This window comes from Coturnix japonica, chromosome Z (assembly GCF_001577835.2).
Source record: "Coturnix japonica isolate 7356 chromosome Z, Coturnix japonica 2.1, whole genome shotgun sequence".
In the NCBI taxonomy this organism is placed as follows: Eukaryota; Metazoa; Chordata; class Aves; order Galliformes; family Phasianidae; genus Coturnix; species Coturnix japonica.
Genome location: NC_029547.1, coordinates 24,408,921 through 24,481,009, shown reverse-complemented (window position 1 = coordinate 24,481,009; position 72,089 = coordinate 24,408,921). Strand labels below are relative to the sequence as shown.

At 36.7% G+C, this 72,089-nt stretch overlaps 1 protein-coding gene across 1 annotated transcript; it reads left to right on the top strand.

Annotated features, from left to right (window-relative positions):
* Positions 1 to 21,442: 21,442 nt before the first annotated feature.
* On the top strand, positions 21,443 to 65,688 carry LOC107306098 (zinc finger protein GLIS3-like). The gene is made up of 7 exons (XM_015848920.2): positions 21,443 to 21,598; positions 23,013 to 23,123; positions 36,396 to 36,537; positions 43,539 to 43,701; positions 53,526 to 53,704; positions 59,323 to 59,505; positions 60,765 to 65,688. The coding sequence occupies exons 4-7, from the start codon at positions 43,556 to 43,558 to the stop codon at positions 60,899 to 60,901; spliced, it is 645 nt and encodes a 214-aa protein (XP_015704406.1). The 5' UTR covers positions 21,443 to 21,598; positions 23,013 to 23,123; positions 36,396 to 36,537; positions 43,539 to 43,555; the 3' UTR covers positions 60,902 to 65,688.
* The last annotated feature ends 6,401 nt before the right edge of the window (positions 65,689 to 72,089 follow it).

The window sequence follows — 72,089 nt, the reverse complement described above, 5'->3', positions numbered from 1 at the left end:
ATCAAGTGTTTGTGTTTTTTGTGTATGTGTTTTTGTTTTTGTTTTTTTAATTTTCCATTCCCTACCTCCTTTGTTGCTCCCATACAGTTTTCACCTGATTCCTTCATTTTTATTTCTCATCAGCTTCTTGCCTCACCGAAGCTTTTTCATTAAATGAAAATCATGAGATTTTACAATGGTGGCATTTTTTGTTTAATAAATCATACTCTTGCTTTTTTTATTTGTTTGCTTTTTGCAAGTACTTGCAGGGGCAGTTAGCTACCCTGTTTGTACAGCACCAAGTATGATACTTACTCATTTTTTGCTGGGTCATAAGCAACTTATGCAAAAACACCATGAACTTGCTTCAGCTAAACATCACAGAACTTGTCTGTTGGCTGAGCTGGGAAACTGGCAAGACTCCATAGAGTAGTCACTTAGAACTCATTGAAATTCACTGTCACCACTGTGGTATTTAATTAGCTGATTTGCTGGAAGGTGGTTACAGAGAAGTGAGAATAAAATTCTGAAGGAAAGTAAGCAAGAAACAGAAGAACAACAGAGCTAGACAGTCTGTGCTGATTCAGAGAGAAGATAGGGTCAATGGTACTTTCCATGGGGCTATTTTCAATAGATTCGATTAAACAATATGAATTAAGTGAGATTTTTTTCTTTAGCTGAGAAGTACAAACAGAAGTCTTTTACAGAGCCCTTCTACCTTTTTTATATCAAATACAAGTCATGTTATGATCACAGATCAAAATAATGCATATGTGCGCGCTGTTAAAATAATTTATCCTAATTTTAACTAATGGCTGAGATGAGAATTAAACCATTATTTGAATGAGATTTTTGTATATGTATCCCAATGTATATCTGCATAATGTATGGTAGAGGTCAAAAATGTATTGTGTTGTAAGCTGCAAAGTTATGACTTTTGCATCCTCTGCACGTTTGTGTATGACATCAAGTTGTGTGGTGCAGTTGACACACTCAAGGGATAGAATAGTATTCAGAGGGAACTAGACAGGCTTGAGCCATGGGCCCAGGTGAACCTCATAAAGTTCAAAAAATTCAAATACAAGATCTTGCACTTGGGTCGAGGCAACCCAATAAAAGTTGGGGGATGGAAGGATTAAGTGCAGTCCCACCGAAAAAGATCTGGGGGTACTGGTGGATGGGAAGTTGGACATGAGCCAGCAGTATGTCCTCACAGCCTTTTTGGCTGCACCAAGAGAAGCATGACCAGCAGGTTGAGGGAGGTGATCCTGCATCTCTGTTCTGCACTGGTGAAGCCTCACCTGGAGTACTGCATCCAGATGTCAAGTTCTCCGTACAGGAAAGAAATAAGCCTGTTGAAGTGCACCCAGAGAAGGCTGACAAAGATGATCAGAGGGACAGAACACCTATTCTATGAGAACAGGCTGTAAGAGCTGTTCAGCCTGGAGGAGAGAAGTCTCCAAGTTGACCTGATGGCAGCCTTTCAGTAAAGGGGAACCTACAAGAAACATGAGGATAGACTCGTTAGCAGGTTCTGTTTTGATGGAACAAGGGGAAATAGTACCAAGCATAAAGAGGGGATACTGAGGTTGGATATAATATTTTTTGTGTGTGTTAGGGGTCGTGAAATATTGGATCAGATTGCCCAGAGAAGTGGTAGGTGTCAAGATAAGGCTGGATGCAGCTCTGAGCACTGTGGTTGAGCTGTGGATGTCCTTCTTCATTGCAGAGGAGCTAGATTGGTTGACTTTCAGCAGTCCCTTAAGGATTCTATGATTCTGTGTTCTTGAGGAGTAGGATAACCTCACTTCATACCAGCTCCATGCACTGAAAAATCATGGAGTTTTATTTTGCATGCCGTTAGATTTACTAAGTTCCTAGGAGATGCCAGAAAAGAAAAAATGATCTGGAGAAGTCTGAGACATCCTACAGATTTCCTAAAAATTTATTTTCCATTTGATTGGAATGTATGCCTCTCACTCAGCATGCTCTAGTACTAATTTCTTCACAGATTCTGGTTTTGGAAAACATTTTGCCCATCCCATACTTTGTGAGAAAGGAAATACCGCCAAGCAGTAAAACAGCTAAATAACTGAATATAGGGCTTACAGCAAAGAGCAGGAGTATTAGTACTTCCATTCTGTTTGTGTTAGGGTCTTCAGAAGTGGAACTAGTAACAAGGGTGTCTTCAGCTGCCAGTGTATATTTAGCAGCATCACCACATAGGCAAACAAATAGGGGTTAATCATGGGCATCTTGATGTTGTGCCTCATTTTTCTCTGTTAAACTTTGTGATGATGTTGGTGAAACTGTTTCAGATCTCCATTTCCCTAATGCAAAAAAAGGAGGCCTAAAACGTATGGAGTGATGGATGGATGGATGGATGGATGGATGGATGGATGGATGGATGGATGGATTTGTTTCCCATGGTGGCTTAGCTTTTATGGATCCTGTAAACAGTCATGTGAGAGACTCGCTGCATAATGTTTTCAGCAATGTGAAGATTGTACACACTGATGTGGAAAATGCAAAGCATCGGGATCATAAAACTTTTTTTTTTTCCTTTTTTTTTTTTTTTTCCCTCCACTTCAAATATTGTTAATATGGCTGCAAGCACCATATGTTGCCTAGGAAGAGATTTCCTTCCTTAACGATGGTCTCTGTCTGTCCGTGAATGTAAGAAGATTCTCATGTTATCAGCCAGCTGCTGTTCCAGATTATAGTCATGGTCTTCCTCTTTATCAGCTTATGTGTACTTGTCCTCTCTTATTTCTGGGCATCTGCTCTTCTCTCTTTGAAGGCTCACAGCATTCATCCCAATTGTTTCTATCATGAGAAAGTATATGATATGCTTATAGCAAAGTAAGAAATAATAAGTCAAACATTCCTCCATTTTCTTTTAAAAGAAGTTTAAACAATATTTTAAATAGGTTTTAGTATCAGAAATAAACTTCTGATTGTTCCTTTTATTATATCCAATCTTAGGATTAACAATTGTTGTATTTTACCAGAATATGAAGCATATGTTCATACATCTAATATGCCAAGAGAGTTTTTAAAATCAAGACTGGTTTGAACCAGTGGGTGATGGCCTTGGAACTAACTGTATCTTGTTCTTTGACAAGGTATTTTCCTTAGCATTAATTGGAGAAGCAGTTTCTTTAGCGTTTGCTTTACCTTTCTCAAAAATACAGCAACTCTCTTAAGAATTGGTAGTAGTAGCAGAAGTCCAGCTCTGCTTAGAAAAAACAGCAACTCAGTTTAATAAATCAAGTGAAATCCTAATGTAAGCTCTGCCAGCAGGGGAGTTTGGGGAGATGAGGAGGGGTGGAGAATAAAAAACAAAAAGAACAAGTTGCTTCTAAGCAAATTTAGGAGGGTAACTAAATCTTGTTTTAATATAAAGTATATCAGTAAACATCACTGTTCATATTGAAATGGGCTTCTGAATGGGCTCAGAAGAGGATAATTTTTTCTGTGCCCTCATCTGCAAGTAGTAGTGTTACATTTAGTCAAACAGGTTAGCAGGACATCACAGCATCTTTCCTACTACCTGATTGGTTATATTTTTCAGGTGAAGTATAAACCATACATTGTTGTTAGCATTTATTTTTTTATACGTATCTTTATTCAAAAGAGATATTTTGCAGCAACCAACAGAAAACCTGTTTGTTCTGTTCCTCCCAGAAGTGCCATATCAATTGAGAAAAATGCCAATTCACTTTTAAAGAAAAGTGTTATTTTCTTGGGAATTTGTCCAGCCAAATCAGGCTCAAAAAAGAGGCAGATTAAAACAAAAACAAACAAACAAAAAAGAAACAGCAATATATTTATAACCTGAGTACTAATGGAAATAAAACTTGGAAACAGCATTCTTTGTTAGCAGACTCTTATGGAAGATCAGTGAGATAGTAGTGAGCAAAATAAACCCAGAATGTTACTCAGAGAGAAAGACTACATAGACTGCTCTGAAAGTAATGCCTTCTATATGTTTTCATGGAAACTACAACAGATATGAAGAGCAAAATAGCACTGTTTAATAGAGCAAATCATCAGCTATGAAACACTGTTTTTCATCATTGTCACCATCATTAGCTATGCATTTTCACTGATGATGAATAAGAGTCTGCATGGGGCACTCATAAAAATATGCATGGATGTCCATAATGTGACTTCTTTCTCACACTGCTGTTTTTACTGCTGAAACACTCCACCCATTTCCCTGGTTCCACATCCACTGTTTGGCCTTCATAAACAGACAGCAAGCATCGATGAATGTCAATGGGTGCCATTTTTTCTGTGTGGAAGAATTCAGTGATACACCTTTCCTTCATCTACATTTCCATGTCAGATGCCATTGTATCAGACTGCCCGCCCCTCTGCTGCCATCTGTCGCACAGCAACAACGTGCAGAGGAATATGGGTGAGAAGGCTTGACCACTGTTGCCATACTCCCAACATCCACCTTGATGTTGTAGGACAACATAAGAAAAGAGAAGGCTCTAATTTCAGAGCAGCCTTTGTAAATGTCTTCTAGCATCAAGTACAGCCCAGTTCTGTATACTTGTGATAAACTTCTAACGTATGGATTCATCATTAGGGTAATGATTTTACTAGCTAAAATATATTTGTCAACAGGACACAACACTTTCCTGTTAGTGAGAGCCTGACTTCAAGGAGATGTGTTATTGCCCTCTCACTAGAGAGAAAATGGTGATTAGCAAGCTACCTTTTTGGTCTGATTATCCATAATAAGGAAATTATTCAGAGTCTCTATTCTCTCACTAATGAGAGCAAAGAGTTCTGCAGATAATTTATCCCAGGAAAGGTGAAATTTTCCACAGATTATATTCTTTTACTGTTCTCTATTCTTTTACTTCAGATGTACTGGAATCTTGCAAACTGAATTTACAACATTGAAAACATAGTTTACAAATCTTGTAAACTGTGTTTACAAGAGTTCTAGATCATCTGTACTCGAGCTTTGCATAGCAAAAAAAAAAATCTGACTTATTCTTTTGAACCTCATAACAATTCTGTTCTAAATTCTCTGTGAACTCTCTGACCTTCCCACTGCTGGGGGGGGGGTGGGAAAGAAAAGTTTTCTTTTATTACCAAAAGAAATTTGGGTAATGCTCATTGACTTTGAGAGAGTAGTATAAATCCAAACAGTGGGATAATTAATGTAAGAAATACCATTTTCCACTAAGAGCATCAGCTACATTAACACTAGCTAGTAAATAGAAGTTTTCAGTACAATGACATTCATTTGAAATTCACTGTGTCAAAGGAAGACCTTGTTAATGGTAAAAGATGAATGAAAGACAACCTTGAAAGACAACAATGTCTTTAGAGTATTCTAGTGGCTTTTGTAATGTTTTATAATGAGAAGAACTGAATTTCCAAAATAAATAATGACTAATAAGCAAACAAGAAGAAAGAAGAGCTAGTATGATTTTAGGCTATGTAAGCACTAGTTATCTATTTCATTTTTTCCAGATCTGTTTTTGACTTGTAATTAAACTCAATATTTTTATGCTTTCTGACTAGGGCATTTATTTTCAAATGAGATGACAATCGCAGTTATGAATAAGTCCTTCAATATTTTATTTTTTTTTTTTAATTTTGTGATCTTGGTAGAAGGCATGGCATTCTTTTACTGAAAAATATTTTAAAATTTCATGTGGAAAACAACCTTTACAGAGAATGAATTGATCAAGCTGACTAAAATCACGATTTCAATTCAAGTTGCTTGTTGAAGAACAACTTGGTGATATCAAAAATATGAAAATATAATTTTTCATTATAAACTTGCAGCATATCCCACTTGTAAAGAAAATGAAATGACAAAAATGGGGTTTAGAGTGGCATGTACCTTATTTGCATTGTATGAAATCATATGATTTAGTTTATCATCCAAGTCTTAGGCTATGAATGACAGCAAAAACACAAAATTGTGCTTCAGTCTACAGATTTGATATTTAAAGCATGATTATCAGTTAATATTTAATGTCACCTCTTTAAGTCACTACAGGATATTTTAAATTTTTAAAAATTGAGTAAGAAAATAAAATGGTGTTGTTCTGATATATGTCCCAAGAGCTTTTTCATTAAAAGCTCTCATTTGGTCTTCAGTAACTGATAGGTAAAACAGATGCCAGGAAGCCCTAACTCTGATTCAGACTGCTGTTGCAGATCTGCTTCTTTGTCATCCCTTATTCCAATGAACCACCTGGGGATAATATTTTCTTGTTTATTTCTACTATGAACTTAAGTGCCAGAGCAGTGGTTGTGTGTAACCTCTTTTTGGAAGCCAAAATTAGAAAGGTTCTCAAGTTACGTTAATGGCCTTTTCTTTGAGTTTAAAATTATAGAAAACCACATTTGAAGTAAGTCACTCACTGATATACAGCGAGAGAAGGAATGGCTAAAACTATCCAAAATAAAGCATGTGGTAAAAATTACATAGTTTCCGTGGGCAATAGTGGCCTGATAAATCTTAATCACTATCAAGAGAATTTTTAAATGTCCTGCAATCGAAGTGGAAAAGAATAATGAGATATGGATACTCTTAGGCACAACTGGAAAGACAGCAGAAGTATTGGTACAACAGTGTTGAAACAGCAAAGGTCAGTGGGTGCTGTGGTTATTGGGCCTCAGATTGAACTTGAACACTACAGACAGTGCTGTTTTGTTATGGTCTGGTTATCAAATATGTCACTTCTTCCACTGCCATGTAGATCTATGACTGTGAAACTAGTATCTCCTGTCAGCAGACCAATCTGCTAAACTGTAGTACATCACTCTTGTTGGTGTTCAACTTAATTGCTGAACACCTGCTTTCCAAAACTCCAGGATGCTTGTGTCTAAGGGGAAACTGGCATTAGGTATCTCCGAGAAACTAACTGGGAGTTTTCAAGTCGTTTATATATAGCAACTGATATATATGTTTATATATAGCAACTGATAAATATGCTATGCAATAGCTCATTTTGTTGTGTACTAAGTTGGCATTTAAACATTTGCTGTCAAGTCTTCAAAATTTACAGCTGTAAAGCACAATCCATTGGCTTTACTTTGACCAGAGAGAGGTTAGAACTAGATGGACTTTTAGATTGCTTCCAACCCAAACCATTCAATGAACATCTGAATATCTCTGCTGACTAAGTTGTTTGCTTGAGACAACTCCACTGAGGTTGTTCTCAACTGACAAATTATACAAAGATATTGCTACAGAATACTGGAGAAGGAATTTGTATTCCTTGGTGCATGGTATAAGGACTAACAAATTAGGAAAGACCAGTGAGATAATCCACACTCTGCAACATACCATGTTGGAGGAGCAATTAGCCAACCATTAGATACTGCTGAACAGTTAAAGTTGGAGATACCATTGGCTGACAGCTGTACACATCAGCATCAGCAGCCTTGTGCTGCTGAATTCATCTACATATCAAACCAGAATATTTGAATACTGAAATCACAAGACTAATTTAGCTGTAAGAGTAAATGTTTGATTCAAGTTATAAATGAATTGTTTGTGCTTGTACTTTTGAAAGTGCAAGCTGTCTTTTTAATGGCACACCTTTAACCCTTATTCAGTGCAGGTCACTATTAAATCATTTTAGAAAATATAGATCTGGATGCATTATTTTTAATATACCTAGGCTAGGTATGGTATAGTTTCTTAGTGTATCTGTTTTGTTCTACTCATAGAACAGCACCATGCAATAGCCCGTTTAACATCTCAGAGGTATTATGTAAAACAGAATACTACATAGTGTTTCTTACATGTTTTTAAGGTTTTATTCTCAGTGTTTCTACAGTTGTGTAGATATTTACACTTTGATGCAATGATTATGAAATGCTGTTTCCTTTAAAAATCATTTTTAATATCTTAATTATCCACTGGGAAGATTATCTGCATGAAAGAGAGCAGCAGTAACTCAAAACTCAGCTGATATGAACACACTGATTCTAAGCTTTTTATTTGAGTCTTTTTCTCTATTTTTTAAAATATGGTTCTCACTGGGAACACAAACTGTACTTTACCACATAGCGATATTTATACTCTCATATGTACAACATGAATATTCAGAACTATCAAGATAAAAGTTTGCTTTTGCTGAGTACTCATGCATTGCCGAGAACCCGTGTCCCTTTGGAATAAGTGTTTTTATAAATAAGTGTTTTATAAATAAGTTTTGATTTTAAAATATGTTGAACACCATGTACAAAAGTGATGTCAAGTTGACCAGAAATAATATTTTAACACCAAACTACTATTCATTATGCTTAACTGTATTTCACTGCTTCTCATAACTCCTGAGTGTTAGTCAACTTCTGTCCATTTTGGCACTTAGAGAGCATGTATTTCCTGCAGTAGCCAGATGAATATACCAATTAATGACAGTGATTTGTAAGAGTCTATAAGTTTAAAAGTATGAAATGATCTCTATCCTCACACCAACAGAAAACAGGAGTGTTTCCACATTATAGGATGTTAGATAATGACAGCTTGACCTTGAGTTTTTGTCTAGTTATTAAGAAAAATAACTGCTTTAAAAAGCAAGTATCAACGTACAGTATTTTCCTTCCTGTTATCCTTCTCTGTGCCCAGGCGTTCTTGGTCCTTCACTTCTATGTAAAATTGCTACAGTAATCTGAAGGACTCTGTTTCCTTCCTGTTGGATCCCTGAGCAGTTAAATGTACAGAACACATTAGGGAAGTTAAGATGTTAAGATTTCAAAGAATTATTGGCATAAGCACGGTCTATTGTGTGCATGTAATCAGTGCTTAATTGAAACTAAGTGCATTTTTTATCTGTTTGTTTTGTTGTTGGTTTTTTGTTTTGTTGGTTGGGTTTTTTTGTTTGTTTGTTTTTTCATGATTTCATTTAAAACCTTAACATCTGTTGTTGAAGTAAAGTAAGCCAAGATTAGTATGGTAAGAATATGGGAATTGTTCTTTATTTTACAAAAAATAAGAACAATACATATTACTCTCTTTTTGTTTTTGTTGTACTTTGCAAGAGCAACAGTTTTTCTGTCTGCTTACAGTTGCTAACCATCAAACAGAACAAAGGAAAAAAATATATATATTTATCCCCCCTTCTCTGTATATAACATCTCTCATTGTCAGTTCTGCTCCCTGAAAAAACTGGATGAATAACAACAAGTAGTTGAGTCTGTTCTAAATGATGAGTGCCTGTATATGTCTGAAGTCAATAATATTAGGGAATATGAAGACTGTCTCACCAATTTCTTTCTTTCCTCTAACTATCCATCTACCTGATCAATGTTGACCATGTTCACCATGCCTATTTTTAATAGCAAAAGGTGCTACTCAGAGAATGTAAATAGTTTTAAAATCTTTGATTTTAAAAGTGATTTTAAAGTTTGAGATGCTTAGCAAATTACAGTATTTGGCCATTCCCCATTTATTCACACCACAATGAACAATGTAATTATTTATTTTTTTTTACTGCAAGTGAATGGAATAGTGATTTTGTAAGTCCCTTTCCCAAATGTAAATTACAAGCAAGCTCAAAGTAATGATGTGGCTTTCTAGGCATTTTTTTTCCCCTTAATTCTGGATGCTTCCTCATGTACCAAGAGAAGGAATGATGAAGGCTAGAAAACAAGATTCACATGCAACTCTTAGCTTAAAATAAAGGATTTCATTAATTTTGAATTTACCAAGATTTTAGCAGTACATCTTGCTGAAAGGAGGCAAAAGAATGTCATTGTCACCAGACACTGGATACTGAGTGACATCATTAGAACTCCACAAAATCCTGAGATTCTCTGCATCACTACCTTCCATTTCTTTCTTCTTCACTTCTTTTCCTCTTCATTATTTAGTTTAAATTCCTTAAATTTAACTCCAGAGCTCAAAGTCATTGTATTGATGATGAAACATAAGTCTTGCTTAAACAAATGTAATTCACGTAGACAACAAATAAATAAATAAATAAATAAATAAATAAATAAATAAATAAATAAATGAATAAATGATGCTTTAGTGCAGCTTTCCATGAAATGCAGTCTAGATCTGCTGATATATATGTTTGTTGGTGTTTGGTTTTTTGTTTTGTTTTTTTTTTGTTTGTTTTTTGTAGAATTTAATTTCATAAAAAGTGACTTTAATTATTTCTTTTTAATTTAAAACAAAACAAAACAAAACAATTCTAAATTTTATTTCCATCACTGCAGGTCACATACATTCTTCAAGTCTTCATTCACTTTACTTATTTAAAGTTTTTTTAATTTATTTTACGAAATGATTAGTAGTATCATTTTGTGACCCCATGTCATTTAGTTAGTATTGCTTTCACCTTTCTTGGGGCCAGAAGGCCTAACTGAGGCATACTGTTAGGATGCTTGGTGGGCTCTGATCAGTCATTTGCTTTCTTGTAATGCAAGGGCCTGTTTAGTTTGACACTTGTGCTGCTGTCAGATGCAATGAGGGTCAGCAGTTGTGGTGACAAATTGGTTTTGACAAGCTTAATGACCCTGATGAAGAGAAGTCTGCGGCCTTGATAGCAACTGCAGAATAATTGGTTAGCTCAGCCAAACAGGGAATGTGTTAAAATCCTAAATCCTCTCTGGAAGGCCAATTATACCATTCAGCAAAATGGGTGGAACATTGCCATCAGCTTCTGTAGTGATACAAAAGCATCAATGGGCTGTATTTCAATCAATTCAGTTTGGTTTGGTGGGACACTAGGACACCGAAGAAAACAATTGAGCCTTTCATGCAATGTTCATGCTATAAATTGAAGCAGAAATTAAAGAGGAATCTTCGTAAGAGCCCTTTAGTCCTCTCTGGACAATAGTGGCTTGTAATGTTTCAGGTAACTCTGTGTATGGATGTATACTAAATTAGCTAAATGCAGTAGACTTATTCAGGTTTTCCACAGATTTTCAGACCACAGAAAAAAGAAGTAAAAGTCATGTAATAAAGATCATGTGAGTAACAGAGTAACAGTTGTCATACACCTAATGGAGAGTGGTTAATCTGTGGTAGTGTTCATAAAAGAGTATAATCACTATACAAGCACCCTCATCCTCAGTTCCTCATAATACATGATGGTTTTGGAAGCACAGTATGTGCTATTAAGAAGCAACAAAAGGTCACTACAAGCAGAGATAGCAAGGGTGATTAGTTGTGGGCTTTCTTCTGAGCAAATACTGACAAAACAAAATCCATAGCACAGTCTTCTCAACAAGCAATATTATCATTAATGCCATACTTACTCTTTCTGGGTTCTCGTTGTTCCTGTTATGTTCCTCCGCCTAAGGAGGTGGTGGAGTCCCTGGCAGTGTTCAGGAGGCATCCGGATGAGGAGCTACGAGATATGGTTTAGTGGCTTGTGGTAGTCGTGATGGGAGGATGGTTGGACTAGATGATCTTGTAGGTCCTTTCCAACTTTGTGATTCTATGACTCCATGAAAACAATGTAAACAAAAGTTATTTTGAAGCAGAAACTCCAGATAGATACAGTATGGCAGACTGCCATTCTTCTATATTTTCAACTATTTGTGTGGTGCACATCAACATTAACTTTAAGCGTTGCACTTGATTAGAAGGTGGACATAAATCCAGGCTCAGATTTAGTCTTCTGTTTCTATTAGCTCACTTAAGCTTCACCTAATGTTCAGCTGTGTTATATGATTTTTTGTATATTATAACGTCTTTGTTTCAATGGCACAGACCATTACAATAGAAAATAAAGCATGATGTTTTTAGCGAGCTGTGCAAAAATAGCTCTAATATTTGTTGTACCTTCTTCAAGAAATTATTTCAATGTGGGAAAGAGTTCATTTCAAGGGCTACTGAATGTTTTAACAATTTTAAATGGATTACTGGATATACTTCTTTAATTTTAGTCATATGCCATACCTAGTAATCTTCTGTTCTGACTTTATGCATCGCTTTCTTCCACCCTGCCTCATGCTCTGTACTGGCTTCTCTCATCTCAGTCTTATATTTCATTTCCAAAGTGTACTGCTTCTGTAAATTCTGTAGACCCTTCCAAGGCTTTCCTCCAAAATTGCAGTCTGATTCTTGACAAGTTAAAAATTTGTATATGCACCAAGTCTTGTGACAACTCCACTAACAGTCAGTGTCTATTGCTTTATTTCTCTATTTAGTCTTTCTTGCCCTTGATCATTTGATTTAACCTAGTTTAAACTCTGCTTGCATAGTGAGAACTGCTCATGTAAGATGTGTAAGAGATTTCTCTACTTACATATTCAAAGGAAGAAATGCATTGCTAGACACACTGATGAATGTTTATACCCAAATGACTTAATAATTCTATTTCTGCATCACTGCCATGCCTTTTCTCTAGAGCCTAAGGGGAAGAACAGAGTTCAGCACACCTCTAAACCATTTGTGTTACCACAGTCATCAACTTTTCCTCTATTAATTTTTTGCAGAGATTTTTTGCCTCACCACAAGGGAGCTTTTCAGCGCTAATCTCTCAGGGTCCTACCATAGGCCTTTTGTAACAAAGATTACTTGCTTAAATGGGATTAAATGTTCCTATCTGTGACTTAAAGGAGTGCAGCTTTTCAGGAAGATCCACTTGGATTCTACATTGTATTATCTTTTTTGGTTGGGGGAAATGTGAATCTTTTAGCACAGCCCTTGTGGCAGGAAGAATAACAATCCTGGTGGTGAGTCAGAGCATATGTCGGTGGCCATTGTCTTTTGCTGCTGAGCTCTGTAGTAAAAAAAGGGTGTGATCCAAACATAGGTTTACAGCCAGTTGTGCCAGCAGCTCTGCTGGGTGTTGTCCTGCTGTATGCTATCCATAGTCCTTCAGTTTCAGAACTGCATTGTCACCCTTTTCTATCAACTCCTTTTCCTGATATCCAGACACATTTGTAGATTTGAACAGTCCTGTTTCTGTCTGATCTAATGTTCAGCTGTAATATTTATACTACCAGATTTTTGATGGCATTATTAACCCAGGCACTGGTCCCAAATGACTGGCGACACTCTGAATGCAGCTACTACCATGGCCTGGCTGCAGCCCTAGCCTACCCTAGCCTCACAGCCCTTTTCTGAGCAGTCCTAGCCTAAAATAGAGCCCTGTATGTCTTTGCAGTGTGATTTCTGGTGACACCAAATTTTTTTGTCAGCTGCAAGGAATGACTTAAGAGATGAGTCTTGAGCACATAAGCTGAGTTGCTTAAGATGTAGTAGTAACAAACTGAATTCTTAAGTTGGGAGGTGAGTTTTGTCACCATTGAATGGAAGGCCATCATGCTTCCCTCATATGTCTTTTTTGATGTTAGAGGGAAGTATAGGAGGAACTGCACCCCTCCTTTTCTTTCCATTTGTACTTGCTTGTGCTTTGCACTTACATGAATAGAGGATAGTAGCTCCTATAATTTTCCTTTTCACACATGTGGGTTCACTACAAAATTTGTCACAAACTGATTTGGCACTTAGAAGCAAGGTGATTTTTTTAATCCTAAAAGGAATGTGCTTAGTTTTGCTTTTAGTATTCTCCTTTTACTTCTTTCTATCACAAAGATTTTGCAACTTTTAATTCAAGGCACAGTCATTAGACCTCATCTCATTCTACTGCATTTCTTTCCTCATTGATTGCTAACTCATACCCATTAATCAGATTTATTGGTCATTTTAAAAGTTGTTTTCCTTCTGAGGCCACAGTACTGAACTGCACTGCCACCACCTCAATTACTGTCACCATCTTCTCGTAGTCTTGGCTGACTTACTGACATCTGTATAGTCCTGTATCTTGCCCTCATGGATCTGGAGAGCTTGCTCACCAGGTGGGTTTCTCTAAGCTTTCCCAGCTCTGTTTTTAACTCTCAGGCTTATAACATGTGAGAGTATTGTCTGAGTTGTCATGAATTTTGGGGTTTAGTTCCAGATAGTCAAAAGCATGTTTTCAACTGAACAAATCAAATGAAGCAAAAAAGCTTCTTTCTGTCCTTATTCTTATTACACTTCCCAGCAGGGTAGAAGATTAAAGAACGCACACTCCAGATCCAGAAAGAATTTCTAATTTATGTTCTTTCTCTTTTATAAGATACAGCGCTTAATCCTTTCTTTAGAACTTCTTTCTTTTTTTTTTTTTTCTTTTTCTTTTTTTAACTAAACAAACAGGGCCTAATTGGAAAAAGCTGAGGGTGCTAAGCAGCCAAGAATAGAAAACATTTACTGAGCTGGGAGTGCATTTTTAATGTTGTTGGAAATTTGCATATGGATTACTTGTTGAGTAGAAAAGAAACATCCTCTGCCTGTTTGTAATTGTGATGGACTCCCACTGATCACAATGCAGGCAGTTTTGCCTTGTTTTCCATCAGTCTTTTCTTGCATCACTCTCTCTCAAAACACGAGGTGAATATTCTCCATTGCTTTGCCATGAAGAGGGAGCTGAATAGGTGCTCTTTTTCACCTCTTCTCAGGAAAGGGGAAAGCTATGATTTTACATGATACTTAGAATAAATCTGCACAATCCTGCTGTTAATGCCCTGCAAGGTGCTGCAAAGCTGTTCAGCTAGCAATACTTTGTTGAAGCACTATAATTATCATGGATTGTGGCCTAAGGATTAGAAAACTAATTCTTCATTCTTTTCATATCCCAAATACCCACTGGCTTGAGTGGAAACGATGCATATTCAAAGAATGCAGATTTGGGGCCTGGTTATTATGACTGTACTCTGGGCTGACAGTAACGTGCTCGTATTTAAGGTTAAGACCTTGCATTTACTTTATTATCAGTTGCTTGCATTTTTGCTGAATAGCAACTTTCACTGAGTTTTCTGTTTTGTTATTTTCAGTAGCTACACATATATTAATCTAAACACTTTTCAATTGAACATCAATCTGCTTTAAAAATTTGACAAAAGATATCTCATTTCATTGTCAGTGAGAAATACTGATACTGTTTCTGAACTAGTATTTTTGGAGAATACTTTATTTATTTATTAGGAAATGCCATTAAGAGTCTCTGGCAGCAATAAGAAGATTCCTATTACGGGTAGCAAATTATCTCATCTGAATTCAGAAGAAAGCAATGGGAAAAATAAAATAACTTTTTTGGAGGGCTTTGTTGATAGCATAACATTTCAAATGTTATTATGAGGAAAATGCTAAGTGTCTTGAAAAAAAAAAGCAAACTGTACCTTTCACTTGATTAAACCTAAATCTGAGGTTACTCTGCTGTATTTTGGGCGTATTCTCAATCTAAAGGGAGCAGTTTTGAGAATACAGGTATAATGTCTTCTGCTTTGTTCAGCCATCTGATTCTGATATCTGAAAAGAAGTTCAAAAAATATTGCCTCCCTAGAAAAGTGTTGAATGGATTTCAACATATGAAAATTGTGAAAAGCTGTTCTTTGTTTGTTTGTTTGTTTCATAATAATTTCTCTTAGTTCTTGAAATGAAAAATTAAGTTGCCATACGTCTCTGTAAGACAGAGTTTTGTCCTTTTCAAGGTGTTGTTTGGTGTATTTTTCAAGATAACCTTGAACTTCTAAATTCAAGTCAAGGCTTGGCCAAGTATATTTCTTTCTCTTTGTGTTATCTCATTATGCACACATTATGCTTCTCTATCTCAGGCATTTTAAGTGGAACAGCACTTTACATAAACAAGCAACCAATTAAATTATGCCTTATGCTTTTGCTTTAATAAAAGCTATCTGACCAGGACCTTGAATTAACACGAGTGTCAGTTTGTCAAAACCAGAGTCATTCAAGCATTTTTCTTTCCAGGTCAACTTCTCTTAAGTAAATAATTTCTTAGTGTTTATAGGCATGTTCTACTATATTTCTGTTATGTTTTCTTTAGGCAAATGCTGTGCCTGTGAAAGGTCAAATGGACCTCTCGGTGCTTATTTTGCTTCTGGCACTGATCGACATGGCTTTTTCAAATTAAAAAAAAAAAAAAAAAAAAGGAAAATAAATTTATAAATAATAAATAGAATTTACTAATAGATTATATGCCAACCAGCATCTGGCCTTTTACTCATGTGGTTTGGGCTAGAAAGAGCCCTTCACACAGGTATGTAAACAGCTGTTCTAAGAGCTTTTACACTGTTGGCTTTTTTTAAAGCATTTACTTGTTTACCAATAGTCTCATGTGTCTCAGAGATATTCTTACTGCTTTCTTGTCTTTTACATTTTCCTGTCTGTGAAAAATAGCAATTGAGCTTTATAATTTTGAACAACTGTAAAAATAATATTTGATGGTATTTGAGGATCAGTTTGTACGAATGTTTGTTTGAGGTCTTAATTCCCAATTTGTGCATTTATGGATGCAGTGGAATGGGATACAGTGGGATAGGATAGAGCTGAAAGGAGTTCCTATGCATAGCTGTTTTTGTTATTATTATTATATATTTTTTTTTAATTTTAATTTTTAATTAAAATTGAATGAGTCTGATTTGAATTTGGACAAAGAACTAGATGAAACATATCACCCAGACTCTTGTTTCTTTTCCACTTGAGGTAGGGCTTCAAAGGATCCCTGATCTTTTGCTCCTTTCTTCTTTTACTTCTAGTGATAAAGAAACCAAAATTTTGTTCTTTGCGAGATTCACAACATCAAAATGCTCCTATATGTGTCTTCTCAGAGAGAATGTGATTTGTCGTCACTCAGCTCTGTGTCTGAAAATCTACTATTTAGGCATGTATTTTTAAAATACCTGCAATGCTATTTATTTGGTTTTTTGTTTGTGGCTTGATGAAGGGATATTTGGTTTTTCGAGTTAATCAGCAGAAAGAAGCATTTAGCTCTAGATGAATTCTAGGTTTAGCAAGAGGAACAACTACAGCTTAGTTGCCACTTTAATAGTGAAAAGTTTTCACATAAGGTCAACCTTGCATTGAGAAAGCCTTGAGTATATATGGTGTCCTCAGTTCTTAGAAGATCAAAGAAAATATTTTAGAAAAAATAGAGAAGAAGAGAAAGTAAGTTTAAAGACCAGAAAAGATCAGGATCACTGTCTTCCAAAAGGAAGCAGTGGAGAATTTTCCAAATTTTTTGTTCTTCCTCTAATGGTTTCTGTTCCATATGGATTTTGAATCTGTACCAACTGACGTGTTCAGTAATAGTTTATTTTAAAGGGACATATCAAAATATTTACCTACTCCGCTGTAACAGACATGGGTTCTAAGGCTGGAATGTCCATGCTCACTAAAACTATTGAAAATATTAGAGTCACATTTCCCTGGTGAATGAGTCTCTGATACCTTTATTTCAGACGATAAATAATATTCAATGTTCTGTGTTTCATTTAAGTTGAAGTGTGAAGATCTCTGGAATATTTGGCATGCTACATTGATCAAGAACACAAAAAGAGCAATCTGTAATGTTAGTTCTCATGGGAAGAAGGCATTGTCAGTGGGCTACGTTTACCTCTTCCACCTTTACTGAAGTTTGGTGACATCATTAATTCGTTAGTTCTGTCCCATCAGAACTAACATACTAGTGTTCTCTGTGAATAGTGACCTCCCTGAGAAGCATGTTTAAATTTTTTTTTTATTGTTACTCCTTTATGTTTACTCATTTTTTTTGTATTTATTTACTTTCTTTTTTCATTTATAACAGCAGTATGCAGCTCTTCTTAAAGTATATCCAAGTCAAAAAAATATATACCCAAGTATGATATAACAGAAATCAGATGAAGATACGGTTTATTTCTTGCCTATTCACACACACTCAAAAAATATCTGTTCTTTAGACACAATCTCTTTAAATATGAGCAATATACAGAATACACACCTTCTTGTAAATCTGTTAAATATAGTAAGCCTCTTAGCTTAAGGCAAGCTCAAAGAAGATAAAAAACAATACACTTCAGGCTTATTTGTGGTCTGTAATTATTTTTTTGTTTACAAAAAAGGCTTACAGTACACAAGACTTGAAAATGTAGTGGAATTTACCTGAAATACCTAAAGAGAAGATACTGCAGTGGAGGGAACCAACTGACTTCAGCAAGCCTTGGACTGAATACTAATTGACTAGCTGGGCAAACAAACATCAACTAACAATGCAATAAGCGATAATAATGTTAATAATCTGAGCAATACATATAAACATAGTCGGTTGTTATTTTCTGAAACAAAAGTTTCCAAGACACTGTATCATTTCATAATGGTCCCCGAGGGTGTTCAAGGCCAGGTTGGATGGGGCCCTGGGCAACCTGATCTAGTAAACGTGGAAGTTTGGTGGCCCTGCCAGGTAGGGGGGTTGGAGCTTCATGATCCTTGAGGTCCCTTTCATTAATGTGATTTCTGTGGCCATTTCTGGCCATTCTGTGATTTGGTGATTCTGTGTGTAAAGTAGAAAGTAATCCCAGCCTTCGCATGTCTTAGGGAAAATACAGACTTAGAAATCCAACTAAGCATTTAATCACCGTGTCACAAAATGCACTCCATTCGTATAGAAATGGCCGCATTATAATGTAGCACTTCTCTGGATGCTGTGTTCTTCCCCATTTAACAACTGTAAGGGTTAAAAGCATAGCACTCATTTCAAATGAAATGAACCTGAGCTTTTAAATCTCAGCTGCAGCCTGCAGTGTCCTTGTTGGTGAGCACCTGATGTCATCATTTTGAATGAAGTCTGACACTAATTATGTGTCATTCACAAGATTGCCAGTCAGGAGAGTCTTGGTGAATAAAAAGCTATTTAAAAGGTTTTTATATGAGGTCTTACTCTCAATTTTTTAAAAACCCTCACATCTCTTGCAGAGTAGCACCCTGTTAATGCTGCTGAGGAAGGGAAATGCTTTTCAAAAGACTGTTATTAATGTTTGAAATGCATCACTCTTGTTTGGAAGCTGTATAAAGAACAGCTTCTACATTTTGTCTTGTAATAAACGCAAAACTGGGGAAAGATACTTTGTCCTTGTCAGACCATCTGCCTTGGTGCTGACACAGAACCTACTTCATCACCATATCAAAATATTCAAAATTAATTGAAAAATATACATAAAACATTAGTTATTCATTTTGTCATTTTACTGCTAAGAAATCATTTAAAAACTCTGCAAGATTATGGAGCAATTCAAAGATTTGTTTTCTGGTCTTGTGTTCTTGTAGATTACTTTTTCCTGTAGTTTTCGGGGATGTGATTCTCTCCATTTGCATGTATGCATTCTCATATGATAGCATTCAGAAATTAATTATATTTTCATTCAGATCACTTTCTCCAAGGATCGGGATTTAAAATTTTATTTCCCACTAGGATTTTCAGTTAATTAATATTACTCTAGAGAGTAAGTCAAACACTTGCTGTTGCAAATGGGATCCAAAGTGCAACAAGCATACCCTCGTAAGGCCAAGGCAACATTCTGTCCTGTCTTGAAGCAAGTACTCTCATGCCATTTGCATCTTTCAGAACTTGATATCAGATTTTCTCAGTCTGTTCCCAAAGACTCAGTGAACCACAAGAAGCAGACTGTAGTTCTTCACATTTACAGGGTCGCATTTGTGTTACGAGGTTGCTTTCTATTTTTTCTCCATCACTTGGAGGGAGCAAGCATTATCAAGCTGCTGCTTCTACAGTCTGGAATGGAAGAAGAACAATGCAGAAGACTAGTGTGATGACCTGGTGGAGTCTGCTGAATGATTGCATTGTGAAAAGCTGCACTGTAAAGCAGACGAATGAAAAGCAATACAAGCAGGAACAAAACACGCAGCTTATATTTACACAGTATAAAATTCAGCCTAGCTAAGATTGTGTCTGATTGAGAATTTAATATTACCAACTGGAATATTACCAACTATAATGAAAACCTTCTCCACAATCTAAAGACTTGAAAATGGGTGAAAATTAGGGTTAGGCATAGAAAAATGATCTTACCTGAATATCTAGCACTGGAAAAAGTACCATTACTGAAATACTGATCTCTACTTCATATCCAGCATTAATGCAGAGGTAGTTGAAAGGGGACCAGAGAAATTATCAATGCAAAAAGGGAAAACCCAAAAACTGCTGTTTTGAAAGAAAATACATTTATATGGCTATGTGCAATTAGTCATGGTTGTCTTTACTCATCTCATTAGTCATCTCATGTAGGTTAGCCGTGGATTAGCTGGCAGTTATAAGATATGGCTAAGTAATTTCTTTTGTGTTCATTTTGCAATATTTTCTAATAGTATTTTTCCTAAAATAGAAGTATTAATTTACTATCTTGTTTTTTAGGTGTTTTTTTTTAGGGTCTTACAAACTAGTAACAGTAATTAACAGTAATGGCAATTGTGATCAGAATTATGGCAGTATTTTTCTACCTGTGCTTTAAAAACATATGTGCACTGAAAAAAAGTATAATGAAATGTATATTTATATTATTCTAAGAAAAGTGAAAAATCACCTGTTTCTTTTCAAATGAGGAAAGGGAATAGGAGAAATTTTGCATTAGAACTTTGATAGTGTTTGATATATCTGTTAATGTGTTCCTATAAGCTTTCAAGAACTGCAAACTAGCTTTAGATGTTGCTCAGTAGAATGTGCACCAGTTGAAACTCATGAAATTAATCAATCTTATCTAGTAGAATTATAAAAGCTCACATTTTTAACAATCATAACTATCTAAAACTAACTGAAATGAAGTCTACATGAAACTAGTGATTTCAAACAGAACAGATGGTTTTTAATTTTTTTGAGGATGAAGTTTACTATGTGAGCATGGCAGATGAAGAACTGTGTGTTTTTTGTTGTTTTTTGGTTTTTTTTTTGTTCACATAAGCTTAGGTTTCTCTGCAGATGCAGAACTTGATTAAGTGTAGAAATACTGCCACATGATTATTGGTGGGTTAGATTCTATTTTGATGGGCTCTAGTGATGAACTCATTATTTTTAGTACCTCATGCAAACACTCACAGCAGAAAGATAAAGAAATGTTCCAGAAGTCATTGAAATACCACTGAGGTTGATGATCAGTGTTCAAGCAAATAGGTAGGTGTAAGGTGATTACACAGATATGTATGAGTTCTTTCTTCACTTATGTCAATGGCATCAACAAGGCAGAACAGGCTGACATTTTCCTTTCTGGGTTTTGTTGTTGATGCATATGTTGGGTTGATACTGAGAGATGCCTCTGTTCTGCCAAAGCCAGAGCTGAGATAATGGTGGCTAGCTCAGGGCCTGGTGATGATCCTCCCCAGAGAGAATGGGGGTGCTGAGCTCTGAGCTGACTGGTGACTTTGGGCCTCATTGTGCCCTTTGTAAATTAGCAATAGTATTTTGTTTCCTAACTCAGCCACGTGCTGGGGAGACAAATGCACTCTTATGTTCTAAGCAGATCCAACCCTGCTGCAGTGCCAGGCTTTCCTCACTTCCACAGAAGTGTCCAGCCATAGCAGGCTAGAGATCCCTGAAAAGGTGATCCTTTCTGTTCAGTGTTTGCTGTTGCAGTTTGCTGTATTTGGCTTTCCTTCCAACAATTTCTTTTTTTTTTCCAGTTTGAAGGGTGCAACAAGGCATTTTCTAGGCTTGAGAACCTTAAGATTCACTTAAGGAGCCATACGGGTGAAAAGCCATATATTTGTCAGCACCCCGGCTGCCAGAAAGCCTTCAGCAACTCCAGTGACCGTGCAAAGCACCAGAGGACACACCTGGACACTGTAAGGAATCAAAAATAGCATTGTATTTGCCTGTGCGTTAAAATGTGTGCTCTTTTCTGATAGCTTGGTGGCAACAGGTAGCTCATAACAGTAGAAATAGGAGGGAGAAGGTTATACTAGGGCTTTTCAAATTGATAAAAAAGCCATAGCTCCATGGGCTTTACTAAAGGCAGAGAGAATGGCTTCCTCCATCGTGAGATGTAGGAAACCTGAAGTTGATATTGAAAGACACAAATGTGATAACAGCTGATATTCTCTGACAAACACTCAGTTGAACATTAAGTCTGGAGCATGTACCAGAAAGTCAACAGAGGAAGAATTTTCTGTATCTAAAACTTTTCATACTATAAATTGTTGCTTGTGAATCTGACACACAGCCAAGATTTGTTTAATAAATCTTTCACAACAAAAAAAAAGATCAGGTTTCATCAATGACAAGCAGTTTCCAGTGTGCAGAAGTCCAGAAGAATGAGAACACTGCCATTTCAAATAAAAAGGCTTTCACAAAACTTAAATGATGATTTTGGGATAGTTGAAAGCGTTGCTGATGTGTTGACCAGTTGCACAAGTGTGCTCTTAGAAATGCTTTGCAGAATGGCTAAATTATGAAATAGCTAGTTTTAGCAAACAATTGGACCTTCTGATCATTCAGTACTCTTTATTGTGGTTCTGCAGTTCATTGGAGGAGACAGGCTAGAACAGTCGGTTGTTAAAATTTTCATTTATTTACTGATTTAGATAATTTGGGTTTTATATCTTTTTAGAAAACTGAAAAGATGTTACAGGACTGGACTCTCTCTGAACTGGTGTTATTAGGAAAAAAAAAAAAAAAAGAGAGAGAGCCTAAGGTGCTTGTCTTATACTTCACAATAAAACATGTATTTTTGATACTTTATTATTCAGTGTTTGCGCTGGTTTTTGCTTGCTCTCTTTGTAATACAGTAAACTAACACTTTTTCTTGTTCTTTTTTTCTGAAGCGGATTCTTCTATAATCCTAAACAGTCTATCTGGGCCTTTACTGAAATTTCTTTACCTGATACACTAAAGAATGCTTATTACTGATTAAGTCAAAGATTACTCTGAGGGTGGAAGAATTGTGAGTATACCTAACAATATTCACTGCACTGATGTTAAATTTAAAAACAAAAACAAAAACAAAAACAAAAAAAACAGTGAAAGATACCATAGTGAAACATTTTCCTTTGCTTTTTCTTCTGAACAAACTTACTTTCCTCCTTTCGCTTTCTAATAAATTTCTGAGCCTTAAGCTTCTAATGATGTGCAACATTTTGATTTGTATTAATGTGATTTTCAGGCTCAAAAGGGGTTCTCATGAGTTAAAATAATCCACAATTTAACGCCTGCTTGTTTATCCCTTTTTTGTTTGTTTGTTTGTTTTTTGTTTTGGCTTAGAAACCTTATGCATGTCAGGTTCCAGGATGTACAAAACGATACACAGATCCAAGCTCACTCAGAAAACACGTGAAAGCACATTCTTCCAAAGACCAGCAAGTTAGGAAAAAGGTAAATTTTCTACTGTGTTAGCAGGTACAAGTAGTGTATGGAGAAGTCAGTGTTCTAATATTAGATTTGTGATTCATACTAAGTGCCTGCATTGATTTCAGACTGCTGATGAGAAAAACCATTAATGGAAGGTAATAAAATTACCATTCTTACACAGATCATAATTTTATCTTTGACTTTATGAGGCTGTCTGCTTTAATACTTTTTATTTGCTGATGTGATGATTTATTAGTAAACATACATAATGAGCAAAAACAAAACTGCTTTTTGAAAAATTTTTTTGTTGTTTTGACATCTGATTGATATATAATTTTATAAAATGCAAGTTTACACTGCCTGTCTCAAATGGAAGGATGGGCTTTAAGGATAGATGGGCAGTGTGTGATTCAAGCTGTAAATTATGTTTTTATTTGCCAAACACCTCCAAATATATCAAGATATTTCACAGTAAAAGGTCCCTTTGTATATCAGCTCTGAGTCGACAGTTATTTGTATGCAGAAGTGTATCTTTGAAGAGCTGAGCTCTGACCTAAGGGAATGATGTGGATTTTTTCTGAGCTTTTTTTTAAGTTATTATTATTATTATTATTAACTTACAGTAATCACTGTCACTATTTCATTACTTTAGATCACTGCAGAAAAGAAACATAAGCTTTCATTTTAAAGGGAAGTGATTGGATACAGGGAATAATTTCTTCTCAGAACGAGAGGTTAGAAGCCACTGTCCCTGGAAGTGTTCAGGGAAAGGGTAAATGTAGTATTTAGAGATATGGCTTAGTGAACAATATTGGTGATAGGTGAACAGTTGGGTTGGACTAGGTGATCACAGAATAACAAAATTGCAGGGGTTGGAAGGAACCTCAAGAGGTCATAGAGTCCAACCACGCTGTTAAAACATTTAATCTATAATAGGTTGCACAGGTAGGTGTCCAGACACGACTTGAATATCTTCATAGAAGGAGACTCCATAACCTATCTATGCAACCGGTTTCAGTACTATGTCACCCTTACTATAAGGTGAGTGGCAGTGACCCTCATCTTAGGGATATTTTCAAACCTTAACAATTCTGTAATTCTATGATCCTATAACTCTGTCACCTGATAACAGGGTGACTTGTGTGAATTGGTATAGGAACAGATAAACCTTTGAGACAGTACCCCATATTAAATGAGTTCTCGTTTAAAATTTTTAAACTTAATGTACAGCTTATTCATGGTGAGTAGTAAAATGTGTTATGTTGTACAGCATAGTAAAAGTTAAACAGATCTAAGTACTAATTTTTTATTCAATTGTTTGTTTTGCCTAAGAAGCAAGACCTGACAGCAGAGAACTGAATTTCAGCTTGTGGGAAACTGTCCTGTAGTATTAAAAAGGAGAGGCCTCTGAATTTAGGGGTGCCCACTCTTGAATTAGAGAATTATTAGAGAATTTTGAAGGCTGCAGTGAGGTCTCTCTGATGCCTTCTTTTCTTCAGACTGGACAAGTCTGTCTCCCTCATCCTTCCTTTCTAGGAGAGCAGTTACAGCCCTCTATCTCTGTGGACCTTTGCAGGCCCTTTCCAACAAGTCCACATCTTTCTTGGGCTGAGGGCGCCAGACCTGGACATAGTACTCCAGATGGGGTCTCACAAGGGCAGAATAAAGAGAGATAATCTCTTCCCTCACCTTGCTGGCCACTCCTCTTCTGAGGCATCCCAGGATATATTTGGCCGCTTTGGGCTGCAGACACACACTGCTGGTTCACATCAACATTTTCATCCACCAGAATCCCCACGTCCTCATTATGCTGTTTCTTTAACTGGAAGTGAAGTAATATGTTATCTCCTGCCTTTAAAGATGTCAGTTTTTAACAGTTTGTGGAATTTTGTCTTTAATGTTTCATTCACTAGGTGTTTTTGTTTATTTACCTTTCTCTATTTGTGCTCAACAGCTTAAATCTGGACTTTTCTACTACTTGATTTGATCTCTGTGGTCACATTTTAGCCTTAAAATTGCTTATTTTTACAGCCCTCTTTAATAAGGATTTATCTCTGCAAATGGTTGCCTGAGATACATTAATATATGGAAAGGCAAATAAGTCAAACCTACAAAAAATAAAAACTGCCCCAAAGAATAAACTGTGTGGCATCAATCAAGCCAGATACTTGAATTGTGGGTAAAGTTTGCCACATACAATGTTTACAAGACACAGTATATTTACTGGACGGTTGAGAACTTATAATTGCTAACTCATATCATACTTCAGTATTTAAAATATTTTCTGGCAGTAATAATAATAAAAAAGTAAGAAACAATACACCTTTTTAGGCAGAATTAAGATTATTTATGACTTTAATTAAAAGTAAAAATTGGCTTAGCGTCAGAAAAGTCTCTAAAACATGTGAATTCATCAAAAATAACCATAAAAATTCCAACATGATAAAGGCACTGTGAAATAATAGTTCCAACCCTGGGATCTACTCTGTTGAAAAGAAGGAAACCCTTTGCTGTCACACCTCGTTAGTCATGGACTCATTTAATATATTGTTCCTCACTGCTTTTTAATCCTCCTTATAACCTCCCCCTACACGCTAGGTGACATTATTTTGGTGTTCTAAGTTGCTGGCTCTCCAAGACTCTGTGCAAATGTGTCTTTGATGTTGTATAATCTTAAAATAGCAGGATAAAATATGTTCACAACAGAAGAGACAGCTGCTTGCTGTATTAAGCTCTAGTTACATAGTTTTTAGCCCAGATTTTTGAAGTCTGTCTTCAAAGCTCCAAACGTTTCCTTGGCCTTTTAAGACCTGACCAAAAGATGCATGTGATACAGACATATATATATATTTGCACTATTTTAAGCAGTACAAGTTTATGACTTACCATGTAAGGCAAAAGTGCCTTTTCTGCAACTCTTGTAAGGCAGCTGCTGTTTCCCTTCTTTTCCCAAACTGTGATTTCTAGCCATCCACCAAGTTTATTCATCAGTGAGTTTCTCCAGCTAATGGTATAGAATTGTATACTCTGAGGACATTCTGGCACAAATACATTTAACTTGTGTGTTTTAGTAGACAGTACAATAAAATTCCATTTACTAAAGGACATCAGTTAAGTGAAAGGAGATGTCATCTCTACTTAAAAAAAAAAAAAAAAAGTATAATTTGTAAAATTATTTATAAACCTGAGGATAAGCATATTTATAAATACTGGGAACAGATGCTTAAAATGTCTGGTAAAGCACATTAGGTATGATCACAGAATCACAGAACAGTAGTCAAGATCATGTCGAAACCTGCTGCTAAAGCAGATTCCAAGAGAAGGTTGAACAGGTAGGCAATCCAGCAGGCTTTGAATACCTCTGGAGAAGGTGACTTTACAACCTCTCTGGACAGCTAATCCCAGTACTCTGTCACCCTCAAAGGAATGACATCTTCATCTTTTCCATTTTGGGTTTGTTACCCTTTGTCCTCTCAGCATCACTGAAAAGACTACAGCCCCATCTACTTCATTCTCATCCTTTAGATACTTACAATCACTGATGAGATCTCCTTTAAGTTTTCCCTGGACTAAACAGATTGTTCTCTCAGCCTTTCCCCGTAAGGGAGGTGCTCAAGGCCCCTAATCATCTTTGTATCCCTTCACTGAACTCCTTCTACGTGATCGCTGTCTTTCTTGAACTGAGGTGCCCAGAACCAAATGCAGTACTCTAGATGTGGCCTCACCAGGGCAGAGCAGAGTGAGAGGATCACCTCCCTCAACCAACATCATCTCCTAACCTGTACTGATGCATATGATTATTCCTCCCCAGGTGTTGGACCCTACACTTGCTCTTGTAGAACCTGATCAGATTCCTCTCCACCTGACTCTACAGCCATCCAGGTCTTGTTGAAGGGCAGAACAGCCTTTCAGTGTGTCAGCCACTCCTCCCGGCTTTGTGTCATCAGCATCATTCAGGTCACTGATCAAGATGTTGAAAAAGAATGTTCTCAGCACCAACCCCCAGAGAACATCACTAGTTAAAGAGGTTCAACTAGACTATGTACTACTGATCACAACTTTCTGAACTCTGCTTGTCAGCCATTTCTCAGTCCACCCCAGTAACCTCTATGTACAATAATACTCAGTCCCTACTCTTAAAATATTTTGTTGATTTAAAAAGCAGCACTTCTTATTTTTAAAATTAAAAATTGCTGACATTATCTGGAGTTCGTATTCTCTTGTAGAAGACTGAGGAAAACTTTTCAACAGGGAGCAGTCAGTGACAGAAAACTAGACAGCACTCAAAGTGAGAGCTAAAGGGATACCGATCAGAACATGAATGTACAGCACGAATCTGGGCTACAATCAATTTAAAAAACTGTTCTCTTAGCCATTTTCTGCTTTCAACTCTGGAAGAACAGCAAACTTAAAAGATTTTAGTTTTTTAATTGGACAGTTACCATGTAGGTCCATATATTGGAAGCCAAAGGCCATGTGAGTTTCAAAAGGATTAAGGTATTTCTGTGAATAATGAGAATACCCGTGGTTCTAAAGATAGAGTTAAAAAAATGAAAACAAGGTTTGCAAGGGATCTTTGCTCTGCTATCATAACAAGTTTTGAATAATTTTGTTTCTAGAGTCACCCAGTGACATCTTTAAGTAATTAGAAAAATATGTCACAAGTAAACCTACTTTCAGTTGATTTCACTTTGTGTTTTCAGCTAACAGCAAGTAATCTGTCAGCGACTATGCTGAATTTGAACAAAATGAATCCATTGATTTTTTAGTTGGTATGAATTTTTACTGAAATTAGTGAAATTATAAAGCATGACCATTAACAAGATTCAGAGCCTGTACTACTAGTTATGCAGTGATTTAAAACCAATATGAAAGGCTGGATTGTGCTGGATGTGGTATAGCTACCACATCACTAAGGAACAAAGAGGACTCAGGAAACAGAGATCTATGCAGAGAAGACTTGCACTTCAAGCTTGATTCATTTCTATCAAATAAAGTCCTTTTTTTGTACAGATTGATCAGTTATGTAATGCTTGTGGAGAGCTGTCACAACATTCTCCCAGCAAAGAAGGTTTTCTACAAGATTTTCTCCCGGGACATCTGATTGGAAGAAAATCTTTTCAGCTGTTACTGCACTGGGGAAGGGAAAAGGCAATCAGGATTTCTTTAATCCTGCTGTTTTTCATGCATGATTTCTTGCATTTTTCATTTGTTACTCTTTGAAAAACAGATCAGCAAGCAATGGCTGGAAAATTTCAGAATACTTTTCCTAATTACAATAAAGAAAAAAAATTACATGGTGTACTGCTTGGATGAGGATGCAGACTATTACACCTCAGCTGTGTGTGCTCCAGCTTTGGTCTATGTTAGAGGCTAATGGAGTAGAGCAGTCTACATTTCTTGTGGAACATATTAGAAGTAAGGAAATAAGTGCCTAGATCATCTGGCCAAAGCATTTGCCAGAATTGCCTTGCAAAATGGCCTGACCAGTGGTGCCATCCAAATAGGGCGTGCTTTACAGATGTGATCTTGCACAGCTAGTAATGGTCTTGCAGATTTTGCTCTTCTGCCACCGTGTAATATCCTTATTTCTAAAAGAGAATGTTAAGTCAGTGGGCTCAGGTGAACCTCATGAAATAGCACCATATGGTCAGATAGTATGTTAGCAAATAAATACATGAATCTCCAAGCACAATAATACAGAGTTGTTGATTCTTACAGTTCTGTATACTTCATGATTGTTCATTATTTGCATTGTTTTAGAGTAGAATCCATCTTTTTTCATTGTGCGTATGTGTTGGTTTTATGGTACTTTACTACACTTCATTGAAGCTACTAGTTTGTTGTAAGTTATTGGAATAAACAACATTTTATGACAGAATTTAAATGTAATGGTAAACAAAAATAGAAAACAAAACTGATGTTTTGTGGTTCTCTTTTGCTAATATTTTTTATTTAATTTTGCAATATATTTCCTTTCATTCAATTTCCTTCATTTTTCAGTGTTTAAGCTTGTTTTATTTCTAAACCAAGTAAGTCCTTTTCTCTTTCTAAATAATTGATGAGGAAAGGAGACTTAGAACATTATATGACTGGAATGTCAGCAGGGTGTTAGAGCGTTAAGGTAGTTACTTGCAACATTGCTCATTCTGTGACTGTATTAATGTGGAGAAACTTCTCTGTCTATGAACACCTGCCTTCTGGAGAGCAAAAAGCATCTGGTCCTACAGCTTGAGTCAAGTAACCTTCTTCATCTTTCAGATTTCAGTTGCTCTTTTTGAATCTTTTTGAATTTCACTGCTAAAAGTGCACAAGGGAGAGAATGGAGAGAAGGGGAGGTAAATCTATTTTCTTGCTTTTAATAAGAATAAGAATAGTTTCCCTTATTTGCTCTCTATGAAGGCAATTTAAAAGATGTCATTAATTCAAAAAGAAGAGCATTCAAGGCTAAGGTTGAGTGAGCAGCACCTGTGGCAACTAGGAGACCATTCTACAGAAAAATAAATAAATAAATAAATATCAGAAAAGAGTGTTTTAATCCTCATCTTTAATCCCTTTACTTCCTGCTTTCAAAATGGAATTTAAATCAGGTGCCGCAGAGTGCAGCAGTTTCTTCTGAACGGGATGCTGGCAAAAAAAAAAAAAAAAAGGATTAGGAATGAGCAGTGGTGTTTAAGGAATTTATCCACACAGTTGATTGAAAAACTTTGGAAACCAAAAGTGACCAATTCTTTTTAGCACAGTCACTGCAAAACACAGACCTTGAAAGCAGTGGAGAACTTTCTGTGGCTGTGGCTGTTTCCCTAGGTGCTGTAGCTGGTTAAGCAAGTTATACTTTGCAAGTAGGTTCTGTCCTACTAGCCAGTAGTTACCTTTGTCCTCCTAGTACTTCTTGAAAATTGGAGTCACAGTTGTTTTCCTGCAGTCCTCAAGTACTTCTCCCAGTTACCACAATCAAGTAAAACTACAGAATCACCTGGCAATCATATCTGTTGGCTCTTCCAGAACTCCTGGGGGTATTCTATCAGGGCCTGTCAACTTGTGTATGTCAAGAGTTGGTTCAGCCTGATGTTAACATATGTTATTTAACATCACAGTGCTTCCCCGCAACTGATTTCTACCATGAATTTATAGTCCCATGAGCTCTGGTAGTACATACTGGAAACTGTACCGGAAAGAAGTACTCAATACATTTATGACATACCAAACACTTGCAATGGCTATCAGTGCATACCAAGAGCATTTGTTGTTCTTTAGGTTGTAGTTATTTGCCCCAGTGGTGACCCAAATCCCCATCAAGTCTTTAAGAGAATCCTTATTGTCTTTCTTCCAGGCTGAATGTCTATCCTTGCAATGCAGATTTTACATTAATGAAAGTGGGTCCTGGATTGCTGTCCTGTATTAGGATCCATCTGGGGATCCATACTACTACTCCTGAAGCAATAGTTGAGTTATATACTAGCTTCATTGGCATTCCCTACATGAAGAGAGCCTGCATCTGCACATTTGTTTCCTCCTTATGGTTCAGAGTTCTGCCCCATCTGCTGACAGTTATTTGTGAGGCTGCACAGTTAAAAACAAACAAACAAACAGACAAAACAGTCAAATAAAAAACACAGCAGTCCCCAACAATAAATGGGAAACTATAAAGATTTTGTAATTTAAGATTGCCAATCCAGCCAGTGCAATATGTTAACATCTAGCAAAAAAAAAAAACAAACAGAAGACTGCGTGTGTACTCAGAAGCTCATTGGAAGGGGATGAAACTGTACAGAGAAGTTTGTAAGGATTCTTTGAAGAGTGAAAATCATATGCTTTAAGGTCTAAAAACTTGGACCTTAAAAGAGTAAAGCTACTAATATCTATTCAGTTTTAGTCTTGTGCTGTAATCAAGGTATTATTTCATACAGATAAGTGTTTCCTTGTAGGAACTGGTACATGTGTTAAGTTTTAGTGTAGATCTCAACAAAATGCAATGTTTAAAACCAAGACCTATGTTATAATTAAGGCTGCTGTAGGGTTTGAAAAGTAACGTGTCCATTCATACACACATCCCTGTGAATGCTTTCCAGTTCTGTGATTAGGGTGAGAAAGAAAAGAAGCAGTATTTGTGTAAATGTGAACTTCTCTGAGATAGACAGTAGTGTATGTCACAAAAAGAAGTATACCTAGCAGCTTTCTGTGTGAAAAGACAGTACATGAAAATATGTAGGGCAAATGAATAACCAGTTTTCAGCAGAACTATGCCAAACCCAGCTTTTTTGCTCATGTCATAAAATGACCACTTATAAAACATCTCACTCAAACTGTGCCTCCCTTCCTTCAAGTAAGATTATGAGTTTCTTTTTTTTTTTTCTTCTTTGAAGTTTCCTCTATTTCAGCTGCAGTTTTCTTTCCCTTTGAATGGTGATTTTTGTGTTCCATATCATGTTAATGAAGAGATAAATAATTATTTCACAGATTAGAATTATACCAGTCCAAAAAAGCTTACTGTTTCAAGTCTAGCAGTGGTAGAATTAATTTCAGTGACACCCATCTTAACATAACAGTGTTTTCCTCTTGTAATACCATTTCAAAATCAGAATTTCTTACTGACTTAAATCTTTCCAAAGTTTGACTGTGTGGATCCCAGGTGCTTTTGATTTTCAGTATCCCATACTGAAGAATGAAGAAGGCATCTGTGGCATGTTTTCTCAGATTAACATGGATTACAAAGATGGAAGCTATAGTTGTATTCAAACCCAGTGGTTGTAGTAAAACTTTTAGGGGAATAGAAGCAATGTTTTCTCGAACAGGACTTAACATCTGCATTTTATATATATAGGGCTGTTTAATTTCAGTTTTATTTTGTTTTCCTGGCCTAGCATTTAATTGAAACAGAATGCAGTAGCAGATAAGGATATTGTGCATGCATATCAGAGGGCTGTGGTTAAAAATCAGAATAGTGCTATAACTCTCAAGAAATCCTGACAACGTGGTTCACTGTAAACACAAGTTATTGAGGAATCCCTTTTTTCTTCAGTGCCTCTTTGCTCACAGGTATCTGTAGCCTCCAGGTACAAGAACCATGACACTTAGCAAGTGTGAACTTGTACTGTCTGTCATCAACAAGGATTAATTCTGTGCAGGAAAGTACTGGACCTTGATGCTTATCTTCATGAGTAAGCAGATGACTTAGCAAGGAGACCTCTAATACATGTAGACACTCTCATGCAGCCTAGTTTCATCTTGAACATTTATTTTTTCAGTGGTCACTTCTGTCTGCTGTTTTAAAAACTTTGATAAAATGGGTCTCTCAATGTTGACACATCACGCTTCTCTTTCCCAATGCCAGCTCAACTTATAGACAAGAAAAACACACGTAAAATGCTACTTGCTTATTCTCTGACAAACAGCACTTAGCAAACTTAGAGACAGTTACTAGGATTCTTTTTTTAGCTGTACGATGAAATAAAAATCACATTTGCAAAGCTTTGGTGCTTAGTGTATGCAGTTCATCTCAGTGAAACATAGCAGAATTCAGGTGGGTTTTTTGTTTGTTTGTTTGTTTGTTTGGGGTGCGGTTGTTGTTTTGTTTTGTCTTTTAAAAAGTAGACACAGATCAAACCTGCATTGAATGAGTAGCGTGTAACCATTGTCTCCTTTACATGTGGAAATACTGTACTTTGTGGACAGAATTCTTAGAGTTTATTTAGCGAAATTTCTCCATTTAAGTGGGATTTAAAATATTGTGATTTGACGACAAAATTGTCCTGGCAAATTCGAAGGACTGGAGGACCCTAATCTTTACTGAAGAATTACCACAGTTAATGAGTTTACACCAGGACAGGATATGATGTTACTGAGGTCCTGTCTCATGCTGTTGAAATAAACTAATCATGTTTGAAAAATCCAAAACTAATGTCTCTTCTAACCAAGTGTGTTCATAAACGTGTTTTCCTTAATGGCATTAGGTTCCCACTGAAGAGGAATAATGCTGAAGAAATAAGTCAGGTTATACAAAAGCATTCATATCTCAGATAATACACAAACTGTTTAGAGAAATATAAAAGAAATGATGCTTTCTTTTAAGTAGTCATTTTCTTTTGAATTATATCACGCATCAAACTGACATTTTGTCTCTGATCTTGGATTCAAATACTACAGGGAAAAATTGATGTAGACTCTTACTCTCTTCTAATTACTTCTGCTTGTGTCACTTAATATTTGTTAATTATTTAGTCATAGCTAAAATGCTAGTATAAAGTAGAACATCTCTGCAGTGTTCTGAAGGATGATAAACATTATTAGTTGATTATCACAGGAGTAAAAAAATCATAAATTATGACTGACAGTGATTTGTATATTAGAAAAAAACTTGTCACATTTTATATTAGGAAGTCAACCCATCCCACATATAATGGGAGTGGCTCCAATTTCTACAAAACTCATCAAATCTTGCACACAGCTGACCTACTAGAGATGAAAATTAATCGTTTTGAACAAGTATTTCATACAGGGAAGTTACTGGTGAGATCAGTTGTTTATAGTTGCACTTTGGCCAGGCACAAATCTGTACTACATTGTAGTACACTGAAAATCTATGTGTGCAGCATGGCAATTTTTTTCATTTACTAATTTCATCATTCATCAAGATAACTTTTTAATGTTATCGGTCTCACAAATTGTCAACATTTTAGTCACAGTATGATTGTACATGTGCTTATTTGAGTGGTCAAAAGGGAAGTGCATTATTACTGCCAAGATTTTTGTGTTGGGATATAATTTGTATAGAAGTCAGGGAGTGTAAACTGTCTTTTACAGCTGTTTGATAAGTCTACAGTCCACTCTGCAAACAAAGATATTGTCTTTGGAACGAGGAATAAAACAGAATGCAGAAGTCAGGTTTGGTTAGTTAGTTATTATCTCTCCTTTATATATTTTTTAAAGTAAAGACAAGATTTTATGGATATGGTGTGTGGTTGATTGATTTACGTATTTTTGAACTGATACATCGTCTTGATTATTCTGTGTTATCTTCACATGCAAAATAAGAATTAAAGGTCAGATTATGCTGCCAGTAACAAAATGTGAAGCAGTAATTCCAGTTAAGGTTTTTACTAAAATAATAATAATAATAATAATAACAACAACAACAACAACAACAACAACGATCTTTTACTAGGTAGAGGATTTTTCTACCTTGTTTGTGTTTGTAAAACAAAAAGATCATCTTGATCAACAATAGCTGAATTAGAACTTGTTTTCTACAGTTTATCTTGCTCCAAGGAGGCCATAGGTGCTGCCAGCCCTATTAATGTTACAATTTGATTCCTACAAAAGAAATATCTTCAAAAACAGAAGCCGAGGTTTAGGTGGCAGAAGAAACAGGACTCTGCAATCACAGTGTGTATCTGTCTAGAGAAAACAGTCATGGTGTGGAATGGAGTTTTCCAGAAGCTGTGTGTGGTTTGGAAAGCAGTTGTGATTTCCAGACTGCTTCTGCTACAGCAAAACTTACTCCTGTCTGATACCAGTCTGCTAAGCAGGAGAGTAGAGAACATTTCTGATGGTCTGCCATTTCTGGTGGTGCGACAGTAGTTACTCCTAAATAGCAATTCACATAGATACTGAGCAGCTAAAAAGTAAAGTTATTCCCAGCAACTATTACTATCCAGCATGGGTACTTGGTAGAACATTTAGTACTGCACTTGTACAAATCAGCATAACACTCCTCTCTTGCTCAGTAAATTTCAATAGATGTATGTTAAGCATATGCATTCTTCATTCAAAAACTGTGTATGTGTATATACACACATATGCATGTGTGTATGTGTTTGTACGTGTAAGTTTATAAAATTTGTATTTCCAGGTCTTGTGGTTATAAATGTGAAATGACAATAATCTCTGCTTTTTAGACAGTTAGAAATATCTTCAAAAAACAAATCACAGTTGTCTTCCAGTGTTTGTTTCACTATTTTTGTTTGCTTTTGTTGTTGATCCTTTTTCTTTTGTTGAATTACATAAACATTAATATTGGCTACTGGCAAGCCAGAAAATTTGTCTGTATAGCCACTCATGATAAATTTATTCCCAGTGTTAAAGAGCTTGTAAGTCCAACAAAATTTCTCAATAATGCAAAATAGGCGTGCAGTCACTGGTTGTTGGTGTTATATGATGCTAGTAAATTCTGTATAAGTATTTTGTTCACACTCCCTTACTTTGCTCACTGCTCTGCCCATAGTGAATGCCATCTAATTATACAAAATTGATTACTTCCTCACTCATCAAAAAATAAAAAAAAAATTTAAAAAATCACAAACAAGCAACTTATAAAGGCAACATCCATAAATGTGTCTTTTTCATGAAAGAATCCGGATTTTTAACAGATCAGGTTTTTTTTCTTATTTATTTTTATCATAGATTCCATATAAATTTGAAGTCATATTTTGCAAAAAATATAATGGATTTTGAAGAGAAGAAATAAACTTCAGCATACACAGTCTGCATATATAACCTTCCTATCATAGTCACCATACCTGTGGTGCTTACCATGTGTAACACCAACTCTTTGCTCTCTTGAAACAGTTTTGTATTAGAGTATGCCATCAGGAATCATTTGAATGATATCAACACCCCATGGCATAGTAATGAGTCTTTTTCAGTTGCATTTAGAATCCTTCCTTTCTACTGTTGTTTCTTCATGTCTGAATATAGGATGGACAGAAGTTCCTGTCATTTCTCTTTTGTCGCTTAGGAGCTTGCTGGAGATGCTGGATTATATTCTAGACCTGCTCACCTTTCATGGTGAGCAAGTCCATCATCACCGTAGTGAGTAATATAGTGCCTGACTGTTCACTCTCAGATCATTTCTTGATTTCCTCCACCACTGACATGCTTTTCTGGCCCTACAGTGAGCTGGTGCAGGATGTAAAACATGCAAGAACATGTCAGTATTTCCAATAGTGTCAATCTACTGATATGAGAGATCACAGACATTTGATAATTTTTCATTATCCATGAACCCGGACATTCTTCTGTCTTTCACAGTGTATTGCAAAAGAGTAATCATAAGTTCATCTGTACAAGGTCCAATCTGTACAAGTTGCCCTTGTCCTCAGTACAGTCTTGTTAAGCATGAGGCAGAGTTCCCTTCCTCACATTTGAGAAATGTGTTCTCTAATGGAAGGATATTTATTAGAATTCAAAAGAAAAGAATTCCCCTTGTTCTCAATTCCTTTATTTAACATCAACATTTTCTCATTCCTCATTACTATTTATCTGTATGATGTTTGTTTCTTATCTCTTGTGTTGCAGTTGCGATCGAGTTCAGAGCTTGGACAGGACATCCTGAATGACTGCCTCACAATTCAGCCCCTCCAGACAGCACCATCACCACACAATGCTGTGGATAATGCATTGGGACAGTCCCCAGGGCCAGCTCATGACATTTACCCAGGTACAGAAAAGACAAGAAAAAGCTATATTACTGCTTGCTTGGGATTAGGAATTATTTTACCAAGTACTCTAAAATTCATGTCTATCTTGTGAGAGGAACAGAATCCGCAAAGTAATATGAAGCAATGTAAACAGATTTTCTTGTCTTTCTTTTTGATGGGAAGGGAGAAACTTCTAGTTTTGTTCCTCAAAAGAACCACCACAGTATCTTTCCTCTTTAGGCATTCTGCTAGCAATTCACTTCACTGCAGAATCATAGAATGTTTTGGAAGGGGTCTTGAAGGTAATCTACTTCCAACCACTTTGCTGTGGGTAGAGATTCCACCCACTAGATCAGATTGCCCACTTCTACAAGTGTCTTCTTGTAGGCAGCTTGTACTGTTGAAATCATCTGGATTTAAGGAAGGTGTTTTTCCTTTTCATTATTAATGAAAAGTTTCTAGTAGATCTACATCTGCCCCATGAGCTCTAATATTATGTAAGCATAAGAATAAGCATATTTGTGCTGTAAATGTGATAGTGCTGTTTTTATTGTGTGGATTACATATCTGAGATTTTCATATTAGTACATCAAATTGACATACCTGGCTAAATGTACAATAGATGTTCAGGCTTTGGATGTATTTGAAACATTTTGGAAGTAAGGAGGGAAAATATATCTCAGACCTCAAGAAAACAGTGGGTAGGATGTTAACATTTTTATGCGATATTCTAGTAGTTGTGAAGGCATCTGGTTTTAATTTTAAGACAAAATGCATTACATCTTCTAGCAGTCCAACTACTAATTGAGGACCAGATGTAGGAAGTGAAAGAATTGGCTGAATGATATATGAAGTGTTGAAAATAACATTAAATGAAGTGGTTACCTCAGTAGGTGGCTAATTTTACTGACAGCGTTGGAATCACAACAGTTTTATCATATGTTTCTGTCAAGGTTGCCATGAAATACATACTAGTTGGTATTTATGTAGTCTTATATGACAAAAATCAGGAATTTAAAGCTGTGATTTAAAGCTATGGAATCCAAATTTATAAAGTAGTTGATAGTATCTGTTAATCTGTTAATCTTGTCTGATTATAATCTGTGTGGCACTTGTGACCCCAGAGCCTAAGGAAAGTTCAGAATTTAAAGACCTGCTGCCCAGGGATCCTCTAGTGACATGGTATAAGTTGCATCTGTTTTCTTTATATTGTACTTTGAGATGGAACTGGATGATGAGGAATATTTAGATTTATAAGAATTATTTACTGACATTACCCAGTGTATGGCAAAACTTACATTTAGGGAAGAAAAAACTCAGCTTTTCCTTTTCCTTTCAAGTGCATAAATAACATGGAGGTTAGATGGGGGACAGAATGTCATATGAATTCAGTACCTACAGCTGAGACCAGGTTTTCAGAAATTTAAGACATTCTCACAGATTTCCAGTGTATTCCGTGTAGCACTGAGCTCTTTCACAAGCCTGACTTCCACACTATGATTCAGAGTTTAAACTCAGGCTTCTGGGTGAATCTGGACTAAGTGTGACTTGAACAAACTGCTGTCCATGACTTGTTGGATTCCTAAGCAAAGTGAAACAAGTGTCTCCAGCCAGCTCTTAGATAGCAATCTGCGATCATCACCATACCCCATAGACAACTTCAGAGGCTGTGACACACTTTCTGTGACCTTGCTGATGTATTGTCTTTCAATAGATAGGGTTTACAGAAATACTGATTTTTGAGACTCTTTGATGTAATCAATCATGTGTTGGGTTTTTTGGCATTGTTTCCATTGTTTAGCAATTGTTATGCACTTAATCAACATGTAAATATATATATATTTAGCATTAATTTAGAATCATAGAATCATTTCAGTTGAAAAGAACCCCTAAAGGTTATCTAAACTCTTTTGCAGGTGTCATGGTGATAGGACAAGGGGAAATGGTTTCAGACTTAAAGAAGCATAGATTTAGGTTGGATGTAAGGAAAAAGTATTTTACAGTGAGGGTAGTGAGGCACTGAAATGGGTTGCCCAGAGATGTGGCAGATGACCCTTCCTATGCGACATTCAAACCCAGGCTGGACAGGACTCTGAGCAACTTGTTCTAGATGTAGAAGTCCCTGTTCACTGAAGGGGAGCGGGACTGCATGGTCTTTAAAGGTCCCTTCTAACTCTAAGGATTCTATGATTCTCTGTGGTTCTGTGATTCTTTGACTTTAGTCCAACTCCCCTTCAATGAACGGGGGCTCCTACAGCTAGATCAGATTGATCAGAGCACTGTCCAGCCTGACTTTGAAAGTCTTCAGTCACGGGGCATTTACTACCTTCTTGGGTCTTCTCTGTAAGTAGCAAACTAATTTCCCTTACACAAGTTCTCAGCTACCTATAACTTGGCAAATATCTTGTAGCTTAATATTCCTACTACAGAGGTGATACTATTGTTGTTTCACTTAAATTGGCTTAGGGCTTTGTATCATATGTAAATTAATCTATGTCACTTCGTTGTGACACCTGCGCAATCTAATTGAAATTAATTGTTTCACTCAATAGAGTTGCTACATAATAATATACTATATAGCAAAGTCAGTGAAGTCCAAAAGGAAGGGACTTGTAGGAAATTACAACATTATTAATGCCCCAAACATGAAATGCAAAACACCTGAAAGCTTAAGTGTACTTGCAGTGAAGTTACTCTTTCAGCTTCTTTTAAAACAATGTTGTATTTTGTTGGGATAAAATAAAAACACTGAGACTTTTTTGAAAAATATGATTTCTGCAAGGAACTGATAGTGTGCATATTAGCTGAAATGCGTTTGTTCCACTTTTCAAGTAGAAACAGGATAAATTTCCATTCTTCCAGTGCCTTCAAGCTTCTCTCACTTTGAGCTGCTTTTCTCATACTTTATGCACATTTAAAGCAAATGAAGGCTTTCTCCTTTCCTATGAGGTTTACATAATAGACATTTGGAAGTAAACTATTAGAAATATGTGATTACAAAAAGCAGGCATTTGTATAACAGTCCATTTCCACTTACTGAAGTGTAACAATGCCTAGAATGACCCCTGCTTCTCTGTGCAGATTCAGAATCCAGAGTCACAAATATATTTAGATACAAAATATGAAACAATCTTATTGATTATGTATGTATCATTTAAACTTTAGATTGCAAAAATGCTTGCCTGGTCTTGTGGCTTTTGTGACTTCACTGAAGAAATATAAACTGAGCATAGTCCTGTTAAAACAGTAAGATAACGTGAAGATCTGCTTAAAACAAACACAAAGTTACTGAAAGTATGGCTAACAAGTAAAACAGATTGTCTTTACAGAATACTATATAGAAATGTTCTCTAAACTCATGGTAGCAGTGGTAAGAGGAGAGGTATTTTGGGGGTAGAAGTGAACAACATAAGGAAGTATAAAATTGCTGATAATTTGCAAAGTGGAAGGATTATTTTTATTCTTTTTTTAAAATGTTGCCTGAAATTATAGTTTTCTGGCTTCATTTAATAAAAAGGTTTGGGTTCTGTATCTATTTCGATGCTTCGTTTCTGTCAGGTTTTTAAAGGAACCTTATTAAGCATTAGCTTTTTCTCTCCTATCCACACAAATTGTTCCTGTGCATGAACACATGTGAATTTAGCTTCTCACTGAGATAATGTCATTGCAGAGGTATTCTCATGGAAAAGTCTTATATTCTAAAATAAATAAATAAATAAATAAATAAATTGTAATTGTTTGCTTTGAGGCTTTAACTTTCTTTTTTTTCTTTTTTTTTTCTTTTTTTTTTTTTAAATCTGAATTTTTTGCTCTTTCTGAATTATTTTATCTTGTGTTGCTCAGGAGAGAAAACATTTTTGCTAAGTAGTTGCACTTAATTTTACATCTTTCTATGTCAATCTAGCTCCTGGTATACTGGAGTCAGTGAGAATCGTGGTGGCCATTAATGTTTCTTCAGTTTCATACCATTCAAATCAAATGGGAACCTGTGTGTTCAAGCAAGGAATGGACATTAACATTTGAAACACTAGAAAGGCATGTGATACATACAGCTCCCAACAAAAAAGTGATCAAGCTATGTAACAGTTTCTTAAATGGTATCCAGAATTTTCTGTCTGTCTATTAAGACCTACTCTACTTTCTGACCTGTCACTGACAGTAGTTGTTGACTGCCATTAGTCTGTGAACTGCCAGTAGCTGATAGTGTTTCACTTTTTGCTGGTGTTTACCAGATTCAGGTAGTACCTTGGACCACTGCCATGTCTTCACTAGAAAGTCTTATGGTAGCATTTCCCCTAGGAAGCAGCTGCCAGCATTGCAATTTCATTTCACTGCGTGCCCACAGAGATGTTACTGGTATGCTACCTGCCAGAATCTGTGGCCATTGTGTAGTCTTCCGCCACATCATTCATGCCGCTGCTCTTGGGGGCTTCATTACAAGGCTCTGTGGGGGTCCAGGAATGCTGCTCTGTCATGCTGTGATCATTTAACATTGCACTTGCACAAGCATGTCTTTGCAGATAATATCACCTGTGCTTTTTCTTCCATAAACATTGTGTCTTCTCCTCTGTCCCCTGCTATAGTTAGCTCTTATTTTATGCCACTTACTGTCCATCTGTCAGAAAAAGAAACAAATAAAGGGAAAAAAGGGTTTTGGGGGTACATGAGGAAAGTGGAAACACATCTATAGCTACTTTGCTCTTATATTAGAGAGGTCACTTTCTTACTGAATTATTCCTTTTTGGATTAAATGATCTCTCACTTTACCATGTGATCTACGTCCTCTGTGTCTTTCCAAGGTTTGGGAGGCATTCAGCAGTCAGGTGTCAGCTGTGACCTGCACTGGTATTAGGAGGCTGTGATCCCTGTAAGAATGAGCAAACAGTAGGACATAGAGCAGAGGGCAGCTACAGGTGGTTTTGTTTGCCATACTTGCCACACCGTAGAGCAGCCTCCATTCCTCCAGCTTTGCCCACCAATGTGACTCATGCCTACCTGATCTACACTTTAAATTACCTCCATGGTGTCTGTGTCAGGTATTTTTATTCAGGGTGGTTTCCTGTCTGGGCTTTCATTGACTGCCATCTCCACCAGCTGAAACATACTCAGGACATGTTAAGTGTCCAACATGTAACCTCTTGGTGGAGGCTGCAGCATAATTATAGTATTTTAGAGTTGCTCAGGTTGGAAAAGACCTTAAAGATCACCAAGTTCAACTGCAACCTAACCATACTACACTAACTGTAGCAGCTCTCTGCTAAATCATGTCCCTGAGCACCATAACCGATTAGTTTTTAATACATTCAGGAACTGTTACTTATCCACCTCCCTGGAAAGCCTATTTCAGTGTTTCCACCTGTCACCAGTAAGAAGAGACCAACCCCACTCTCACTGCAAGCACCTTTCAGATATTTGAAGAGAGCAGTAAGGTCTCCCCTCAGCCTCCTTTTTCCCAGACTAAACAGCCCCAGTTCCCTCAGTTGCCTTGTAGGGCATATTCTCCAAACCCTTCACAAGCCTTGCCCTTCTTCGGACCTGCTCCAGCACCTCAGTGTCCTTTCTGTATTGAGGTGCCCAAAACTGAACACTGTACTTGAGGCCTCACCAGTGCTGAGTACAGGGGCAGAATGACTTTTTCAGTCCTGCTCACCACACCATTCCTGATAAAAGCCAGGTCACACTGCTGGCTTATATTAAACTGACTGTCTATCAGTACACCAATGTCTCTTTCCATCAGGCAGCTTTCCAGCCACTCCTCCCCAAGCCTGTAGGGTTGCTTAAGGTTGTTGTGGCCAAAATACAGGATAATTATGCTCCTGAACTTTCCTTGACTCTGCTTTAGTGTGGTGAGCATCCAGTATATCACGTTGGCTCACAATGAGTAAGAGAGGAATTACAGAAATAAGCTGAAGACTTGGGATGGGAGGTGGGCTTCCACTCGTTTGATCTGGGGCAGCAACATTCAGAATTGTGACCTCAGAAATAGTTTGTGTGAAGGCGAGATTGTGTCCTAAAAAGAATGTTCTACTAAGACATCAGCATCCATAGAAGTGCTTTTGCTAAAGAAAGACATTATAGCAGTGATAGCACCCTTTGGGGAACTGGTTTAAATTCTAGAATTTTATCAATAAATGTGAATCTTTATCTCCAGCATGCTCACTAGCATAAGTTTTATAGATATAATTTAATACTGTAAATGAGTTTTTTTTGTTTTTTTGGTTTTTTGTGTTTTTTTTTTTTTTAATAAAAAGACTGGAAGATATGACCACCATTGATGACTCATTTTCCTGTTGTGAAGAGCCTAAAAAATTTTAAAATCTGATTCCTTTCTCAGACTTAATAAAATATTTAAGAGCATGTATTTGGCTGCTGCTTAACATCAGCATTAACTGCCTGACACACAATAAATAAATCAATAAATCAAAATAATTGTATAACTGGATTGTCAGAATGATTTGGTAATCAGAGTCTTAATTCCAAATTTAAAGAACTTTTGAAAATGAGATTACAGGATTGTCGTGGTAAACTCATTAGGGAATTTGGAGGGAGTCCTGTAATGCTTTTAGTTTAATCATTTAGAATCTTTCCTTATTCAAAACACATGCAAAAGCAACCTCATAGAAAATTATGAAACTGTTAATGTAAATTCCATATTTTTGCATATTTTATTTTCTTTCACAGTCTATAAGCTATAACAGCAGTAGCTGTGTTTGGGTTGATGTCTTCTAGAAATTTGAAATTTTTACCAATGAAAAAATATAGAAAGTTATTTCACTACTTAAAAAACTGTGCTTTCAATTTGCTTGCTAGCTTTGAAAACTATTTCAGTATATATTTGTCCCTTCTTCTACACTATTAAACTACAGAAGAATTGCGGCTCATTCAGGCAAAATTCCCAAGACAAGGTGCACAACTATGTTGTTCCTGGTTTCATGAGGGCATCGTTTGGTAGCAACAGAGGTTATTTAGGTATTTTTGTGTCACTGCCTGATGAAGGTTATTTCTTTCCTTTTGGTTTCAGTGGCCGTGTTCCCCAGCATGCAGACAAGTGGAAGTGGAACAGCGGCTGGGGCAGTGTCTTTGTCCCAGCCCAGCAGCCACCCCTCCCCAGGATGTAACGTACAAAGTAGTTCTCTCCATCCTCCTTCCCAGTTATCTCTTCTCTCAGTTGCAGACTCTGAGAGGTAAGACAACCTCCTGCTTGTCCCGCACCATGGCTGAGTCAGGACCACATTCAGAGCTACCAGGATGGGCAAAAATTGTATTGTTGCTGTTCGGAAAGTTGCTGATGGTATCCCCTGGGAAACAGTTACAATGGGTGTGAATTGACCCAGGGAAGGAGAAAGAGACTTTACTATACCAGCCTGGTGTTGACTCAGGGCAATTCCTGTCCATTTCCAATTCAGGGACTTTCTCCAAATCCCTTCTGATTTCCACCAGTGCCCTAAGCAAGGAACGTCAAACTGGCTGGAATACTTCAAACATCAGAGGAGCCCAGTAACACCTACCAGAATAGGGATCCTGAGATTCATGTTTCAGTTTGCTTGCAGTAGGAGAGTCATAAATTTCTCTCTTTTCTCTCTGTATTCTTGTAATACAGACTATTTCAGCAGGAATTACTAATCTTTTCTGTTATTAAGACTAACAGATAATGAATAGATCTTATTTTTTATTCACTGTTTTCTGAATTATTGCCATCACTTAGTTTATGCTGGCTAGATACAAACCCTTGGCTGTCTCAATGATTTTAGATATACCAGCGATGTGAAAATTGCTTAAAACGTTTTAGACATTTTCTAAATTGTTTTCATCAGTATCTCCAATTAATTGTATAGCATGTGGCATTGTTACACTTCAATGCAAATGGAATAATGACTTCTTACTATACATATATGGTTACTTAAATCCAATTATTTTTTATCTAACTATTTTTCACTGCTCTAAATGATTAATTACTGTATGTTACAAATATATTTCAAAGTGTTTAATTTCCTTGTGTGATAAAGATTGCAGTAATTTGGAGAACACAAAAGAGTCTAATTATAAACCCAAGAGCATTCACTAGATTTTGATTACTGATACTTCTTTTCAGGAAAGCATTAGTAACTTCACTTTATATCAGGAAGATGAAAGAGCACAATGGTTCAGGGAACTGATAACAGGCAGAAGTGTTTCTCATTTTCAGATGACATGAGTGAATTCAGTTATTTTTGGAGCCACTGAAAGTTGTTGATGCATCAGTCAGAGATTGCCTTTTCACTATCATCTAGTGCCTCAGTCCTTCCTCCTCTCTCCTGGCCACATAGTACTGACCCTTGTCCCTTTATCCAGCCTTGTGTGCAAACTCTGGAATTGCTCGTGCTCTCTTGCCCCACCTGCTTTTATTTTTTAATATAGTTTTCTGTCTGATATCCTCATCCAACAAATACCAGACCACAAGGTGACATGCAGGGTCTGATCAATAACTAGTGTTATATTGTGATAAAAGACACTGATCTTCTAATTAGCCTAGGCATGTCTTAACCCATGGGCCACAGGCTTATTGTGGCCTGGCGCAGCTTGCGGTGTGGTCACTGCCTGCCCTGCACTATTAAAGCTGTTCCCTACAGAGTGGCCCCAGGCATTGCTCAGCAATAGCCAGACCATCAGTGTGCTGCTATTAATGCTGTGCCGACTGAATGCCAGACACAGGGAGGACTGTGTTGTGCAGTGCTGACTCAAGCAATAGCAAATAATGGTATGCATTTTAATACATAGGCTAAACAGCAGAGAATGCACAGTTGTGCTCTCTGTTTTGATACAGGAATTAAGAGAATAGGTAGAATAGATTTCAAAATCACAAAAACAAACAAAAAAAATCTCACGTTTATATTTCTGGCACCATTTTCAGTTGATATAAATACATTTACACTATGATGTAACTCATAAAAGTCTTGAATGGGTTACAGATCTCAGAATATTACTGCTCTCTATGGAATAACAACAACAAAAAGCTTGCACTGTATACTCCTTTATCATGGGTTAGCTGTGTATGCTCTCTTCTAAAGGGCTTTAGTTTTTTATTTCTCATCTGTGGAGGTACTTTGAATTAGTTAAACAATTCCAGTATCTCAATTTGTGAAATAGGAAATATGGCCATTTAAATTCATTCAGGAAAATGCATTAAAGCAGTTTTCATTTCATTACAGAACATTTAGTACAAATTAAGATCGGTGTTTAAAATAAAAACTAATACAGAATCTGTATTTTGAATCAAGTACAATTCACATGTGTAAAGATCCTGCAGTTATCTGTCACCTCCACTGCATTGTGGATGTAATGCTAGCTGTGAAAATATAAGCTGAATGAACAAAGACTTCAATGTACAATGCATGACATAAATGGCTTTGAAACATGTGAATCCCCAGGGAATCATAGAATGGTTTGAGTCAAAAGGGATCTCTAAAGGTCCATCTTATCACTGATAGTGCTGCAGGGTTTAGGTATCCAAACAGGGGATTTAACCCCTTCATAGTTTGCAGTTCCCTGACATGCTGCATGTGTTAGTGGTCATTCCAGTTAGGATGAACTGACGTGCACACACTCTTGCAATTGCTTGCATTTAGTAGTCTGAACCCAATCTAAGCTGGTTTGGTAACCTCTGTGACTCTGGGGCTATTCGTGTGTCCCCTTCCATTGTGGACAGCATGCTCAGGCCTGTGAGTGACAGTCAAAAAGAAATAAGAACTTTATCTACCTTTCCATGGGCTGTAGGATAGAGAAATAATGGGTAGGCTTCTTTTCTTTCTCCACCACAGTGATGGGAGTGTGAATGTGAACTGAATTAAGCCTTGCTAATGTGAGAAACTGAACAAAACATGAGGCGCATGTCCAGCTGTTTTCATTCTGTGTACCAAGTGCAACTTAGAGAGCATGGATTCAAAAAGCTGCTTCATTCACCAAAGGAGACAGCATGCATATTAAAAGTGAAAGTTTACATTTGTTGCAGCTTGCTAGTTCTGATTTTCAGTACTTCTGTAGTTTGAAATATTGCAGCTGTTCAATGAAGATAGCAAAACATTACAGTACCCGAAGTCATATCTATGAAAAAATATATACTGGTTTTTACTGATTTTTGTAATAACAAAAAACTTGGGCATTCAGGGAAACTGAAGAAGAAAACAATCTATTGAAAAACTAGAAAACCAGTTCTGTTTTCACGTAGAATATTTAATTTGCAAAATAGTGCAACAATACTGAAAATGCCAAATGCTTGAAATTATTTCTAATAATTTCAAATAGTAACTTTCATGGTCACAGAAAAACAAACAAACAACAAACACAAAAGCTGCATGCATATTTTGTATTAACCAGTGTGAGAGCTTGTCACAGAATCAAACAGAATTCACAGAATCACAGTTGTCAGACGTTCTTTCACCATTCTGGAAACCAGAACTAGTGGTATTTCCCTGAAGCATGACACAACCTGGCTTGACTGGAATGCCTGGAGATGACATGAAGCTGGGAAAAAGAACTTGCGCTTAACTGTTCAGTGATGACTTACTGATGCTATTTTAAGTTTATTATAATGCTATTATAAGTTCTGTGGCAGCACTTCTTTTTATTATTTGAATTTGTGGTTATATTCCTTTTATGATTTCACTGTAATATAGTAAGTAGCTCCATGCCAGAAGCAAAAGTCTCCAAGTGCTTCTAACCAAGGAGCTGGGACATTGTGTTACAAAGCCCTTTGTGTGTGGCATACAAGGGTCTGACTTGAAGATAGGCTTTAGTTAGACATGCAAACAGGGTGGTTTTGAAATCAGCACAGTAATTTTTTTCAGGATTGCTACACTTGGGAGGTTTAGGTGCTGAGACATTAGCACTTTTTTTTGTTAGTAAGCAAATGACACTTAGAAATCGCAGATAATAAAGAGTGGAGGTGGCAATAGGTCTAATCCCTAACCTGTGCCAGAGCAGACCTAGCAAAGCTTGGAATCATTCTGTCCATGCTTTCTCTGTTTTCTGAAGGCACTGTTTTCCATTTTGAAACACCGTTTTCTAATACAGTTCAGTTACAAAAAATGATGAGAGTAATGTTAAAGTTTTTATTTATCTCCGTCTTCTTCCACTCTCCTCACCAAAACACTTCTGACACTTATTGAGGGACTATTCTTTCTTCCTCCTGCCCCTCCTTTGACTATATGGACTACTGGTTTGATCTGATAGAGCAGTTCCCGTGTTCCTAAAGCTAGAGGACTTGCAGCATGAAAAGGATTTTTAGACACTTGTTAATGACTAGTAAGAAAGATGTAGCACTAGCAAATGCTGTCAACAACTCTGAGAAACCATGGAGACAGAAACTTCCTCTGGAGCTGTTGCCATGCAGGATGCTGAACAAAAGTATGGAAAACAATTTTGCTTTGCTTTGACCAAAATGCATGTATTTCTGTTGTGGGAACAGAACAGTTGCAACTTAAAGTCAATGGAGATAAATATGTTTTAGCATAGGAAGGTAAAATGAACCAGGATTAAAAAAATAATAATAATTAAAAAATAAAAATAAAAAAATTATTTCCCCAAAGTAATGAGAATCTACTCATACCTTTGGGGAAATTATTTATTTTTTAAAAGTGTGCTTTAAATCTTTCATAAGAGTCATAGAATCATAGAATCATAGAATGGCCCAGGAAGGGACCTCAAGGATCATGAAACTCCAACACCAGGGCTGCCAACCTCCACATTTAATACTAGACTAGGCTGCCCAGGGCCCCATCCAACCCAGCCTTGAACACCTCCAGGGATGGGGTGTTTCCTTACAAGTATTCCTGTGTTATGTTTATTTTACTGTCACTGACAGTTAGTTGGTTTACAGAGAATTACAATAGAAAGTATCCCTTATTGGCAGTGTATTGAATTAAGGAATCATAGAATTGTTATGGTTGGAAAAGACCTGTACGATCATCTGGTCCAACCACCATTCTCATGATGACCACTAAACCATGTCTCTTAGTGTTACATCCACACATTTCTTGAACACCTCCAGGGACAGTGACACCACCACCTCCCTGGGCAGCCCATTCCAGGGTCTGATCAATCTTTATGTCAATATCCAATCTGAATCTCCCTGACACTGAGGATCTGTGAAATCCCTACCATGCAGCATAAAGACAGCAACATCCAGCATAGTTTCTACCTCAAATAATACCACTAGTAGGACCCTGCTGAATAGTCAAATATAGTTTAATGATAAACTGTCTTCTCCTCTTTCCTTATTCATATATGAATGCAGTTAACTTTCTTCTAGTTTTAATTTTTAAACAATTATTTGTTTTTTAAGCAAAGAAAATATTCACTTGCCTTTCTTAATGTAGTTTCATGTGCTGTTATAATTCCTGCAGAATTTATTCAAAACTGCAGAATAATTGGAATTAACCATTTTCCCTGCAAACTACTAAGTGGGAAAATAGAAATATGGAATATAAAGTAATTCAGAATAACAATGTTTTCTCAATTTAGACAAATTCACTTTTCTTTTGTAACTCTAAAACAGCACACATAGGAAAAACAGGAATGTACAAAAAGTAGGGATATGAAACTGACAATGCTGAGATCCTGTTGCCCAAAGAATGGTTTGGTATTTGGTTTCTTATAGTTTGCTCTGAAAGTAATGCCTCCTACTTATTTCCATGGAAATCATGGCAGGTGTAAAGAGCACAATAATACTGTTTGACAGAGAAAAAATGAGCTGCAAAATACTCTTTTTCAACAGTTGCCACCATTAACTGTGCATTTTCATTAGAAATGAAAAAGTGCCTGCACTACCACACTCATGAAAATCTTCACCAGTGGAGGTGACCTGCTCTTACTGTCACTACAGGTGAAACGTACCACCCACCACCTCACTGTGCTCTCGTCCACTGTTTGGTCTTCAGAAACATTCAGCAAGTGCCAGTCAGTGTTAGTAGGTGTAGTTTTCACCGTGTGGAGGAAATCAGTGACATAACTTTTCTCCATCCACACTTCCATGTCAGGCAGCATTCTGTCAGAGTGCCCCTCTGCTGCCATCTGTCACACAGCAGCAAAATGGAATAGGACACTGGTGGGAATGTTCAACATCTACTGCCATACAGTCAACAGCAACATAATAAAATAGGATGTGTTACTTTTGGAACAGCAATTGTATACACAGATTTTGTTATTTAGCAGCATTCATCAAGGATAAACAGAAAAAATATTTTACTCTAGCACTTACTGACTAGGGCTGGCATAAATGTAAATCACATCTGAGGAAGCTATGGAAAGGTAAGGGAAGTGGAAAGTTTATTTTCAGTGTTTAATTTGGTGGGGAGATACCTTTTGTATTTTACTAAGTATATGTATAAAGTATTCTTCACCCAGAGCAACGAGCACCTTGACACTTATTGAATAAAGAACTAGCATTGCTGAACTGGGCAGCAGAGGGCTGAAGGGGTGATTTCTATATGAGTAGGAAACACAGAGTGTGTGAGGGAAAACCTTTTGTGTGGGCCACCTCCTCTGGTGCAGATTTGTACAAGTGTGGCATGCAAGCTTTTGTTGGTCACTGACAAAAATGCATAACTAATGGTGGTAACTACATTGGAAGTTGTTTTGTAGCTGAAAGTTTTCTCTATCAAATAGTGTTATTGTGCTCTTGTATCTCTTGCAGTTTCTATGGAAACAAATAGGATGCATGGAGTGACCTACAGATACAACATTTTAACTAGTCTTAAGTAGATACAATTTAGAAACTTTTTCATTTATCTTGCTTACTGTCTGATCTAGTCATTGCCGGGCAGGACAAATTTTTCCTAGCAAGCACTGGGAAGGAAGAAGTTACTTGATAGCTCCCAGAACAGTTCTCTACTGATTTTACATACAGCAAGCAGTAGTGAGGGCATCCTTCTGCAAATCTGGCTCTTTCCTGACCGTATGTACTGCAGCACTTGGCAGCAATTACTGATGTCAATTTCCTAGTGGTTACAAACCAGTCCTTATTGTTCCAGAAGCAAAATTAAATTTGCAGTTCCCCCAGTAACACACTGTGGTTTGTTTGGGAACAAATCTAGACTGAGACAAGTCCAAGTTTCTCTTTTGTTGGGCAGAGGGGAAGTATAAGAAGTAGATAACTATAGTCACCCATACGGGTAAACCAGGAATTCATGAGGTGATTCATAAATCATTATAAAGTCTACTGAAAAAGATTCCTGTCTTGCTGTAAGAAGTAATACAGTGCCATTGGAAGGTTCTTTTGGTTGTTTAATCAAATGTGAAAATTTTAAAACTGTGCTTTTCCCGTTGAGTTTTGAAAAGGACTTTTTGCATGTTATTGGCAGCTGTTTAAACCATTTTTAAGAAATCAGTTTTCACAAATTGCAAAAATACCAAGGATCGTATCCAATGACTTTTCAAAAAGTCATAGCAATAAAAACTTACTGTACATTGTTCTTCTATGGCAGCATTTAACACTCATTCTGTGGGGTTGCTGTACTCACTCCAGTCCTTTCTTTTGGAAACCAGTTAGACCTGGCACTGTTTTAGAACCTTCCTGATATTTTCAGCCCAATACAACAATTTGGTTATCTTTTCCTGAAAATTATTTTCTAGTGTGGTTGTGAAACACGTCGTTCTTTGTTTTCTTCCTCCCTGGTATGTCACTAAGTGTGTACTGCATCAGTAATGTGGGTTAAGGAAATATTTAGTGCATTAAAGACTCAGCAACTCAGTGCTGACACATTTCTTCCACCTACATAGTAGCTTATATGTTTTTTGAAGCTAATAGCAAATCAGCACAAAGTCCATCCAAGGTACAGCTAATGTATCCAATAGAAAAATGAATAGACAGTAAATTGCACAAAAAAATTGATATTTGCTATAGTACAAATGTAACTTATGCATCTACCAGGAATGTAATAAATATAATAAATAGGTTTCAGGTAAGGTCAAAATCACAAAAATGATGTGTGGCAGAAATTGATTCTGAGCTGTAACTTAAAATATTTCAATTGTCTTGGATTTACTTGTGATTATCTGTACAAAGACCCTTTCCTAAGGTGTTCTGTAGTGCTCCTACTGGACTTACATCACCTGCTGTACTCAGAGTGAATGTACAGCTTCCTTAGACCTCTACAGGAGAAATATTCTTTATTACAAGAGGAAAGAGAATGTTATGTAGTGTACTGAAGTCTAGTCTTAGGAGAACAGCAGTCAGACTGACACTTACGATCCTTTCAGGCTGTGTTACTTGCAAGCAACAGGCTCTCTTATCAGTAGCCACTAAGCATACATGCCACAGAGAAGAGCAAGTGAATTCTTTTGCTCAGCACAGCTGTCAACCTACTTCAGAGAGTGGAGTGGTTGTTCTGCAGTAGGAATACGATGTCAGTATTCATTCATCCTCCTGCAGAAATATTTTATTAGCCTTCCCAGCTTTCATCTCATGATTCAGAAAGTGACACCGAGCCATTCCTGAGCACAGGCTGAGCTTTTGTTTACTGATTTGATTCCATTGGTCTAGTGGGTAGTTTGGTCATATGGGATAGCGATGCCAGTTCTTGTAGCCGCAGCTTTCCTCTTCAAAAATGACTGTCACCTATTTGTAATGTGCTTTTGAATAAGCAGTTTAGAGGATATATAGATTTAAAAAACAAACAACAACAACAACAAAAAACACATATACAATCTCCATAAAATCCTCTTGCTTAGTAGTGTGTATCCTTGTAGTACCAGTAGTGACAGAGCTGTGTCTAATAAGCAGTTGAAATGATGAACGTCTGTGGTGGCTGCACCGTAAGCCTCATTCTGAACCGTCCTCTTACTCTGCTTGTAAGTTTACACTTTGGTTCCAGAGCAACATTTTGATATCCACTCAACCAGAAGCAGTTTAACACTTGCCTTCATATACATTATACTGCCTCCAGAATATTTTCAGATTGTTTCACCCAACATACACAGAACAGGGATTTCTGGGACTCAAAACTTGAACCTGTTGTTCATCTCCTCACAGTCTCCATTCACCAGAATAGTCCACTTCCTTCCTGGGAGGAAGAACAACTATTTGTTGATGTATATAGCTGGTACAGAGTCATATTATGACACAGAAGGCAGTGCCTCAAAAATAAGGTCTCCCGTGAGGTTTTTTCAACTGTTATTATTTAAAACCTGCCTACAGCAGTTAAAACAGGTTTTCCATCACAAGACAAGAATTCAGTGTTTTCATTTTGGAATCATCAAAGCTAACAACATGTCACCAGAAAGCTTGGCAGAAAAGGACCTGAGAGACTTGGTAGGCATCAAGTTGAACATGAACTAACAATATATCCATGCAACAAGGAAAGCAATTGATATCCTGAGCTTCTTTAGGCAAATTATTGCCTTGAAAGAGGTGCTTGTTTCCCTCTGCTCGACACTAGAGAGGCCACATGAGTTCTGCATCCATTTATGGGCTCATCAGTACAAAATAGACATAGACATACTGGTGTAAGTCAAACAACAGGAATAAAGATGATGAAGGACTAGAGCATCTCTCCTGTGAGGCAAGTCTGAGAGAGCTTGGACTGTTCAGCCTGGAGATGAAGGGGCTCTAAGGAAGGATGCTGAGAGGATGGAGCTAGGCTCACTTCAGTGGTACCTAGAACTGGGACAAGTGGAAATGGGCGCAAAATTTAATACAAGAGGTTCTGTCTAAATATCAGGAACGTTTCTTCACTGTGCTGAAGACCAGCCACTGGCACAGGCATGGCCATGGGCATCCTGTTCTAGGTATCCCAGCTTGAGCAGGGTGGTTGACCAGAGGACCTCCAGAGGTCCCTTCCAACCTCAACAATTCTGTGATTCTGTGATTTGAAAATATATCTTCTCCATATTTAGGGCTGTACATGGTTTTTATGAAGATTTTATATCTGCAAACTGCTATGCATTATTGTGATCTAAGTAAAGCAGAAAATATCTTCAGTGCTTACCTTAAAGTTTCAGCATTCTATAGGTTCGTCTGTTTCTGAACTCCTAGGTTTGTTGCTCAGACTTCTTCTTCCCAACACATCAGCCCCCAGAGAATTTCAGTTCCTCCTTCTGTGATACAGAGACAGACTCCACAGCTTCCTCATCTTCAGCAGCCTGCTGGAGTGCACCTGAAGACATATGAGTCAGCATCAAATCCTTTTCAACCAAATAGTCTCCACTTCCAAGGTAAGGACAAAGCTTCATCACTGATGTTAGTTGTTTGTATTTGAAGCCACTGCTGCTTGGCTTCAAATAAAATGTTTCAAGTGCTGACACTGCTATTTCAAGGGCCCCTTCCTTCTGAAAGCTATAGTCATCTGGGACCTTGCCTTCTGTATTTCTTGAAATTCATAGTTTAGCTAATGTTTATGCATCTTACTGTGGAGTGACGAGTTTTGCTTCAGATTGATTTTCAAAACTGTTATTGAAATAGAACTAAAAGTAATTAATTATGTGTTGGCCTCCAATTTTAATTTGATATTGTTATGCTTTTCATCACCCCTAACTTCTCACAAAGTGTTGCCAAGTTTATAAGCAGTGGAATATTTTTATCCATTGCAACTGTGTTAACTTCATTCATTAGCATACGTGTCTCTCAGAGCTGTGTTCCTACTTGCACTATGTAAACAGTTTCTGCAAAACTTCTTTCTCTCTATTTGATCAGTCAACTGCAGACTTATATAGTCATGAAGAAAATTAACAGCAGCTGAAATCAATATAAAGTTGTTTTTCTATTTTATTTTATTTTATTTTATTTTATTTTATTTTATTTTATTTTATTTTATTTTATTTTATTTTATTTTATTTTATTTTATTTTATTTTATTTTATTTTATTTTAAATCTGGTACGAAGCCTGAATGGTAATTAATCTTAGCATTTCAGAAATGAGTTGACAGAACTGTTACCTTTCAGCTGATTAAATATATGTTTGTCATATTAACATACACAAGGTGCAGCTCATATTTCATTTTTATAGTCTTTGGGATTCTGCCTCTTGATCAAGCTTCCTGGGAATTATTACAATAGATATCACAAGAAACATATTTTGAAAAAGAAAAAAATAAAAATAAATTAAAAGAAGCTTATTTCATTTATTTGCTTTCCATGATGTAAGCAGTCTCTCCACGAAACAGGATCCAGGGTACTTTGCAGAATTCCTGAGTGAGGGTGATGGGAAAAAGGAATGTGCCAGTCTTGTTACTGTGGGAGACCATATACATGTGTTTGTGAATTAAGATGATGATCGGTCCTGGCAAAATAATGAAAGAAAGAAAAGAAACTCTTGCAAAATATTCAGTGCAAAATAGGCTCCATTTCTTTAAGAAATTTTTAGATGATATGAGTTAGCTATACTGGAGTATATATATGGGCAGCTGTACTACAAAGTTATTTTTTCATTAATAATAATCAGGTTTAAATAAATAGAAACATTTCTAGCTTTCCAAATTTGCAAGTCCATCTGGCAGTACAATGTCTGATACGTCTGTATTGCTCTTCCCTGTCATTCTTTTTCCTTTTGCTCTTCACATTCTGATACTACCAAATGATTACTTGATGTTAGTGTAATTAATCTAGTGAATACTTTAGAATTGAGCTGCAAAGAAATACCATTTTGAAGCGATTCAGGCAAAGACAACTGGAAGGAACACTCACTCGCAGTGTATATTTATTAATGGCAATTGTTATTATTATCTTAAGAAAATATTATCTGAGAGAAATTTGTGATGCCAAGCAGAAAGCTGACAGAAAAAGATGTCAATCAGAAACTTCCTGCCTTATGGAAATGATAATCATGGCAGTCAAAGCCTGTGACACATCTGTAATTAAATCTGTCCCTCTTAGTCCAGTGAGATCAGGACTCTGCCACAAACTTAAACGGACCAGTATTTTTTCAGATGCTCAGCATCATTCAGGGCAAGACCCTGCATGTGATAAACAGCAAGAGCTTCTTGCTTCTAGAAGAGTTTCTTGCAATATGCAGCAATTTCATTAAATTTAGACGTATTTAATTTCCCCCAGGAAATAATGTTATCATGCCGGAAAAATTATTGTTTATTCTGTGTCACAACTTCTTTAATCTTGGAGATAGTGTATGTATTCAGGGAAACAAAACTGATACAACCTTGTGTGTATGTTGTTCATGTGCGTGTTTTAATTAGTTTAGTCATGAATAACTGATCCAATTCAGAGTTGCAATCCTGAGAAGATTTGTTCAGTTTCTGGAAGTTTGTCACCCAGTCCATTTCCCTTTTCTGTTTTTCCACAAGTGTGTGAAAATGTAGGAAAATGTTGCTACAGGTAGTTCTCTAACAGGTAATCTCAAGGGTCAGGTATGATCAGGGTCTAGGGTCTGAATTGTTTATGGCTTCATGTTATCCTGCATCATGTATCTGGTGCAGTTAATTTGGATATAGCACCATGTGAACCAAGACAATAGGTCCCAAGATCATTAGGAGATCTGTGTCATGGTGTGGATTGTAGTTCAGAGCTCTGCACTGTGTCCTGATGCACTGCAGAAATGGAGAAAGACATGGAAAAGTGCTAAGTAACTGACTGGGAGAAAATAATGTCCCCTCTTCTGGTTCTTCTTGTTTATAACAGTATATTCTATAGGATGGATATCTGTGACACTGAATTCCAAAAAGAAAATGTTTTGGGTTTTTTTTTCTGTGCTCTTCCATTTTAGAGAAAAATAGATGGGGACTTGGTATATCAGTTAATGAAAGAGCTTTATGCACTTCCCTAGTTCCCTCTGCACCGTAATGGTTACATGCTAATAGGTCAAAGCTTCTCAGTCTTTTCTAGACAATATTCTTTTGCTGGAGTAGAGAATGAGCAAATGTAGAGGATATGATTCACAATAGCTCAACCCCAAGGTAAGTAGTTTTTTTTGCCAGGCTTCAGCTTGCAATAGGCAAAGTTATTGCCAGATTGTTCTGCATGGGGAACAGGATGCTGTGAGAAAAGCACAAATAGAGAATGAGTACAGAGCAGAATGAAAGGACATTTCAGCATGTGTCTTGAGGGGTCTTGCCAGCTGGCTCAGACCATCAGACTGAAATAAGTGTTACTGGTAACTTGTCTGACTCAACAGTAAACTTCCAGAGTGTGTTCTCTTGCTGCTTGAGAAAAAAAAAGTTGATTTAAAAAGCTTTCTTTTTTTTAATTTTATTATTTTTTTAAGGATGCAAAAGCTGTCAATAGCTATGTAATTTCTAAGTCAGTTTTTAGGTGGCAATTGTTTTTTTTTTTTTCCTTTCATTTTATTTTATCTTGCCTCAAATGCTTCTTAAATGTCAGAACTGAACATTTAAGAATTGAAAAGGTTGCAAATTCCTAACATGCTTTACAGTATGACTCAGTTTTGTTCCAGTTAAACTTTAAAAGAAAAGAAAAATTGAAACTGTCATCTCGAGGCTATCTCTGCCAAGTGCCTCCAGCACCTGCAAAATACAGTGAAAGCTACAAGTGTTCAGCCTGTCTAGAGTGAGCAGAACCTGTGACCTCATGCCTACTGTACACATACACAGGTTGCTTTTGAAGACAAACCCCTCTTCTTATCATTTCTTTCTTTTATTTTCTTCTTTAGCTTTTTTGTAATGAAGGAAAAATATTATTATTTCTGTTTTTCTATGAAAATGATCTGCCTAAATCCTTGCTATGTGTGTGTAAATTAAATGTTTTTCTCACATTGTGCACCCAGAACTGTCTTTCAAGACTGCAGCTGGAAGCACAAGGACTGTATTTCACTCAACATTGTTACCTAGACCTCTGTGTAAGTTTTGAGTTCCTGTGCATAGGTTCAGGATGTCTTTTCCTGGCCATGATCCTGCCCTATCCTGATGCTCTGAAATAGTGAGGTTTTTGCCTCAGTTCATGCATATGTTATACACGCCAACATTTTTGTGCTTCCTTGTAGGAGACCACAAATATATAGTCTCAAAGGAAAACTAGTTTGAGTAACAAAACTCCTAAACCATGCATCCTTCCTCCCATTTGGCAGAAAATCAGTAATGCTATATAAAGCTGATATAGGTTGGTTTGCTTAGCAATAGTACATTAGCAATAGTTTAAGACCCAATATATTAGTTTAGCAAAAGGAATCCATAAGTGATAGTTCTAAAACTTTCCATTTCAGCTTTAGTGGGTGAACAGTCTTGTTTTTCCTCAATAATTTTGCACTGGGGACATAATAGAATACTTTTATCTTCTGCCTCAATGATTTTGCCTCACAAGAAGTACTGGAGTCACAATAGAATTCTTGTGTCTTTTGCCTCAAAACATGCAAGGACATTTTCCTCAGGTTCCACATACATTGTTTTTAAAAAGTGGCTCACTATGGCCTAATAAGCAGTGGAAATCTTCCAAACTGAGGAAAAGTGAATGAAAATTAGTCAAATGTTTCAGTGATAAAGCTGTTGGTGAAAAAAGGGGAAGAAGTAGGTGGGCACTCAACCACCCTACTACTGAGCACACCCAAAGGGACATAAGCACGTATCTGTGAGACCTTGAAAAAGAGTGAATGTGTGCACTAAGTACTGCATATGTATGTCTTAACTGTATAAATGTAGAACCTGTACTCTGAGAGTGTGTGCTTGCTCATCTAGTTGTCTGGTGTGCGTTGTGAAGAATAAAGGAATGCCTCTAACACCACATTGGATCTAAACAGTTTTCTTCCCAGATTTTGGATGACAAAGTGCTATATTATGTTTCAGACAGCAAACTTTTTACTTTCTCATGCATATTATCTATGATTTGCCTTATTTGTACATAGATGCAGCACAGCTTTAGCAAACAGTAGTCATGGCCCCTAATCCAGCAGAAGTTTGTGAGCTGCTTTGTGATCACTGTGAGTTTCTAAGCACAATATACCTCTGTAAAGGAATATGAGATTGGAAGCTTTGTTTGGGTCAGGGTGTGGAAATGCACAGACATAAAATTTTGATTTTTAAAGTATACTTTATTCTAAAGTCTTTATTCTTAAGAAGTTGATGCTCCATTTCTCATCAGTAGTAATGAACTATCCCTCTTAAATATCATTAGTAGATTCTGATTCTGTGATTCAAGCTTCCATAAAAGCATCTTCTCTGCTTTCTAGTTACAGTCATCTATTTTCTGGGATAGCTCCCTGATGTTTTCTCTACTCTTACATAGTACCCAAAAGCCTTCTGTCATATTCCACTGAAGAGCAAGGGAGACTCTAATCCTGTGCATACAAGCAGCAGACCGCATGGATCATCAGCTGGCAGCCTTTCAGAGTGTCTTAGGCATCCCTACTATCAGCCAGCTGTCTGAATATCAGTGGCAGATCCTCAAGATTTAATTTATTTTTTCTATTTCTCAGCAAGAGTGAGTCTGCTTTTTTTTTTTTTATTTTATTTTTTTTTTTTTTATTTTTTATTCACGCCTTACTTGAGTAATCTTCCATTAATTTAAATTAACTCTTTTCTTAAATCCTTCAGGCAGTAGCCAAGTGCAGGCTCTGGATGTTATCAGTTTAGACAACTGAACTGCAGAGTTAAAGGAATCTTGCAAAATATCTCATCTAGTCAGTCAGTGCTCTCAGAAATCATGTCAAGACCAGAAAGTCCATGAAACAAAATGCACTAGGAATTAATAGCAACTGGAGGAAGTCTTGGGGAGCCTCATATGAAAGTTGCTTTACCACTGGAAAATAACTGAAATCCTGGTGCTACTGCAGTGAGGATTTCTTCTTTCCTTTCTAATGGTCAACATTACATGTACTATCATTTATTATCTCTATCCAGGTATTTTATTGTCTGCCTTCTTTTCATTCTTCTAGGTTTCTATGGACAGCTTCAGACTTTCTGCCCTCCACATTATCCTGATACTCAGAAGGACATACAACACAATGTTTCTTGCAGTATGGTTCCTCCCTTTGAAGACTGTTTATTTCCTGCATCAGTGGGTCAGGCAGGACTTGGTGTCTTTCATCGTACTTTTTCAGCTCACTCTGGTATTACAGGTAAATGTCATCTGGGGACTTTTTGAAAGGTTGTGTATAGTTTCTATACTTAGACAGATTTGCTTCAGCTCTTAGTGTGACTGGCAGCAGTCATGACAGAGTTGACCCTTCTCAAAGAGGAGGTGGTTTTCAGACCCTTGTGGAATGGTGCGCACTGGGACATACACCACGGGCCACTGCAACACGTAGCTTGCATACAAACAGTGTGATTTGGAGGGTTTCTCAAGGGTATAATCTTCTCTGGTGGTCAGAGAGTCACTAACTCATGTATTCATTTTGAAATACTGTCAATTGAGCCTTTATGTGATATTTGTGCAGCCACTCTGGTCTGGTAGAAGAATTGCAGCAGGGACCTGAGATGACTTAAACCCTCAATTTTGCTTTCTGTTTTGAAATTCATTTAGTCACATTTCCAGGACACTAAGTGACTGAGTGCACATTTTTCTTTTCACACTTAATTTAATTTCTTCCTAACTGAAAATGCCTAAGGGGCTTGCATGAGGCTTTGGAGAGGAGAAAGTTACCTCTGTGCAGAGAATCAGCATAATACAGTGAATCTGCTTATAGGGCCTAATTGTAAATGATGCTGTAGTTTCTTGTCTTTCCATAAGGGATGATTTCACTTAATAGCTAGTGTGCTTTGAAATCTCTTTTACATCTTATCCTTATGTAATGTAGTGAAGAGCCAATGCAGCCATGTCACTTCAGAGCACAGTCTCACAGTGTAATAAAACCAAAATTTTTAAGCAGTTATTCCATTGCTTACATCTGTCATATGCTGATGTTTGTTACTCCTTTGCTAGGGGGCTGCTATATAGCAGTTGAGTTATACAATACTTTATTGTCTCGTATCATACATCACATATGGTGAAACTCAATAGCTAAAGTTTATATATATATATATATATAAACTATATATGCATAAACTATATTTTATATATATATACATACATACACACACACACACACACACATATATATATATATAGTTTGTTTTTAAAAGTATAGTAATTGATGCATCCATTAAGTGGGCAAGTGTTAGTTGTGATAAAGTCTGCTGTAATTCAGATTTGATAGAACTGAAAATCTTCCCTTGGTAAGCAGTAGGTTACGTAAGTATTGATTTTTTACCTACATTGGCTAGCTTGTTTTGTTTGTCCATTTGGTTAGAAGCACTGTCCAGTTCTCTGCACAAGTATTAGGGTATTCTTTGAGATATAGTTGTCCTAGTTAATGAATTATTTCTGTATTTTTTCCAGTTTATGATTTTCCAGCAGGGCCCACAGGTGTCTTTGGTGATTCGACCCACAGCGTGCCAGAAGGTAGCAGTTTCCTACAAATAAATACAGTGGATCGTTGTCCTACTCAGCTTTCTTCTGTCTACACTGAAGGCTAAAATCATCCAGCTCTACTGAGAAGCTGATTCCATTTCATATTGCCCTTTTGATATTTCTCTACAAAATTTTTCTCTCCAAAAGCATGCTGTGTATGAATATGGGTGGATAAACATACACACTGAAGAGGAAAAATCACTAAACATTCATCCTGTAATCAGGCAGCCAACTGAGGAGAACACTTGGAGAAAGAAAATTTTGCCAAAAGCTTAGCAGTTGTTTATTTTTTTCTGTGGCACAGCAATTCTACTTTTTTGTTCTTATTAACTTCTCAAAGGGAATTCAAAGACTGAATAAGAAAACTGTTTGTTGGCAATCATCCTCTCAATCTGAATGGCTGTAACCTTTGAGAAGAACACTTCAGAAAATTCCTTAAAAAAAATAAAAATAAAATAAATAATGAAAAGAAGTAAAACCAGAGTATACTACAGACGTTTCAAGGATGCAAAACTTTTGGAAGTGTTTTTGCATACAGTGCTTCTGGAGTTAAAAATACACCAACAAAAGATAAAAAAGGGAAAGAAATTAGACATACATCCTCGTATTACCCACTGGAGGCACGTGTGTATCTTCTTTCTGAGGCCAAAGAGCATTGGTTCTAGATTCCTTACAGGCCTTGGTTTACGTGACTTTCCCATCCCTCTGTATTTAAACTGTGCAGTGCAACCATTGTTATTTTTCCAACATTTCTTCTGACCTAGTTCTTTTTTGCAGTTTATAAGAATATTTAAATGCACTACATGAGAAGCTACATGGACATCATCTTTATTTAGCACAACAGCTAGAAAAGAAGATTGTGTTCTAACTTTATGTTGATGTTAGCTATGTTGTAGAGCTTTATTGCTGTATGTGCTATAGTACTCTGTAAGAAAATTTAAAATACTTTTCCTTACATTTCATAGATTTAAAGGCAACCCATAACATTTCCAGTAAAAAAAAAATAAAGAAAAATAAGGAAAAAAAAAAGAAGGAGAAGAAGAAAATGAACTAATTTTAAGTTGCTATGTTCCCTGTGATTCTTTAGATGTAAAACTGGACTTGTTGGTTCTGCATCTTCTACTCAGTGGATGGCTCTGTTCCATGTATTTTGACGTATTTCGTACAGTGTAAAATAAAATAAGATTATCTGTGTAAGCCACAAGAGATGTGTTAAAACCAGTATTTTGCAATATAGATATGTCATTGCTGTGGTGATACATAGTTTGAGAGTAACTGTAATATCATGTAAGACTGAGCTCTTAAGGTAATAATCCACATTCATCTATTTTGTGGACTTACTGCACAGTGTGCATCGTAATATTCTTACAGCCTGTTTTAATAGGATGGAAAAAAAAATTCAGAGATTGTTACACACTGGCTAGATGGTAACTATGCTTCTGAAATCACTCATCAGTTTAAAAAAAAAAAGTTTATGCACAGATCTGAGAAGCTCTTCAGAGTTGTTGAATGCAGTTTGGGTCAAATTCCTTATTTAATTTGACATTCTATTCAATTTACAAATTTATGTGCAGACATTTACAAACACTGGTAATCCTCTGCAGATTGTATTCCTGAATTATATTCTTACGTACAAGTATATATACTTCTATATTTTACTAAGAGATTTTCATTCAACATATGCAAAGTAAATATGAATAAACCATATATATATATTATTTAAACCAAGAAGTGGCTTAAATACAGAGAATTCTCTACTAAATTCTTCCCTTTTTTTCCTTTCCCTTTTATTCTATTTCTCATATCGCAAGTAAATGTGCCCCTCTGATGTCAGCTTGCATTAATAGGTCTTGTTGTTTCCAGACGTGGTTTTCTTTGGGTTAAATGACATTGGGCTTCTATACACAGGTACAGAATTATGGGGAACAACAGGCCTCCCAGTCCAACTTCAGTACTGGGGAAAGTAATGGAACAGACTATCCTGAGTGCATCACACAGCATGTGTGGGACAACCAGGGGATCAGGTCCAGCCAGCATGGGTTCATGAGAGGCAGATCCTGCTTGACCAGCCTGATCACCTTATATGACCAAGTGACCTGCCTCCTGGATGAGGGAAAAGCTGAGGATGTAATCTACCTACACTTTAGTAAAAACCTTTGACTCTATCTCACACAGTATTCTCTTGGGGAAGATGGCAGCCCGGGACCCCAAGAGTACAGCTGTCAACGGCTTAGTCAGGTATACTCTTTGCTGAGTAAAGAACTGGGCCAGGCCTAAAGAGTGATGGTGAATGAAGTTAAATCCAGCTGGTGACATGGCATGAGTGCTGTTCACTAGGGTTTGTTATTGTGGCCAACACTGTCATGTCTTTATTGATGATCTGGACAAATTTGAATGTATCCTCACTAATTTTGCAGATGACGCCAAGTTGAGAGGAAACATTGATCTGCCAATGTCCCTAGAGAGTAATCTGGACAGGCTGGATTGCTGCAGTAACCCCAATTAACACTACAGGTTTAGGTTGTAGTGGATGGAGAACTGTGCAGAGGAGAAGGATCTGGGGGTATTAGTAGACTTGTGAGGCCACAGCTCAAGTACTATGTTAAGTTTTGGTCTATTCACTACAAGAAAGGCATTGAAGTCCTGGACCATTTACAGAGATGGGCAACAGAGATGGTGAAGGGCCTGGAGCACAAGTCTTGCAGGGAGCAGCTGAGGGAACTGTAATTCTTCAATCTGGAGAAAAGGGGGCTCAGGGGGACCTTGTTCCTCTCTACAGTTCTCTAAAAGGAGGTTGTAGTGAGGTGGGAGTTGATCTCTTTTTTTCTGGTAACAGTGATAAGGCTAGAGGCAATGGCCTGAATTTTCATCAGGAGAGGTTCAAGTTGGATAATATGAAAAATTTCTTCTCTGAAAGAGTGGCTAAGCATTGCAGCAGGCTGCCCAGGGAAATGTTGGAGTCACCATCTCTGGAGGTGCTCAAGAAAAGTGAGGATGGGATGTTAGAGATTTAGTGGGCATAGTAGTGTTGACAGCTAGAACAGATGATGTTTGAAGTCCTTTCCAACCTTAATGATTCCATGACTCTAAGATGCATGGGAAAAAAAAAAAAAACAACATCTTCATTAGTGTATCATCAGACCGTTTTGGTGAAGCTTTAATTTTGTGCTGTCTTAAAGCCTACTCTGATCTCTGCATGCACACAATTTGATTCAGCAGGAGTAACCAGGCTTGCTGAACACTTCAAGTTTGTAGGACTACACTTGTTTCTTCCAAAGTCAGTAGGAGCATAATTGGGCCCAGTGTATACAGATGCACATATCTGTAAATTTGTTCTTTTGTATATAGAAATGCTTCAAAATTATCCTAACCAGAAGGTTATACAGAATATGTCAGTTGCTGTGTTCAGTACTGAAGTATTGCTACCGACCACCTTGATTATTAACACTTCTGAAATATTTCCTCTGTTATGTGATTGCACACAGTGTACACAGAAGTATCCAGTAGAGAGGGCTTTCATGTTATGGGTGATCCTGATCAGAGGGAAAGCAGAAAGACAGAATTCAAAAAAGGTGTGATTTTCACATTCATCAGTTCCATCTGAAAAAGGAAACTTCCATTTCATTTTCATTCATTCATTCTTTCATATGCACAGATATATCTTATATAACATATACAATACACAGCTTTCTGTGATCCTTAGTTTTAAAAAGGAGCTATACGTAACTGTGGGCTATTGGTCTATAAAATGGCTTGCCTTTGTTTACTTATGTGCTATAAACAAGGGGGATTCTGAAGGATTATTTCATTATTCTTTTTCCAGTCAGACTCAGTTTGGAAGATTAATATATTACTGAGCACAATTATATTAGAAAAGAAAAATGAAAAAAAAAAACAACAAAACAACAAAACCATATTTTATGTCCTGTGTTTTGAATATTGAAGTAGGACATTGTGTTTATCATGACATAAAAAAGAGATTAAAAAATGGTGCTCATGAAAATATATAATGTAATGCCAGTTACTGACTTTGCTGCAAATACTTGTGCCTCAGTGTTTTTTGTGTTATTTTTCTAGTTGCTGGATAATGTTAATTTTCAAAAGGGATTCATATCTAAAGGATGAAGTTATTTTAGACTGTGGACACTAAATAATATTCTAATATAATTCTTTACAATCATTCTTTCATATGCTTCTTTGTTTTCAGACTCATTGCATTAGAAATGGGTCTACACTGGATTTGAAAATTCAGATAGCACACTGGGTATTTGTGTGAGTGTTTGGACGCATGGAAGTGCGTGTATTTGAATCTCCTTCTCTGTGTGCATATATACATATATTTATATATGCGTACACATAGGTGGTGTTGTTTACTAGTACTGGATGTTGAAGTCTTTCATTCCAGACATAATCTGTCAAATTATATTGTATTTTCAACTTTATCTGAAGATATGTGAATATAAATTTACATTTAAACTGTTTATTCTCTTTTCCTTGTGTAATTTTATAGCAAAATTTTTCAAATAGCACTTTCTGTTGTTTGTGTGAAGTTTTTATATGTTTTTCATTTTTTATTATTAGGTAAAGCTAAGGTCAACAACTTAAGATTAGCTGAGTGGGGTTTTATTTAAGAAAAAAAAGTCCTTCTGTTCTGTAAAGAAAGAAGCATCCTGTGTAATGTTTTTACACAAAGCACTTTGGTGAGAAGAGAAAGTGGAAATAAATTTTTCTATATATTTATACATATTTACGTACACAGCTAAGAAGTCCATTTTCTGTACTATATATCTGGCTGATATTTGTTCTAAAGTCATATCTGTCATATACCATGAAAAATAAATTTTTGAAAGAATTAATTACGCTTCTTTCTCTATTAGTATGTGTAAATTTTGCAATTTGTTACAGTTATTTTTCATATAATCGTAAGTTATTTTTATCCTGTTTCGTATTTTTTTTTAATGTAAGAGATGAAAAGAAGGGTGTATGGACACAATACAAAATAAAACTGAAAATGTATCTCAATGGCATGATTATTAGAATGACTTATTTTGAGATGCCCTGAAGAAAACTGCTTTCGTCATTGTCCTTCACTGCTAGTATTTCTGTGCATTGCAATAATTAGGAACAGATGGAAAAATACATATTCCTCAGAGATTTCTTCTAAATAATACTTGGGCAAGAGTTTTAAGACTGGATTTAGTTGTGGTTACAGGGAGGCTGGAGATTTAGAAACAGGTGTATGCCTCTGCACATTTACAACACTTATGGAGGCACAACTAATATAGGAACATTTAATTCCATTTTTGTGCAGTGATCATTTTTGTTTTCTTTTTTGAAGTAGTTTTCCAATCAAACTTTTTCAAGCACAGTTTTTTTCTGTTTGGCTACAGAGGTGTTTTTTACGTGCTCTAGGAATTGAGAAGTTATTTCAGAGCATTTCTTTTTTTTTTCATTTTCTTTTTTTTTTTTTTTTTGCTAGGCAGTAGGAAAAATGCTGACAAAAGATAGAGACTGAAGCTGATGTATGCTAATGTCTACACTGTCCAAAATGCATTCTGAAAATCCAGCATGCTTATGAAGACAAATATTATCTCTTACCACATCCATAAATTAGACTAGAAATCTAAGAAGAAAATGAAAACTCATAAATTATTCTGAATTAAATTCATAAATTATTCTTAAATTTTTAAAGAGGATTGAAGTGATAGCAACAGTAAAAGATGGGGCGAGGAACAGTCAAATACTTTTCTAAAAATGGGGAGAAAAGCATTTTTTTGAAGCCCTTTAAGATTAATGATGAAAGTTGATTTTATTTTAAAATTAGTAGCAAGGTTGGCTCTGCATCAGCCATGAGCAGAACCAAAACTTGTAAGCCCACATTCACTGACTGGTATGTGTATAACTTTAGGAGTGGTTTACCACAAATTATCTCTGCCCAGGGAATTCTCGCACTGCATCTTGGTTTAATATCGGAAACTTGTCACAAGGCTTAGAAAATACTGTGAGCTACCCTGAAGAACTCTGATTTGCTGAATTTTATGTTTTACCATTCTTTTTTTTTTCCTCCTTGGTAGAAACAGACCCTAAAATGAGAAGTATACTACTTCTGTATACAGTGTATTGTCACATCAAATACCTCAAAGCCATGTACCTTTCTTGGATTGATTGCCTGTGCTGGATCATTTTTTCTTGATGCCCTGCAGCCTCTCCTATTGCAAAATAGTAGAGCATAATAGAGAAACTAGATGACAACTAACTTCCTGCAGAGCACATCATTTCTGAATGCAAGTACGTTGAATTTTTTGTTCTAAGAAGTATTGGTGTTTCTTTTCTCAGTCCTATCTTTTTATTGAAAGCCCTGTTTGAAACGTGAGAATTTGTCATGAGAGATAAATTGTTTCTACTTAGTTACAGGATTTCTCCCATGTGCGTGTGGCAGAGCTGCAGTCTATTCCTGTATTCCTAACCAATGTGTCCTGATGAAAAGTAGTTTAATAAAGCCTCATTTGCTATACAGCTAGGTCCCGAGAATAAAACAAGCAAACAAACCCAACATTCTAAACTTATTCATATTTAGTATGCCTAATTAAAATACGCCTTTTATTTGAAGTTAGAGTGACTACTTCTATGTGAAAACACAATATGCATTTTCCTAGACTATCATCCTCAAGCAAATCAGGAAACTGCTGGGATATGTCTACATATTCTGACTTTGTAAGGATCTTGTTGTTTCCTACCCTGATCACTTTATCACTCAAAATATCATCAAATGCATTTCAAAGTACCTGCTGTATAAAAGCATTTTAAAGCCCTATCTGTTAACCATTGTAAGTAAGCCTGCTCAAGAAGCATCATAAAGAAGTTTCTCACATAATCAGCAGTCTTAAAGTGGGCAGTTTATACTTGACTTTGTATACTCACTCTCTGAAATTTAAATCTACAGGAAATAGAATGATGATAGCCCTATAGAATGAAAAATGCTAGATTTTTAACACTGCTGTGTCTTCTTTCAAAAGGTTTATTTATATTTTGTGTCTGTCTTCCCTCAAGTATAATGCTTTCAATTAGAAGGAAGGTATGAAAAATCATTCTACCACATCTTCCCATGCCATTAATAGATTTACAGCCAAAGTAAATTTACCCGGCAGTCAGTATCATTAATGATTCACAAATGAGATGGGCCAGTTCAGTGAACTGTAACAAAGAATGCCTTTCTGTGTCTAGTTAAAAGTTCCTACATACCTTTGTTATAACTAGAAAATACAAACCTCATGCATGGTTGCAAGTAGATACACAGGATAAAGCATTACCTCTAGGTAGACAGATGGAAATGGAACTATTTCCTCAATATTATACATTTTTTCTTTCCACCAAGAATGTACTTGGACCTGCCCATCACTGGGCCCCTGCAGGGTTGACTACACATGTAAATCATCCAACTTCAGCTATTCCAGCTATGGGGCCAGTGAGATTGATTAAACTGGGGAAAATAGAGGTGACCTGGCCTTCTCATTTCCCTTAACATTCTCTGAAAATATCAGCATAAAACTGTTGGGGGAACAATAATAATAATAATAGAAAAGAATAGAATAGAAATGAGAAAGAGGAAGAATGGAGAAGAATAAACAAACAAACAAAAACAACACACCAAAACCCTCAAAAATACATTTAAAAAATACCTGATAGAATGCGACTGACGTATCTATGATCATGACAAGACTGAAAGCACTGTTATTTCTCTTGCTAGCCATCCACTCTGTGTCATGCACAGGTGTAGTTCTGCCATAGCTACCTGCAGTGGGAGGGAGTGCAAATTAAATTAATCTTACCTGAGTGATGATCCTTGGCAAAAGTTAGTTAAAGTAACAAAAATGGAATGGCTTATTCTTCAGGGAATACTGTTAGATGGTGCTATGATAGCACTAAACCTTTACTCATGGTTGGTTTGATTTTTACCCAGTGAGGAATCAAAAAAGTCCTTTCAAGTGGGGATTTTAACCCCAGCAATTTCAAATCTTTTGAAACTGCGTTCTGCCAGACACACATTTTTCAGTCCTTCTGAAGGGAAGGGAAGGGAAGGGAAGAGAAGGGAAGGGAAGGGATAAATAGGATATCTGAAGATGTCCTAGGATGTATGCCCTGACTGAAAATAATACATATGAATTTGCTTTGAGGTTTGTGTTTAACCCAAAAGAAATTAAAATCACTCACATTTCATGTACTTTATACTGCTTTGCTCAAAAGATGCCATAATCTAATCACCTGAAGGCAGGCAGGGAATCTGTTTCCAGATTAATCTATTTGTGGCATCAAGATAGGAGTGTTGTTTGAAATCCAGAGCATAAGGGTTAGTCTGCTTTTCCTTAAATCCATGGAGAGATTGCAACACTGTGAGTGGAAAGTAAAAACTGTGCCTTGCTATACTATGTAGGAGGTGTCAATGTTCTTGTAAACACAATTGCATTGTAATCACATACTCCTTTAAAAAATCAAAGGGCAAACAAAGGAAGCAACAGATCTAGAGCTTAGTTCACCACTTGAAAAGAGTCATGAACGTTCAGCCTGGAATTAAAAGGTTCTAATAACTAGTTGGAAGCAGAAGCAGAATTGTAATTATTTCAAGCTAGCAGAAAAAGGGAATTGTTTATAAACAACTGAAATTAGCTTTAAATGCTATTTTGAAAGGCTCAGGAGCATGACTTCTTCAGGACAAATGACTAAGAATAAAAACATTCTTAGTACAATATACCTGCAATACCTATGTAGTATGTATGTAAAGACACACATGAAGGAGACACAGCAGCTGAAAAAAGCTTTTTCTTTTCAAAACTCTCACAGTTCTTTCCTAAAACGAATGGAGAATGAAAAGTTAAACTTAATTTGGAGTTGCATCTCTCAGCAATATCTGTAAGAAAATTATAGTTTTTGCAACAATAAATCCATTGCAAACATCGTCAAAGACGCAGAAGATCCTCCAGCAGTTGTTTGTTGCCTTCTCAGTTTGTTTTAGTCACAGTGATTAGCTCACAATGCCTGGGAGCCTTGTTCCAACTTGATCTAAGCCCTTAATAGATTCTCAATGGCACTGTACCGTGTGTACCCATTCATAGCAAGTTACCATGGACACTATTATTTTGACAAGGCAGAATTGTATATCTTCTCTTCTCTGACTTAACTGACTTAACAAATTATATTACAAAGGACAGCTTTGCATTCACTGGTCCCAGTTCCTTCATTCCTCCCTGTTATTTGTCTCATATTTCTGGAGACCCAATGCCTGGTACACAGCCTTCCTTGGCATACTGTGACAGTTATTTAATACACTAAGATTCACTGTGAAATTTACTTTCCATGAGAAACAAGGAAAACCCCACGCCAAAGTCAGGAAGAACGTCATTCTATCTTGCATTTTTTTGCTGGAGAGCAGGATAATGGAAGTATATAAAAACATGGTGTAAAACTTAATTTGGGCCCATCTGTACTGAAATGACCCGGGAATGATTATGCTAAGATCTGTATGGAAAGAGCCTGGCACAAGCATGAATATCATGTCCTAATAAGTGTCACAGTAAAAGCTTATCTAAATTTAATATACTTCTACTTGGGTGAAAAGAAGATAAAATGTGAGTAAACTAGTCTTTTCCCTCTCAGTTCTGCTCCCTTCTACACTACATGTGAGACTACAAAACTGGACTTAATCCTATAGCCTTACCTCATGCTGCAGGAATTTAACAAAGCAGTATTACTGAGTGCCGTGTTTCAACTAATTATCAGAAGTGAGTGAGAGAAAAAGAGCACTTGATATGATGCCATGTTAATAATCCACCCAGACATCTGTGATAACGTAAGATTTCTGTCCAACAGCATTTCATGGTCTCCCATAGTAAGTCGTTTTTCTTCAAGAAAAGAGGCAAAGCACTTGATGAAAAGTGACAGCTAACTGTGTTAGAAACGTATCACCTGTTTGTACATCATTTAACCTGTGTAAGTATGTGATGCCCTATTACTGTGGGGTTGTATTTTACAATGCAAGAGTCAGGAGGTTATTTGCTTCATTGAATCTCCTTAAAGTCTCCAGTAATTAATTCTGAAAAGTGTACCCAGGAATTTCAAACATGCATCTTTTCATGATGACAAAATGTAACAGAGTGCAAGGGCATTCCAGAAACAGCAGGGTGAAAAATGATGCCAGACCACACCTCTCCAATAAGACACATTCTAAGTGAATTCTTTGCATAACTTTGAAATTATGTCCTCCCAAAAATATATGCATACCATAGCTTGAAAAATGCTTGAGAAGCAGAATCAAGTTACGCACAACGTCTGAGTAAAAGCAAAGTTGATTTCCATTTATGATGGGAGGTTATTTGTTCCAATTCTCATGCTCAAACAAAGACTTCTACAGAAGTAGTGTCCAGGAACCGGGCACCTCAGAACAGAAAGGACAAAGATGTTCTGGAGCAGGTCCAAAGAAGGGCAACAAGGCTTGTGAAGGGCTTGGAGAATATGACCTATGAGGAGCAATTGAAGGAAGTTGGGCTGTTTAGTTGAGGGAAGAGGAGGCTGAGGGGAGACATTATTGCCCTCTTCCAATATCAGAATGGTGCTTACAGCAAGAGCAGGTCTCTTCTCACTGGTGGCAAATGTCAGATGAAATGGCCTCAAGTTGCATCAGGTTATGCTTAGGCTGGATATCAGGAAAAACTTATTTACAGAAAGGTTTTTTAAGCACTGGAACAGGCTCCTCAGGGGGGTGTTTGAGTCACCATCCCTGGATGTGTTTAAAAACTGTTTGGATATGGTGCTCAGGGACATGATTTATTGGAGGGTTGTTGAGTTAGGGTAGTATGGTTAGGTTGTGATTGGACTCAATAATCTTGAAGGTCTTTTCCAATCTGAGCAATTCTAAGATTCTCTGATTCTAAGACCATGTCCAGAAGGCTTTTGAACAGAGAACTATAGAAGGGTTTGAGTTGCGTGGGACCTTAAAGATAATTTAATTCCAACCTCCCAACTGTGGGAGGAAGAGAGAAACACTGCCATTACCTCCCTTTAGAAGTAATAGAAGTAACCAGAAGAAAAAGAGATGACATCCAAAGATGGTGTTAGATGGTACTGAACCACTCTAGAGGCCTTATGTTGCAGCCTAAAGAGAATGGCAGCAACTTCTATACATGCTGCAGTAATAAAAGCAAGGGATGTAGCAAGAATGTACTGAATACTTTGTCACCTCTTTTGATTTGCACATACGGT

Excerpts from the sequence above, each read along its gene's own strand:
- LOC107306098 (XM_015848920.2), top strand. The coding sequence starts at position 43,556 with ATGCAGACAAGTGGAAGTGGAACAGCGGCTGGGGCAGTGTCTTTGTCC. Across the intron at positions 53,705-59,322 it reads AAATAGTCTCCACTTCCAAG|GTTTCTATGGACAGCTTCAG; the intron begins GTAAGGACAAAG and ends TCATTCTTCTAG. Across the intron at positions 59,506-60,764 it reads AGCTCACTCTGGTATTACAG|TTTATGATTTTCCAGCAGGG; the intron begins GTAAATGTCATC and ends TATTTTTTCCAG.